We start from the raw sequence: 72,089 nt of genomic DNA, 5'->3' as shown, positions 1-72,089 counted from the left end.
ACTTAAAAAGGACTGGACGATACTTTTACCACTTTCCCTTCTCAGAATTCAAGCCTGTCCTCAGAACACTATAGGTTCCAGCCCATTTGAGCTCCTGTGTGGACACTCCTCTTTATTAGGTCCCAGTCTCATTCCCGACACCAGCCCAACTTGAACTGCACCCCAAAAACTTGGATAGAGCCTAAAAAGTCACCAACCAAGCAAGTAATTACACTGAACCCCCTTAGACTCCCTCTAATTGGATGTCCTAGGTCCTCCCAATTCTTAGTCCTTTAATACCTGTTTTTTCTCCTCTTATTCGGACCTTGTGTCTTCCATTTAGTTTTTCAATTTAGACAAAACCACATCCAGGCCATCACCAATCATTCTATATGACAAATGCTCCTTCTAACAACCCCACAGTATCGTCTCTTACCACAAAATCTTCCTTCAGCTTAATCTCTCCCACTCTAGGTTCCCACGCCGCCCCTAATCCCTCTTGAAGCAGCCCTGAGAAACGTTGCCCATTATCTCTCCATACCACCCCCCAAAAATTGTCACCGCCCCAACACTATTTTAATTTTTCTTATTAATATAAGAAGATAAGAATGTCAAGCCTCTGAGGCAAAGCTAAGCCATCATATCCCCTGTGACCTGCACGTACACACCCAGATGGCTGGTTCCTGCCTTAACTGACCATATTCTACCACAGAAGAAGTGAAAATGGCCTGTTCCTGCCTTAACTGATGACATTACTTTGTGAAATTCCTTTTCCTGGCTCATCCTGGCTCAAAAGCTCCCCCACTGAGCACCTTGTGACCCCCCACTCCTGCCCGCCAGAGAACAACCCCCTTTGACCGTAATTTTCCTTTACCTACCCAAATCCTATAAAATGGCCCCACCCCATCTCCCTTCGCTGACTGTCTTTTCGGATTCAGCCCGCCTGCACCCAGGTGATTAAAAAGCTTTATTGCTCACACAAAGCCTGTTTCGTGGTCTCTTCACATGGATGCGTGAAAGGACACAAAGATAGATGTGTACCCGCCCCCCACCCGCTACACCCTTGTTCTGCTCTCTAATCTTTGCACGTACCAGAGGTTTTGTAAGTTCTGTAAGTACATGTTTCTCTTTCTGAGGCCAGGTCACAAGGAATGTTTAAGTAAGATAGCCAGGTCACAAGGTGTGTTTAAGCAAGATAGCCATAAACTGGTCGTGCAACCTGATGCAATATAATTAACTGCCTTTGTGTAAAACTGCTCTTCTGCCTCAAGGGTTGTACTGAAATATCAGAAATGGCGGGAACCAATCATAGTTTGCCAAATCGCTTTGTTCAAACTCCAGCCAATCATACCTCTAATTTGTATAATGATTCTATGCCTACTTTCCTTAGACTATATAACATTGTTCGGAGCTCAGTAGGGGAGCTCTCCTGCCCGTCTCGTTTCACGAGCAAGTGAGAGCTCCAGGTTCGAACCTGTAATAAAGATCCTTGCTGCTTAGCTTTGACTCTGGACTCTGGTGGTCTTCTTCGGGGAATAAACGGTCTGGGCATAACAAATGGGGGCTCGTCCGGGATTTCCCCCAAGCCCACCAGACCCCCAAGTCAACGGATCTTAATCTGTAGGTAAGCCGGCTTTGTCACTGTCTCTGTCTTTGTCTCTGTCTGTCTCCCTGAAATTTCGCGAAATCCGTAATCTGTAATCTGTATTGGTCTGTTCTGTAAGTGGCACGGTCTTGGCGGACGCGCTAGAAGACAGCCACTCGGGACTGGTGGGAGACGTTCCCCAGTGCCCATCTGGGGGCCTCCATCCTTGGTTGCCCCGTCTGACTCAGGTCGGAAGTCCGACACGCGCTCGCGAATGCTCATCGTTATTACTGTCTGTCCATTATTGTTAAGTGTTAAGTGTAAGCCCAAAACGAAACATAAAACCTTTTCTTCCCCCTCCAGGACCGGACCTGTCGGATACTCCCCTCTGCTTCACACTCATTTTCGTCCCCCCTTCTCTTTGTAGGAGCAGTCCAAAGATGGGCAACAACCAGAGCACGCCGCTCTCACTCCTTGTTACCAATTTTAAGGATGTGAAGGCTCGGGGGCGTAACTTAAGCGTAGAACTAAAGAAGGGAAAGCTAGTTACTTTCTGCCGTTCGGAGTGGCCCTCTTTCGGCGTAGGGTGGCCCTCTGAAGGAACTTTCTGTCTCTCTATTATTACTAAGGTAAAAACTAAGATTTTCCTGCCAGGGCAGTCAGGACATCCTGATCAAATTCCTTATATTCTAGTGTGGCAGGATCTTGTGGAAAACCCACCACCCTGGATAACTCCATTCATCCTTGAGCCCTGCAAAGTCCTAGTAACGCGACCTACAAGACAAAAGACTCCCTCTGCTCCCTCGGCCCCTGTGCTGCCGGACAGCCAGGACCCCCTAACGTTAGAACCCACATTTCCCCCACCATATCAGCACCTTATCCCGCAGGACCCAGTCCCCCAGGGTGGTGCTTCCGTAGAGGGAAACCGAGAAGCGGAAGCAGCCGAGAGTGAAAGTAACCTGGGGGGGCCGGCCGGCCGAACACGAGGCCGCGTACAGCGGGACCAAGCTTCCCGACTCCCTGACTCCACTGTAGCCCTGCCTCTCAGAGAAATAGGATCGCTCGATGATACCGGGCTCTCCCGTCTCATGTATTGGCCTTTTTCCACCAGTGATTTATACAATTGGAAGTCCCAAAATGCTCGGTTCTCAGATAATCCCAAAGATCTAACCTCGTTGTTAGACAGTGTCATGTTTACTCACCAGCCGACCTGGGATGACTGTCAACAGCTCCTCCGAATCCTGTTCACAACGGAGGAGCGGGAAAGAATCCAAGTTGAGGCCAGAAAACTGGTTCCAGGAGATGACGGCCAGCCAACTGCAAATCCTGACCTCATTAATGCGGCTTTCCCTTTGACCCGGCCCAGATGGGACTACAACACGGCAGAAGGTAGGGGACGACTGCTCATTTATCGCCAGACTCTAATGGCGGGTCTCCGGGCTGCAGCTCGCAAGCCCACCAATTTGGCTAAAGTATATTCTGTGTTACAAGGTAAGACAGAAAGCCCCGCTGTGTATTTAGAGAGATTAATGGAAGCCTTCAGACAGTTTACCCCTATGGACCCGGAAGCACCGGAAAATCAGGCAGCGGTAGTAATGTCCTTTGTAAACCAGGCAACACCAGATATTAAAAGAAAACTCCAGAAATTAGAAGGTTTAGAGGGAAAGCAGATTCAGGACCTCCTTCAGATGGCCCAGCGAGTTTATAATAATAGGGATACTCCAGAAGAAAAACAGTTCAAGGCAACCAAAGAAATGACCAAAGTCTTAGTAGCAGCTTTCCCCCAGGCAGGAAATGGCCAAAACAGAAAGCAGAAAAAGCAAGGCCCTAGGCAAGGATTAGAAAAAGATCAGTGTGCTTATTGCAAGGAACGTGGCCACTGGATTAAAGACTGCCCAAAGAAACGGAGACCAGCTAACCCTACCTCCGTACTCGTTACCCAGGACTCTGACTAGGGAGGACGGGGTTCGGACCCCCTCCCCGAACCCAGGGTAACTTTGCAAGTGGAGGGGTCCCCAGTTCGCTTCTTGGTCGATACTGGGGCGGAACGCTCAGTCCTAACCAAACCAATTGGAAAAATGTCTAAGAAAACATCCTGGGTGCACGGGGCCACAGGCATCAAAAAATACCCCTGGACAACCCAGAGGACTGTAGACTTAGGAACGGGAAAAGTCTCCCATTCCTTCCTAGTCATCCCAGAGAGCCCCTGCCCTCTACTAGGGAGGGACTTGCTGACAAAGATGGGGGCCCAAATCCACTTTGAGCCAGAAGGGCCCAAGATAACTGATTCCCAAAACAGGCCAATATCTATCCTGACTGTCACCTTAGAAGATGAGTACCGACTCCATCAAGAGCAAAAGCCCCCCGATCAGGGAATTGACTCTTGGCTCCAGCGTTTCCCTGAAGCGTGGGCAGAAACTGGGGGCTTGGGGCTAGCTAAACATCGACCTGCCATATTTGTGGAAGTTAAGCCAGGGACGGACCCCGTTCGGGTTCGGCAATATCCTATGCCCCTGGAGGCAAGAGAAGGAATTACGCCCCATATCCGCCGACTCCTAGACCAGGGAGTCCTACGGGCTTGCCACTCATCCTGGAATACTCCACTGTTACCTGTTCGTAAACCCAACAGTACGGACTACAGGCCAGTACAGGATTTAAGAGAAGTTAATAAAAGGGTCATGGACATACATCCCACTGTGCCCAATCCATACACCCTTCTGAGTGCCTTACATCCCAAAAAACAGTGGTATACCGTTCTTGATCTAAAAGACGCTTTCTTCAGCCTTCCTCTGGCTCCCAAAAGTCAAGAACTCTTTGCATTTCAATGGACGGATCCTGAGAGGGGCATCAACGGTCAGCTAACATGGACCAGACTGCCACAAGGGTTCAAGAACTCGCCAACTCTGTTCGATGAAGCCCTTCATGAAGATCTGGGTGAGTACCGGCGGCAACACCCTGAAATAACTCTTTTGCAATATGTTGATGATCTCTTAATAGCGGCCAGGTCCCCGGAAACTTGTGTTCGAGGGACTGAGGACCTCCTGAAGACTCTGGGGGAGCTAGGCTACCGAGCCTCAGCAACAAAGGCTCAGATCTGCAAGTCGGAGGTAACTTATCTGGGGTACCTATTAAAAGGGGGGCAACGCTGGCTAACCAAAGCCCGAAAGGAAACAGTCCTACGCATCCCTAGACCCCAGTCAACACGGCAAGTGAGAGAATTCCTGGGGTCGGCAGGGTTCTGTAGGTTATGGATACCCGGATTTGCTGAGTTAGCCAAGCCCCTATACCAGGCAACAAAGGAACGGCAGCCCTTCAATTGGACGGAAGAGGCTGAGCTGGCCTTTCAGCAAATCAAAACTGCCTTGTTATCAGCCCCCGCGCTGGGGCTCCCTGATGTCTCCAAACCCTTCCACTTATACGTGGATGAAAGTAAGGGTGTTGCAAAAGCCGTGTTAACACAGTACCTAGGCCCCTGGCAGAGGCCAGTTGCCTATTTGTCAAAAAAATTAGATTCAGTGGCTGCTGGCTGGCCACCCTGCCTCCGGATAATCGCGGCGACCGCCCTAATGGTCCGAGACGCTGATAAACTTATCATGGGGCAAGAGTTGCGCGTTATAACCCCGCATGCCATTGAAGGCGTCCTCCGGCAGCCGCCGGACCGATGGATGAGTAACGCCCGGCTCACCCACTATCAAGGACTGCTGTTAAACCCCCTCAGAATAACTTTTCTGCCCCCAACCTCTTTAAACCCTGCTTCACTGCTGCCAAATCCAGACTTGGACGCCCCGTCCCATGAGTGCACTGAGATACTGGCTCAGGTGCATGGGGTGCGGGAGGACCTGCAAGATCGTCCGCTCCCCGACACAGAACTCACCTGGTTCACTGATGGCAGCAGCTATGTCCACCAAGGCCAGCGGTATGCAGGAGCGGCTGTAACGTCAGAGACTGAGGTAATCTGGGCGGAACCCTTGCCTCCAGGGACATCGGCCCAAAGAGCCGAACTGATAGCCCTTACACAGGCCCTCACCCTAGGGGCAGAGAAAAAACTAACAGTATACACGGATAGCCGCTATGCTTTCGCTACTGCGCACATACATGGGGCCATCTACAGAGAAAGGGGACTATTAACAGCCGAAGGCAAAGAAATAAAAAACAAGCAAGAGATCCTAGCTCTATTAACTGCTTTGTGGAAACCAAAGAAATTGGCTATTGTACATTGCCCTGGGCATCAGAAACCAACTACGCCAATTGCTCGAGGCAACTTCTTAGCCGACCAAACCGCAAGGAGCATAGCAAAAGCTCCCAGTCAGCTCCTCGCGCTCCAGCTCCCCGATCCTGGCCCGCGAAATTTGCCATGTTTTCCCGACTATACCGAACAGGATCGCGAATGGATGAACACGCTTCCCCTAAAACAGGTTAAAAATGGGTGGTGGACTGATATAAATGACCAAACCATCCTACCAGAAAAATTAGGACGGCAGGTGTTGGAACACATCCACCGGACAACCCACCTGGGTGCCCGGCGAATGATGGACTTAATCAGGCACGCCAAGTTTAGAATCAGGCGCATAGCTGAACTGGCCAGCGATGTCACAACAAATTGCAAAGCCTGCCAACTAAACAACGCTTGCCCCCAAACCCAGACCGCCACAGGAATTAGGTGTAGAGGAACTAGGCCTGGTATCTATTGGGAAATAGACTTTACTGAGATAAAGCCTGGAAAATATGGGTATCAGTACTTACTTGTCTTTGTAGATACTTTTTCAGGATGGACAGAAGCGTTCCCAACTAAGAGAGAAACTGCTCAGGTTGTAGCAAAGAAAATTTTGGAAGAAATCCTCCCCAGGTATGGCTTTCCCGTCCAAATAGGGTCAGACAATGGACCAGCCTTCGTTGCTAAGGTAAGTCAGGATTTGGCTTCCATTCTGGGGGCAAATTGGAAATTACATTGTGCTTATAGGCCCCAAAGCTCAGGACAGGTAGCTAATTGGGTAGTACTTCTCCCCTACGCTCTGTTCCGGGCCCGAAATACCCCTTACAGACTAGGCCTCACACCATATGAAATCATGTATGGCAGACCCCCACCCCTGGTCCCCAGTCTAAAAGATGACTTACTCAAACCTGAAACTGAAAATGTCTCTGAGCTCCTGTTCTCCTTACAAGCCTTACAGAAAATTCACCAGGAAATTTGGCCCAGACTACGAGAACTGTACGAGGCAGGACCTCCGCCGACGCCTCATCCGTTCCAGCCGGGAGACTGGGTCCTAGTCAAGCGCCACCGGCAAGAAACTCTTCAACCCAGGTGGAAAGGACCACTGCAAGTACTCCTGACTACTCCCACCGCTCTCAAAGTAGAAGGCATCGCTTCGTGGATCCACTACACACACGTCAAACCAGTGGACCCAACATCCGACCTTCTCAAGCCGTCTGGAGCACCGGTTACATGGACTGTAGACAAAGCTAAGAACAATCCCTTAAAGCTAACCCTGCGCCGTCATCCCCATAGCCGTAACCATGTCTAGCTTACCTATGCTTTTATGCCTTATGCATCTGACTCTCCTCACTGCTGCGCCGTCTAATCCCTATGTCTGGAGGTTCTGGCTCTATGAAAACAAAACTCACCCCGGGGAAACCCCCCAAGCGGGTAAACTGCTAGCTAGCACAGACTGCCCCCCCTCAGGGTGTAATACTATAGTTTACCTCAATTTCACTAGGTTCCAGATTGCCCAACCAGCAACACCCATGATCTGTTTTGAATACGATCAAACTGAATATAATTGTAAAAATTATTGGTGGCACCAGAGTGCAGGTTGCCCATATAGCTACTGTAAGACGCACTCTGTCCGATACTGGAGAGAACGACAAGGGTGGTATTTTTACAAAACTGAGTCTCCCGTCACTTACACTTGGATAATTAGAGACCCATGGGACTCTCGGTGGACAACCCCACAACATGGGGGAGTATATTACTCATCAACTAGTACCTGGCCCAGTAGCCATTTATATCTGTGGAGAAGTCTAGTCCAGATTCAACCCTTAATCCACACACAAATCCACAGGCAAGAAACCAAGTTATCACAAGACTTGCAGCCCTTCTCCTGGCTAACTCTATTACGGGAAGGGCTAGCATTCGCCAACCTCACTGGTTTAGGCGACCTGTCCTCTTGCTTTATGTGTGCAACCCTAGGAAGACCACCATTAACGGCTGTTCCTCTATCCTCCCCTCCCACAAACTATACAGGTTTTAACTCATCGATAGTCACGATACCCGATGTAGCCCTGTACCGTGACCCATACCAAGAGAAATACCCCTATTGTTATTCGGCATTTAGCAACAGCCTCTGCAACCAATCGGCTACATACCCTAATAGTCCCATATATGCTCCCCCTGGTGTGTTCTTCTGGTGTAATATGACTCTGTTAAAAACTCTGTCCAAAAGCATCTCTGACGGACAGTTGTGTATCCCTGTTACCCTAGTTCCCCGACTGACACTGCTAACCCCGGCAGAGTTCATAGGCTGGGCAGGGACCGCCCCAACTAAAACTGCGCGACATAGACGAGCAGTTTTTCTACCACTAATTGCCGGAATATCCTTAACCACCTCTGTCGTCGCAGCGGGGTTAGCAGGAGGGGCCCTACAACACTCCATGATAGAAAACGACAAGCTGTTACAACAATTCTCTGTTGCTATGGAAGACTCCGCCTATTCCCTAGCCTCCCTTCAGCGGCAGCTCACCTCCCTAGCACAGGTCACCCTTCAAAACCGCAGAGCCTTAGACTTACTCACGGCTGAGAAAGGAGGTACCTGTATGTTCCTCAAAGAAGAATGCTGTTTCTATATAAATGAGTCAGGGTTAGTTGAGGAAAGAGTCCAACGCCTACACGAACTAAGCTTAGAAATGAAAAAGCAACAATTCACTACAGCCGCTAACAATTGGTGGAGCTCTTCAATGTTTTCCCTTCTGGCACCCCTTTTAGGCCCCCTAATGTCTTTACTACTTCTATTCACTATAGGCCCCTGTGTGGTAAATAAAATTTTACAATTTGTCAGAGAAAGGTTTGATACCATCCAACTAATGGTCCTCCGTAGCCATCACCAGCCTCTCCTGCACCCAGAAAGTGAGGCTATATTATAAGACTCTGGAAATCCAAGATTGGACATCCAGTTACTTATGAGAAGGGAGAAATGAAAGGACACAAAGATAGATGTGTACCCGCCCCCCACCCGCTACACCCTTGTTCTGCTCTCTAATCTTTGCACGTACCAGAGGTTTTGTAAGTTCTGTAAGTACATGTTTCTCTTTCTGAGGCCAGGTCACAAGGAATGTTTAAGTAAGATAGCCAGGTCACAAGGTGTGTTTAAGCAAGATAGCCATAAACTGGTCGTGCAACCTGATGCAATATAATTAACTGCCTTTGTGTAAAACTGCTCTTCTGCCTCAAGGGTTGTACTGAAATATCAGAAATGGCGGGAACCAATCATAGTTTGCCAAATCGCTTTGTTCAAACTCCAGCCAATCATACCTCTAATTTGTATAATGATTCTATGCCTACTTTCCTTAGACTATATAACATTGTTCGGAGCTCAGTAGGGGAGCTCTCCTGCCCGTCTCGTTTCACGAGCAAGTGAGAGCTCCAGGTTCGAACCTGTAATAAAGATCCTTGCTGCTTAGCTTTGACTCTGGACTCTGGTGGTCTTCTTCGGGGAATAAACGGTCTGGGCATAACATGCGCATGACATGTAGTATACTTTAAATCATTTCTAGATTACTTATAATACCTGAAATAATATAAATGCTGTGTAAACAGTTGTTATGCTATATTGCTTTTTTGTATTTTTTAATTGCTATTTAATTTTTTTTTTTTTTTTTTTTTTTTTGAGATGGAGTTTCACTCTGTCACCCAGGCTGGAGTGCAGTGACACGATCTCAGCTCACTGAAACCTCCGCCTTCCACTTTCAAGTGATTCTTCTACCTCACCCTCCCAAGTAGCTGGGATTACAGGTGCCCGCCACCACACCCGGCTAAGTTTTGTGTTTTTAGTAGAGACAGGGTTGTACCACGTTGGTCAGGCTGGTCTTGAACTGCTGACCTCAGGTGACCCACCCACCTCAGCCTCCCAAAGTGCTGGGATTACAGATGTGAGCCACTGTGCCCAGCCTTACTTAATATTTTGACCTATGGCTGGTTGAATCCACCGATGGAGAACCCATGGCTATGGAAGGCCAACTGGAGAGAGAGAGAGAGAGAGAGGAGAAAGAGACAAAGTAAGAGAATTCCTACTGTACTGGCCAAGAAAATGAAATGAAAACAGGGATATTACTACAGATCATATAGACATTAGTAGGAGATATTATAAACAATTTTATGCCAATTAATTTGACAATGTAGATGCAATGCACCAATTCTATAAAAAAGACAATTTATCAGAGCTGAAATAGGGTAGAATTTAAAAATCTGAATAGCTCTTCATGTTTAAAGAAATTGAATGTTGTTCAACAGACTTCCCACAAAGAGAATTCCAGGCCCAGATGGTTTCAGTGGTCAAATTTATCAAACATATAAGGAAGAAAGAACTCCAGTCTTGTGCAAAGTTTGTTTAGAAAATAGAGGAGGAAACAGTTTTCCTCTCCTTTTGAGGCCAGCATAACCCAAATAAAATAAAATCAGTATTACAAAAAAAAAAAAATTAATGTACAGCTTAATAGACCACATGACCATAGAAACAAAAAAGCTTTAATAAAATGTCAGCAAATTGAATCCAACAGTGTATAGAAAAATAATACATCATGATCAATTTGGGTTTATCCCAAATGCAAGGAATACAAGGTGGATTTAATGATCTAAAACCAATCAATGTAATTCACCATATTAACTGAAAAAGAAAAACTGTCATCATCACAATAAATGTAGAAAGACCACTTAAAATTCAATCCCTACTCAAAAATTGCCAAAAAAAATAAGATTAGAAGGGACTTCCTTAATATGGTAAAGGGCATTCATGAAAAATCCATAGCCAATATCAGACTTAATGGTAATATATTGAACACTCGCCCCCTCATATGAGGAACAAGGCAAGGATGCCCCCATCTTACCACTTCTTAACATTTATCTATCACCATTAACAAAGCAAGAAAAAGATATGGAAAGTGTAACAATTCAGAAGGAAGTAAAATTGTCCCTATTTTAAGATGACATGATGGTGATTTTACAGAGAAATCATAGGAACTGACAAAACTACTAGAACTAACAAGTAAATTTAGGAAGGTCTCAGGATACCAGGTTAATATACATAAATCATTTCTATTTTTATATACTATCAGCAAAAATATAGTATGTAAAATATATATCACATATGAAGAAATAAGTATAATAAGAGAAGCTATATGGTTAACAACCAAACATATGTAAAGACACTCAACATCATCAATCACTAAGAGGCCAGATATGGTGGCCCTTGCCTGTAATCCCAACACTTTGGGAAGTGAAGGTGGGAGGATTGCTTGAGCCCAGGAGTTTGAGAGCAGCCTGGGCAATATAATGAGACCTTTTCTCTATAATTTTTTCTTTTTTTAATAGCCAGGGTTGGTGGTGTGTACCTGTATTCCCAGTTACTCAGGAGGCTGAAGTGGGAGAAACACTTCAAACCCAGGAGGTCCAGGCTGCATTGAGCTGTGATTACACCACTGCATTCCAGCCTGGACAACAGAGTGAGACCTTGTCTAAAATAATAATATAATATAATATAATATAATATAATATAATATAATATATAAAATCACTAGGGGAATACAAATTATACAACAATGAGATACCTTTTGGTTTTTTTAAGATGGAGTCTCACTCTTTTTCTAGGCTGGAGTGCAATGGCATGGTTTCGGCTCACTGCAACCTACGCCTGCCGGGTTCAAGCAGTCTCCTGCCTCAGCCTTCTGAGTAGTTGGGATTACAGGCATGTGGCACCACACATGGCTAATTTTTGTATTTTTAGTAGAGACAGGGTTTCACTATGTTGGCCAGGCTGGTTTAGAACTCCTGACCTTGTGATCTGCCGCCTCAGCCTCCCAAAGTGTTGGGATTACAGGCATGAGCCACCATGCCTGGCCAACAATGAGATACCTTTACATACCCATTAGAATGTCTAAAATTGAAAAACCTGGAAATAGCAAGTGCTGATGAGGATGAAGAGCAACTGCAACTCTCATACACCGTGGGTGGGATGGCCCAGTCACTTTGGTAAACAGTTTACTGGTATCTGATAAGACTAGCTATACATATACCTTATGGCCCAGCAATCCACTCCTAGATATTTACCTGAGAGAAATAAAAACTTATGGTCACACTAAAATGTATTGAGTGGTATAGTCACAAATTATTCCAAACTGGAAATAACTCAGATTTCTTCCAGCAGATGAATGGGTACGCAACCTGGAGCATATCCATACAATGGAATACTACTGAACAATATGAAAGAGCAAACTTCTGATACACACAGCAACACATCTGAGTCTCAAGTGAAGAAAGCCACTTTCAAGAGGCTGCATATAACAGACTCCATTCATAAGACACCCAGAAAAGGCAAAACTATAGGTCGGGCGCAGTGGCTCATGCCTGTAATCCCAGCACTTTGGAAGGCCGAGGTGGGCGGATCACGAGGCCAGGAGTTCAAGACCAGCCTGGCCAACATGGTGAAACCCCGTCTCCACAAAAAAAATACAAAAATTAGCTGGGCGTGGTAGTGGGTGTCTGTAATCCCAGCTACTCGGGAGGCTGAGGCAGAAGAAGCGATTGAACCAGGGAGGCAGGGGTTGCTGTGAGCTGAGATCGCACCATTGCACTCCAGCCTGGGCGACAGGGCGAGACTCCATCTCCAAAAAAGAAAAAAAGAAAAGAAAAAGGGAAAACTGCAGAGACAAAAAACAGATCAGTTCTTGCCAGGGGGCTCAAGATGGGAGGAGGTATTTACTACAAAAGCGCATGAGAATAGTGAGGGGAGAGAAAGATGATAGAATTGTTCTATGTTTTGATTATAGTGGTGATTAAATAACTCTGTATGTGCCATAATGCATAGAACAGTATTGTATTAGTCCATTCTCACACTGCTATAAAGAAATACTTGAGACTGGGTAATTCATAAAGAAAAGAGGTTTAATTGGCTCATGGTTCGGTAGGCTGTACAGGAAGCATGGCTGGGGACGCCTCCAGAAACCTGCAGTCATGGTGGAAGGTGAAGGGGAAGTAGGCTCCTCTTACATGGCCAGAGCAGGAAAAAGCGGTGGTGGGGAGGTACTACATACTTGTAAATTGCCAGATCTCATTGCAACTCACTATCAGGACATGGCCAGAGCAGGAAAAAGGGGTGGTGGGGAGGTACTACGCACTTGTAAATTGCCAGATCTCACTGCAACTCACTATCAGGAGAACAGCACTAAAGGGGAAATCCACCCCCATGACCCAGTCACTTCCCACCAGGCCCCACCTCCAATATTAGAGATTACAACTTGATGAGAGATTTGAATGGGGACAAAGACCCAAACCATACCAACTACATTTAAAAGGTAAACTTTCCTGCTTCAACCTCCCCCCAAAAGTAATTACATTTTTATATATTAGCAAAAAAAATTAAGAACATGAAACTTAATTCAGTTATTGAAGCATGTACCTATGAAAGCAGGACAGAACTTTGAGGCCATTAAACTAAAGGGGGAAAGAACTCTGGACAGAATGCCCAGTTCAACCCCTTAGGACATGGTGAAGACAACCAAAGCAATCTCAAACTCCTCTCTCCCACACAAGACATTTTCTATTATCTCTTAATATACACCCATCCTAAAGGAAATAAAACTTTATCTGCAAAGGAACTGAAGTTTACTGCACAGAAATCCTACTGGAAATATTCTCTTTCTGTAGGACATACCCAAAAGTAAATACCATAGACATGGAGTACTGTTAGCATCTGGCAAGTTCACACCTTTCTAGGGAAACACCACAGTCATGAATATTATTCTTCAGTTAGAAGGCTACACATTATTAAATAAATTCAGGAGGCCACGAGTGGTGGCTCACACCTGTAATCCCAGCAATTTGGGAGGCTGAGACATGCAGATCACTTGAGGCCAGGAGTTCAAGACCAGCCTGGCCAACTTGGTGAAACTCTGTTTCTACTAAAAAAAAGAATAATAATACAAAAACTATCTGGGCATGATGGCACATGCCTGAAATCCCAGCTACTCGGGAGGCTGAAGCAAGAGAATCGCTCAAACATGGGAGGCGGAGGTTGCAGTGAGCCGATATCCCACCACTGCACTCCAGCCTGGTCGATAGAGCGAGACTCTGTCTCAGAAAAAAAAAAAAAAAAAATCAGAAAAGGTAAAAACAGCTTAGAAATATATATATCAATATTTCTTAGATACACCAATGTTAGGTCTGAATGCTAGTTTGAGTGTCCTTCAGTGCTTACTAGAGGCACCCTCAAGAGTTTAGCAATTGCCTCAAAGGATTTCCATCTTTCTTCATAGTAAACCAGATCTTAGATCCTGTTGTTTGTATATCTTTGTATGTCTCTCGGTTTATCTAAATTTTGACTGTGTGTCTGTGACACTGATTCATTCTGCACACTAGAGAGAGAAGCAATGGAACACAGAGAGAAGTTGTGAATGTAACATTACTTCCATTCATTGATGCATTCATTCATTCACCAGATGTTTCAGTGCTCATGATTTGCCAGTACCATGGGTAAGAATAAGGCTTCCTACCAATTGTATTGTGTTTAGAACAGTGCCAGGCATTTTATTTCGATTAACTTGTTTAATCTTCACAAACATCCAATTAGGTACTTTAAAGAAGAGGAAACTGAGGCATAGAGAGGTTTATTTGTCTAAGGTCCTACAGAGAGTAAGTGGCACAAGCAGAATTTGAACCCAGACATTCTGCCTCAAAACCACCATTGAACACCGATAAGGCTGGAGAAGAAGGCAGGGACTAGAGCATGCAGTGCTGGGTGCTTCTCAGGACGACATTTGGATTTAATTTTAATGGCAATAGCAAAACATTAAAGATTTTTCAAAGCAGGAGTTTTCATAAACCTATTTGTGCTTTCCTGCAGTCAGGCAGACTGCAGCATGAAAATGGGTTGGAGAGCCCAGGCAAGAGGCTGGGGCAGTTGTGCCCAGGAGGGTGGGCCAGGATGTTGCCACAGCAGGGAAGAGAAGTGAGTGGATACTAGAGTCAAATTGGAAGGCTATGAGGGTGGAATGGAATGAGACATGAGGAAAAGAGGAAATCACCCATGACCCCTGCATTCATTTCCTATGGCTGCTGTGACAAATTACCACAAACTTCATGGCTTAAAACCACATTACTGTATCATCTCATAGTCCTGGAGGTCAGAAGTCTAAAATGGGTCCACAGGACTGCCTACCACAACCTCTGAGCCTGAGCTTTAGTAACTTAGTGGATGAAAATATAACAGAACTATCAAGAAAAATGATGTCAAAAAGAATTGATGGCTCGACTTAGCATTAACTGCATCAGCCTCAATGCTGAATACTTTCTCTATTTCCCCCCCTTTCTGGGTTTTAGGCAGGTAGTTCAATTTCATTTCTTCATTTAATTTTTTATTTTCCTTTTTTTTTTTTTTTTTTTTTAACATGGAGTTTCACTCTGTCTCCCAGGCTGGAGTGCAGTGGTGTGACCTCGGATCACTGCAAACTCTGCCTCCCGAGTTTAAGCGTTTCTCCTGCGTCAGCCTCCAGAGTAGCTGGGATTATAGGCACCCACTACCACGCCCCACTAATTTTTGTAGTTTTAGTAGAGACGAGGTTTCATCATGTTGGCCAGGCTGGTCTGGAACTCCTGACCTTAGGTGATCCGCCCACCTCAGCCTCCCAAAGTGCTGGGATTACAGGCATGAGCCACAGGTAGTTCAATTTCAAATGAAAACCCACAGCTGAGTAGAGGTAGACCCATCAAAAAGCAGGGTGAGACCTTTCTGATGGAGTTTGCCACTGCCCACCAGCACTTACTCCAGGACTGTCCCCTCCACATCAGCCTTCCCTAATATATCACTGTTCCCAGTGCACTTATATTTTAAAATAGGACAGAGAAGGAAGAATAATGCTTTCCATAAAATATGAATTAGGCTGGGTGCAGTGGCTCACACCTGCAATCCCAGCACTTTGGGAGGCCAAAGTTGGAGGATCACTTGAGCTAAGGAATTAAGAGACCAGCCCAGGCAACATGGCCAGACCTTGTCTCTACTAAAAATAGATTTTTTTAAAAATCAGCCAGGTCTGGTGGCACAAGTCTGTAGTCCCAGCTCCTTGGGAGGCTAAGGCAGGAGGATCACTACAGACTTGGCGCAAGTCTGTAGTCCCAGCTCCTTAGGAGCCCAGGAGATTGAGGCTGCCGTGAGTCACGATTGTACCACTGCACTCCAGCCTCAGCAACCTAGCAAGATTCCAACTCAAAAATAAATAAAATAGGACAGTGAAGGGAAAATAATGCTTTCCATAAAAATATGAATTAGGCTGGGCACAGTGGCTCACACCTGTAATCCTAGAATTTAAGGAGGCCAAGGCAGGAAGATCATTTGAGCCCAGGAGTTTGAGACTAACCTGGGTAACAGTGTGTCTCTGTCTCTGCAAAAACTTAAATTATAGCACTTTAGGCCTCCTGGGGAAGATATTTGAGGCAATATTTAGACAAGTCAGAAAAAACATAAATATGAGCTATTTTTAATATTCTGCAATTTATTCACACCCCTCCCCACCCTCACTTTTCATTGTAAATGACACTGAGTAATTTGTTTAAAAGAACAAGTTCTGTTTCAAGAATATGTTCTTTCTTTGAAACAACAAAAAGTACCTGTTTGGAGAAAAAGTCATTGCTAGTTTTGTTCTCATAAAAGTTTAATAGAAGGCAACCAAAGTTTAAGATCTCCCAGAGGACAGATAAAGATATTTCTCAGCAAATGTAGAATCACAATTTTCATTGGTGCTGGGGGATTTTACACACAAATGCAATTTTATTTTACATTTAAAAGAGGTAAGTAAATAGACAAATCAATTTTAGCTGCTCTGAAATGTCATACTGGGTCATTAATTTTAAAAGATGGGACTTCAATAATAGTTAAAAGAACAAAGGCCCAAGGGTAAAGACTGAGAATAATCACCTTCAAATTTCTGAATTATCAGCAGCCTCAGATCAGAATCAAGAGGAGCCTAATTCAGCTTCCTTGCGATGTTCTCCTGTATTTTTTACCTTCAAAATATAGGTTCAAATGGAATTCCCTTTTACAAAAACAGAAACCCTCTTTCCTTAAAGCATGAGGAACTCCTCTGTGTGCTGGATACTCGGATGAATTCTGGCAAAACCAAGCTCGATAAAATAAAGACCTATTGTCTAATCTGCATTCAGATAGGAGATATGACACTTGCACCTGGCCATCTCTGTGGTGGAGACAGAGATATCAACATAATATTTGGCATGATACAAAATTTAAATGAGGCCAGGCATGGTGGCTCATGCCTGTAATCTCAGCACTTTGGGAGGCCAACGCGGGTTTATCGCTTGAGCTTAGGAATTCGAGACCAGCCTGGGCAATATGGCGAAACCTTCTCTCTACAAAAAATATAAAAATTATCCTGGCATGGTGGTGTGTGCCTGTAGTCCTAGCTACTTGGAGGGCTGAAGCAGGAGGATCACTTGAGCACAGGAGGTCAAACTGCAGTAAGTCATGATTGCACCACTGCACTCCAGTCTGGGAAACAGAGTGAGACCCTCAAAAAACAATTATATATATATAAAAAATATATAATTATATATTTAATTATATTTATATAGATAATTATATAATTATATATTTATATAGATAATTATATAATTATATATTTATATAGATAATTATATATATAGATAATTAGATATATATATATATATAACGTTAAGTAGACAAATACAAGCAGCAGTTTAATGCACACTTGAGGGAAAGACGAGAGAGTGATCTTCCCAAATATGAAATGACATTCAGACTTATTCTGAAATAATCAGGAGTTTCTCAAGAGGAATTCCCCACTCACCACCATCAAATCAGATAGTCCAAGTTAAACAATTGTACTGTTTTGTAAAAATAATAATTATGACAATCATAGAATTAAAGTTTTGCCATTCTAGGCAATGTGAATTTGGAGAGCATGACAAAGAGTCTGTGCTATGTAAATTCTGTGAACCTTGGTATACTCATCTGTAAAACAGGTTTATAGGACTGTGATGTGATCATGTGTATAAGGCAATTGACAGTCCCAGGAAAATGGTAGGTTCTCTTTTGACTGAAATGGGACATTAACCTACATTAAAAACATAAGTTTAGCCCAGGTGTGGTAGCTTACACCTGTAATCCCAGCACTTTGGGAGGCCGAGGTGGGCAGGCCACCTGAGGTCAGGATTTCGAGAGCAGCCTTGCCAACATGGCGAAACCCCATCTGTACTAAAAAATACAAAAAATATTAGCCAGTCGTGGTGGTGCATGCCTGTAGTCCTGGCTACCCAGGAGGCTGAGGCAGGAGAATAGCTTGAACTCAGGAGGCAGAAGTTGCAGTGAGCTGAGATCGCACCATTGCACTCCAGTCTAGGTGACAGAAAGAGACTCCGTCTCAAAATAATGATAATAGTAATAATAATAATGTTTAATTGTATAGTTTTTACTATTGTTTTTACACATTCTGGTTGATTTCCTTTATTTAGTTTTCAGAGCAAAGAACTGGTCTCTGACTAAAGAACTGATAAAAGGACTAAAGAACTGAAAAAAGCTTATGCTACTGAAATGCTTTACTGAATAAAGATATGCTTTTAATTTTAGCTACATGTGACAACTCCACAGGTTGATTTTACACTAGAATTTTTCTGACAACTACCCAGAATTCTGTTTCAATCCTGTGAGGGCATCTAATCTTGCTAGGGTATTTTTTAATGACAGTTTTATTGAGATGTAACTTACATCTCATAAAATTCACCTATTAAAGGGTACAAGTCAATGGTTTTAATATATTCACAGAGTTGGCAACCATCACTACAATCAATTTAAAATATTTTTATTATCTCAGAAGAAAATCTCATACCCATTAGCAGTAACTTCTCACTTTTCCCAAACTCCCTCCATCCCCTGGCAGCCCTAGGCAACCATGCATCTATTTTCTATCACTATAGATTTGCTTATTCTGGACATTTCATGTAAGTGGAATCATGCAGTGTGTGACCTTTTGTGACTAACTTCTTTTACTTAGCTTCGTGTGTTCAAGGTTCATCCATGTTGCAGTATCAGTGCTTTTTTTGATGGCTGAATAATATTTCATTGCATGGATACACCACATATTCTTTATCTATTCATCAGTTGCTGGACATTTGGGTTGTTTTCACTCTTTAGCCATTATAACTAATTCTTCTGTGAATAGTTACATATAAATTATTATGTAGACACATGATTTTAATTCTCTTGGGTGAGTATTTGCCTAGGAATGGAATTGCTGAGTCGTATGGTAACTCCACATTTAACCTTTTGAGGAACTGCCAGGCTATTTTCCAAATGGGCCGCCTCACTTTACCTCCCCAGCAACAGTATGTGAGGCCTCCAGTGTTCCCACATCTTCATCAACAGTTGTTATTGTCCTTTTCATTTCGGCCATTGGAGTGGGTGTGAAGAGGTATCTCAGTGTGGTTTTAATTTGCATTTCCAATAACTAATGATATTGAACAGATGTTCCTATGCATCTTGGCTATTGGTACATCTTCTCTGGAGATACATCTGTTCAAATTCTTTATCCCATGTTTAAACTGGGTTATTTTACTTTTTTATTTCTTGCGTTCTTTCTTTGAGAAAGGTCTTGCTCTGTCACCCAGACCGGAGTACAGTGGCATGAACAAGACTCACCATAGCCTCAAACTCCTGGGCTCAAGCTATCCTCCCATCTCAACCTCCTGAAGTGCTGGTATTACAGACTAAAGTGGGTCATTTTTCATTTTATTGTTTGGTTGTAAGAGTTTTTGACGTATTCTAAATAAAATTTCCTTGTCAGATATATCTTTGCAAATATTTTTCCCATGCTGTGGCTTGTCTTTTCACTTTATTTTATTTTGTTTTATTTTATTTTATTTTATTTTAGACATAATCTTGCTCTGTTGCCCAGGCTGGAGTGCAGTGGCACGATCTCAGCTCATTGCAACCTCTGTCTCCTAGGTTCAAGCCATTCTCCTGTCTCAGCCTCCTGAGTAGCTGGGATTAAAGGCACCCGCCACCACACCTGGCTAATTTTTGCATTTTTTAGTAGAGACGGGGTTTCACCATGTTGGCCAGGCTGGTCTTAAACTCCTGACCTCGGGTGATCTGCCTGTCTTGGCTTCCCAAAGTGCTGGGATTAGAGACATGAGCCACTGCATCCTCTTTTCACTTTCTTGATGGTATCCTTTGAAGCACAAAATCTTTTAATTTTGGTGAAATCTATTTATCTATTTTTTTCTTTTATTGTGTCTGCTTTTGTATCTTATTTAAGAAACCATTGGGTGGGCACAGTGGCTCACACCTGTAATCCCAGCACTTCGGGAAGCCAAGGCGGTTGTATCACCTGAGATCAGGAGTTCGAGACCAGCCTGGCCAACATGGCAAAACCCCATCTCTACTAAAAATACAAAACTTAGCCAGGTGTGGTGGCACATGCCTGTAATCCCAACTACTCGGGAGGCTGAGGCAGGAGAATCGCTTGAACCCTGGAGGTAGGGGAGTTTGCAGTGAGCCGAGATCACAGCACTGTACTCCAGCCTAGGTGACAGAGTAGGATTCTGTCTCAAAAAAAAAAAAAAAAAAAAAGGAAAATAAAAGAAACCATTGCCTTATCCAAGGTCATGAAGATTTATGCCTATTCTTTCTTCCAAGAATTTTATAGTTTTGCCTCTTACTTTTAGGTCTTTGATCCTATTGGAATTCATTTTTGTCTATGCTGTGAGGCATTCTTTTGCGTGTGGATATGCACCACTTGTTGAAAGACTGAATTGTCTTGACACTCTTGTCAAAAATCGATTGACCCTAAATGCAAGAGTTTATTTTTGGACTCTCGATTCTATTAAATTGATCTGTATGTCTCTAATGTTTTTAAAAATAACTTTTTCTGCCTGCATTTGTACAGAATAAAACATTTGTAAATATAGAAACACAGAATAAAAGTAAAAGAAACATTAACCCTGCTGTGGTAGAATGAACTGTTGGTCCCATTTCTTCACTCCCCACTAGGGGTTGTCCATGTCCACACCCTTATCATGGTGGAATGTACTTTGGGCTTCGTCCATTTGACTCTGGGCTTGGCCATGCAATTTGCTCAGACTCTTGAGATGTCAGGGAATGTGACATGAGCAGATGCTTGGTTTGTGCTTGTGCAGTTGGTCCTGCTCTCTTGCATTTTTGCAGTCACCATAAAAAGATTATGCCCTGGGTAGCCACTGATTCCAAATGAATGGCAGATACTTGGAACAAATCTGAACTCACTCTGTGATCTGGAGCTCAACCCAAGATTAAGCAGACCCCAGTCAAAACTCAGACACATGGGTTAGAAATACATGCCTATCACAGTTTACCACTGAGGGATCTGTGGTTTTTTGTTCTGTAGCAATAGCCAACTAATACACCTACCACTTAGACATAACTATTCCTATCAGTCTGATCTTCTGACCAAAAATAAGATTGTAAAAAAATTGTATGTGTGTATACCCTCCTGTTGTTTTTACTTTACATTTTTTCATAATATCCCATGTTATTAAAAGTTCTTGATTGGCTCTTGCCTGTAATCCCAGCACTTTGGGACGCCAAAGCAGGAGGATCACATGAGGCCAGGAGTTTGAGACCACCCTGGCCAAAATGGTGAAACCCTCTCCCTACTAAAAATACAAAAATTATCTGGCATGGTGGCACATGCCTGTAATCCCAGCTACTTCAGAGACTGAGGCACAAGAATCACTTGAATCCAGGAGGCAGAGACTGCAGTGAGCCGAGATCCTGCCACTGCACTCCAGCCTGGGTGACAGAGCAATACCCTGTCTCAAAAGAAAAAAAAAGTTCTTGATAAACATTCCTTTTAACATCCACATCACATATTTCAACCTTGAGCAGTTACATATTTCTCTTCACCATTCCTATATTACTTTTACTATTCCAAGTAAAGGTACAATGAATTTTTCTCTCTTTTGTATAAATCTTGATCTACATTTTTCATTATTTCCATGGAATCAAGTTCTCGAAGTTGATACCTTTAACAAGCTCCTTTAACCAAAGTTCATGGTGGAGCCACTGAACCATGATTTTCATTTTATTACTATTCATATTTCTATTTGGTTAAACTCACATTGTTTTGCTTAAGGGATGCAGACATATTTAATTTCACTTTAAAAAAAAAGACTTTTGTGAATTTTTCCAGCATGTTCTGTCATACTGTCTTCATTTATATTTTATTATAAAGAATTAAATTATTGCCATAAAAAACAAACAGGCCTCACTCGGTGCCTCATGCCTGTATCCCAGCACTCTGGGAGGCGGAGGCAGGTGGATCACCTGAGGTCAGGGGTTCAAGACCAGACTGACTAACGTGGTGAAACTCCATCTTTACTAAAAATACAAAAAATTAGCTGGGCGTGGTGGTGGGGGCCCAGCTACTCGGGAGGCTGAGGCAGGAGAATCGCTTGAACCCAGGAGGCAGAAGTTGCAGTGAGCTGAGATCATGCCATTGCACTCCAGCCTGGGCAACAAGAGCAAAACTCCATCCCAAAACAAACAAACAAACAACCCTCCCCCCGCAAAAAAAATACAAGTCCCTGCCTCTCGTTTTTTTCCTTTGTGCTTATATAGAAACATAGAGACAATGTCTCTGTGTGAGCATGTGTTTGTTTTGCTTGTTTGCTTGTCTTTATTGGCGTAGTTAATTACAGATCATATACCCAGGAAGGTGGTATGGAAGGAGTAGCCAGATCTAAATTTCTTTATACCCTTCACCGTGCCTAGCATAATGCGTAGGTGCATTCAATGAGTATTTGAGTAAATGAATGTAAGAAATATAGAGACCATTGGCTGGGTGTGGTGGCTCATGCCTATAATCCCAGCACTTTGGGAGGCCAAGGCGAGTGCATCACTTCAGGTCAGGAATTTGAGACAAGCCTGGCCAACATGGTGAAACCCCGTCTCTACCAAAAATCCAAAAAATTAGCCAGGCATGGTGGCGGGTGCCTGTAATCCCAGCTACTTGGGAAGCTGAGGCAGGAGAATGGCTTGAACCTGGGAGGCGGAGGTTGCAGCGAGCAGAGATTGCACCACTGCACTCCAGCCTGGGCAACAGAGGGAGACTTTGTTTCAAAAAATAAACATATATATATATATAGAGAGAGAGAGAGAGACCATTAAAGCAGACTTTCAAGCCAGAAATTACTGTCTTCACAATGATTAATAAGTATTTTTAAGGCTTCATTAGTGAGAAATATGCTACAGGTATAAACAGATGTGCAGGACTTAAAAGAGTAGGCCAGATGGTTGATACTATCGCTAAACTTTTCTGGGTGCCTCTTAGCAAATAAATGGATCTCTCTCTGTTCCTTGTGTTACTTTTCTTTTCCCCAAGGAAAATCACATTTTTCAGGTCTGACAACAATTTTCAACCTGACAACAATTGCTCCAGTTTCATTTTGGCAACTGCTAAAATTGTCACCTTGGGAACCCCAAGCACACACTGACTGTACTTGCACGGCTCCTACCCTGAGCCTTTCGGAAATTTCCTTCAGGAAGCCCATCTATCATCTCACAAACAGAACCACTGATCTAACCTGGGCAACCATCTTTCTGCATCTGCTCTGTCTGAGACTCTCACCGGCTCCTAAGGAGACAGGGAATCCTGAATCACTCATTCCTTAGGCTAGACTGAAGGTCTCCTTCCAAAGGCAACTACTTACTACTCTCTGCCTTGGGTCATACAAGAAGCACTATTCTTATCTATTCACACGCTAAGCTATTTTTTTTTAAGTCAGCTTTGCTAGTCAGTCTCCTTGAAATTCCCCGGAAGGAATCAAACAGAAATGGAACAAAGGACGGGAAAAGCCAAGGAGGTTTGCTGAAATTGAAGCATTCTGAAGATAGCTGGGTGCTACAATGGGTGTAATGTGAGGAAGGTGGTCTTGGGTGCACCCACAGACCAACACTGCCATTGTTACAATTTGTGTAGGATGATCTCAGGTGACAGTAGCAATTTATCACACCCAGAAACAGATCCCCCACACATATTTACTTGAGGGTACCAGACCTGCTCACAAAGCAGAGAAGAGCTAAGGCTGTTCTCTAAGGGCTGAGAATTGCTGCTACTGCCTAGTGAGTAGGGAGAGGGTACTCCTCAGGCCCTATTTCCTATCAAATCATGTGTCAGTGTTGCCTAGGAGATAGAGACACAGTAACTACTCTAGCCAAACAAGGCACATAAACAGAACAGAAATGCAACAGCTTAGAGTACCCACAGAAAACTTGATTACCTTGTCACCATGAGTAAAAGCTAATTCCAACTCCTGAAGAGAGCAAACCAGCTCTGAAAGAGAGTGAAAATGCAGACGAGACAGTTATCAGATAATGGCTATCTGGACAAGAGATTCTTTCATTTGACAGCAGTTTGGTTGTTGGGAGTTCCAGTTCGGCTTCTGCATAGTTGCTCTGTACAAATCCTCCTCCATATTTGCTTAGAGAAAATGTGTTGCCATCCCATCGTGAAGGAAGCTGCCCAAGAGTTTTTAACCATTACAGCTGTGATGATGAAAGAGTGAAGAACCGCCTCTGAGTTAAAAAGTGCACCCAGAGATAAGGTTCATTCTCAATGCCCTGCCGCTGCTTCTGATCGCATGGCCACTGCACTTCTCAGTAAGTGGGAATCAAATGCTTCACTCACCACAGAGTAAGCAAATAAATATCTTTTTTCTATGACACGGGCTAAACAATACCCTGTGCTCCACCTCCTAATAATTTCACTATACCCAGGGTGGGGAGGAGGGTCAGGAAAAGCAAGAAACAATGACTTCTAAATATATGACAAACTTGTAAACAACAAAAAGGGGAAACAAAACTCTTTATAATTCTAGTATTATTAGCAGGGACAGAACTAATAATGGTCCTATTAAACTTGCATTATTAGGCAGGTCATGTTGATTCTGGGTATAGCATTCTATTCTTGTGTTTTGGCTCAGTAACTGAGATGTGCAAATCCGTGGCAAGGTGAGTCATATTAAAACAACACCTATGGTTTTGTTGATGCTTATATAAATATAAGACATTTCTTTTCCACTGATCTAGATAATTATGCAATTAAAATGAGAACATATATTCTGCCAAGATTTCTTAGAAAATAAATGAGTTTTCAAAATACGGTATAGGGTTTAATAAAATTGCTTAGGAAGTTTCAGAGTTAAGCAAGAAATCTACAAATAAAGAAACAACAACAAAAAGTAGATAATGGCACTTTATCTAACTGAAGGAGGCATTCTGCTTTTTCTTTCTGGCAGGGGTACTTGGATTTCCAGGATTGTTTCATTGTATATAAAATGTACACAAATTTGCTGAAATATTTCACTTGCTTTTGTGTTCATTAATGTATTTACCTAAAGAAAGGTAAGCATATTTCCATGTAGACAGAAAAAAAGGATGAAATAGAACCAAAAAAAGAGGATAAAAAAAGAGACAGAGAGAGAAGAAAAATTAGAATCTTTTAATACCCATGAGCCTAAAATTAATAACCACATGAAAAGTGGTGGTGCTTTTACAGCCATGTGAATAATATACTTAGTACTTGCTTTAATGAATTACCATACTGAACATTTTATTACCTGGTATGATTTCTATTTTAAGTGAATATGTCCTCTTTCATGGTTATCGAAAAAGGGATTTATGTAGCTATTTGTTAAAAGTTTGCATTTCAAAGCATAAACAGTTTTAGAAGTTAAATCACCTCATTTGTTTATATTACTTGAAACACTGCATGGGAAATTTTTAGGCAAGGTATCAAAAGTCAGCCAGGCTTGTTACACACTCCCCAGCCTGCTGCACTCCTGACCTAACTCATTCCTCTGTTAGGTTTCACCGCACATTGCACATTAGGGCTGTGCACTAATTTGCTTCTATTCCACACAGGGCCAGGCACACTGAGCATCAGTCCTGTGCCTGACACTATGCTAGATGCTGGGGTTGCAGCCACGAGCATAGACACGACAGACACAGTCCTCGCCATCTACTGTTGAGTACCGATTGGAACAAGAGGATCGTCTGTAGACAGGTATGCCCAGGAGCATGGATGTGGGATGACAAATTGCACCGTGTGCAATTGGCAGGAAATATTTAACCATTGGGATATTTGTAGCAAACTCCTTTTTCTATTTTTCCAAATACTCAAGGTGGCAACACCATTTCCACATGGACTGACAGAGAGTTTTATGATTATAGCCACAACCTGAACTCATGAGTTATATTTTAGGACTATTTCAGATATTTAATCAAAAGTACAGTAGTAGTAAAAAAAAAAAAAAAATTACATGCATAAGTGGTCCTTATTATTCATTTATATATTTAGACATGAATGTGCAGTTTTTCATTGGGGGTAACGCAATATACCTAGGTAAACATGTCTTTTGCAGTTTATACCTTGGTTTATTTATTCTCCATCCCCCAAGAGATAACTTTTATTGCTGATTATACTGTACAGGATTAAAGAGAAAGTAAACTCTTTATATTTAAAGGCCTAACAGAGCATGAATCCTCTCAGTTGCTTTACAATTTCTGCCACTAAGGTTGAGTCTGGAATTAGGTGTCACCACAGTTGACTCAAAAAGGTTTTAAAAACAGGGGTGCCAGTATAACTTTGGTTATGAAACAAATGTCCCAGGCAGAAAAATAAGTTTGGAAAAGAAGAGGGGAAAATATTTGTAAGTCTGAACTTCAGTAGAATTTGATCAGTTCTCAAGAACACCGGGGAAATCCACTGCTAATTGTCAAAATTTCTAGAAACACCTATAGAGAAGGAGGTTGTGGTTGTTTTCTCCAAAGTTTCAAAAAATGTTACACCTACCAGAAACTAGATTTTTAGAGAGCACTTAAGGAATTTTAGATTGACTCGATGAAATGTTATATGAGCAAGTAGATCATGATTTTTCTTAGAGATTGAGCATATATTCCTGGTGATAAACAACCTATAGTTGCTTCATTCTGCTTAGTTTGCATCTTATTTTAACAATTTAATGGTTTTCTGCTAGATTTTAATTGGTAGCCATGAGAAGAATGAGTTGAACATATTGTTGATATATATCTATCTAAGCTAATGAAGTTGCTCTATTATTTTATAGTGAAATATGACCCAGTTGACGTGTATATAATAGTGTATCTTTGGATTAAAGAAATGGCCTGAAGAGATTTGTTTTTTATATTTTTTAGCAGGGAGACAAGAAGTACTAAGAGGCCACAGAGAGTGAGCAGAATTGTAGAAAACATGGTACCAAATCCTGAAGCTCTAGTAATATTCAACCTTATGTACAATTTATCTGACTCACAAAAAAAACCTGTCATTCTTGGTAATATTTAGACCCCTATTGAGTACCTTGTGCTGCCTATAGGAAAACTGATTTTGTTCAAAAGCATCTCTTTTTAAATATAAAATACAACAATGAGACATGAAAAAGTTATCTACTTATTTATGGCCAAAAACTAACAATCAAAATTTTTTTGAATGATCAAATTTGAAAAACAATTCTATTTTTAGGAGCTATAAAATCAGAATACATGACAAATTCTAGGGGAGAGTGCCTGCTTACATAAAATATTCAATTATCTCTCCACTGAGATATTCAACAGTTTTATTATTTACTTCAACAATTTAATTGCAAAGGATAAATAGATGTTTATTGTTTTTACAAGTACACTTATAACATAGTTCTACTTTGCCAGTGAAAGTCACAAAAAAATTAATTGTGCAGTTTTTTCTGACCTAGAATTCCTATTATTGAAAATTAGTGCAAAATGAGAGCATATTTAATATTATTTCAGGAAATGCTGACATTTTAAGAAATCACCTTCATAACTTAAAGAGGAAGCTATCTTTGTTGCTGTTCTTAAGGAATTTTTATCTTTGCTTCTCAGGCTTAGTAGATTACCAGTGTTTTCTCTTAATTCATTAAAATTCTTGCTTGTTGAAACTTTATTTTAAATTATAGAGTACCTGCTTTTGTTGTCATGGTCATTTTTTTTTTTTTAATTTCTACATACTGTGAAATCCTCAGAGAAAAATAAACGGGATTTTAAAATAAAAACTGGCATAGTTCTGATTAACAATACTTAAGTTTATTGGAAAAGGAATTGAGTGATTTATATGCCGATCCTTTCCTGCTGTTGTGGCATTTTACCAATTTCATTAATAAGTTCAGCAGTAATAGTAGCAACCTAAGTAATAATTTAAGAAGTAATAATAAAGTTAAGAGTGTTCTGTGCTATTTCCTGGAGGTATTCATTTAGCCCAGGTCTCTCCTGTGGTTCTACCAGAATTATATTTGGAAAATACCAAGCCACTTAAATAAATGTTTTAGCTGAAATTATAAATCATTGTAATTAGTACCATAAAGTTGACAGAGCCTAGGTTTCTTCGTTGGAAGATCAGAGATGGGGTCTAGGCTCCATTACTTAACAGCTGTTTGATCTTTGGCAGATTATTTCACCTTTCAGACTCCTTTCCTTCATGGGTAGGAACAATGTCCGTGGAAGGGATTTCCATCATGTATAACAGCCACATGTGTCTGGTACCAAATCTCTGAGGGGAGCACGTGGTAAGAGACTAGGAAGAACTGCTGTGTAAAAGTGAGGGCAACATAGGGGGAAGCCATGCGTGTTATCTGCCCTTTAAAGCTAAGTTCTTATGAACTATGCCTTTCAAAATGTACAGAAGAAAAACTCAAGACTTCTCATCTGCAATTCCCAGCAAGAGATCACCGACTCCCCTCTTTGACATGTAGAACAGGATGCCGAGACTTTTGTGTGTGTTCACCCTGGGTTATCACATTTCCAGCTCTAGATTCTTTCTCATTGCCCAATTGTTTCAAGGAGATAGAAATATTGTCTTTATTTTCCCCAGGTCTATCACTACGTTTTTCAATTCTTTTGTAACCTGCTCCCTTTTGGGGAAAAAAAAGAAAAAAGAAAAACTCTTCAAAGTCAAAGTACCACAAGTTGATTCTGGATTGGTGAGACAAAGTTTCTCTTTCTCAGGCTACCGATTGTTTTAGATTGAAGTTTCCTGTCATGTTCGCTCATCTTTAAATCCTCATAGTGAAAATGGTAATGTTGTTTGTTTCTTTTATTGACTATGCTACAACTTCTACTGTTCAAAGGTCTGCTCTGGTCTCTTGCCGAAAAGCAATCCCCTCCTATTTGTTTCCTTCTCTTCCAGTTTTGCACATACCTTGGGTTCCACCAGGAATGTCTTTTCCCTGTTGTGTGTTTCAAGGACTCTAGTTCACCCTTTAGACGGCAAATCAGAAGTCTCTGCTCCTGTTGTACTCCACACACACCTTTATTGGGGGCAGTTTTACAACTGGTCTACATTTATCAATTTACGTTTCACTCTGTCTTTCAAGCTATGAATCTACATCAGAAGGGCAAAGTCCAAGATTTAGTCATGTTTGTATTTCTAGCACATCACGAATATGCCATAAATGTTTCTCAAATGGCCAAACAACTACATTTTATGTTAGAAAGCAGCTTTCAGTTTTTCTTAAAAATAGCAGCAAGATGATTTTGGTATCTCCCTTGTTTTCTGTAGGATATGATCATCATGGCACCTGTATTACTGATACTTTTGGGGGCCACTGAGATACTGCAAGCTGACTTACTTCCTGATGACAAGAGTAAGGACCTTCTATTCAATTCAATAATGTTTACTTTTAAAAGTATGTTAGTAAAAGGATAACATTATTTTCTCTTAAACTGTCAATTAGAACATTATATATGGATTTTTATGAGATAATATTTATCCTCAAGACAGATGCTTTAAACATGCTATATTTTAAGAAAGCAATGCTGGCTGAAATACAAATGTTATGCTACAGTGGGAAATCAAAGTCAAAGTGTGGGTGTCCAGGCACCATGGAATAAAGCTGGCGCCAGTGGTCGCATTTGGAATGTCTTCCCACACAAGGGAGTAGTTAGAAGGCCCCATGACCAAACAGTAAGAATCTTCCACTGCATTTTGTCCTGAAATGTGTTGATGTACGTATTTGGTGTGATGACAGAGTTTAAGGAAAATCATCACATGGTCCCAGTCTAGCATTGTCAACAGAACTATCTATGGTAATGACAGTGTTCTATCTCTGTAATGTCCAATGCAGTAGCCACTAGCCATATGTGACTACTGAGCCCTTGAAATATGGACAGTGCAACTAAGGTAATGAATTTAAATTAATTTAGGCCGTATGTTGTGGCTCACACCTGTAATCCCAGCACTTTGTGAGGCAGGGGCAGGTGGATCACTTGAAGTCAGAAGTTTGAGACCCACCTGGCTAACATGGTGAAACCCCAACTCTACTAAAAATTCAAAAATAGCCAGCTGTGGTGGCACATGCCTATAATCTCAGCTACTTGGGAAGCTGAAGCAGGAGAATAGCTTGAACTGAGAGGCAGAGGTTGCAGTAAGCTGAGATCGCACAACACTGCCCTTCAGCCTGGGCAACAGAGTGAGACTCTGTCTCAAAAATTAATTAATTAATTAATTAAAATTTCAATAGCCACAAGTTGCCAATGGCTACCATAATGGACAGTGCAATACAGACAGAGCTCTAAAAATCCTCAGAGCTCTAAAAACCTCTACATGGATGTAGAGGTGTGGGAAGTCTGTTAAGATGCATGGATAAATCCTGATAACTTAGTAAATGAATAAAAGAAGGTTTTGTAATTGTGTGCACAATACTGCCCTAAATGTAGTAAAAAAATTAAAAATTGCATAAATGTACACCCAAGAAAAAAATAACGAATATATCATATGTTAATGCCATTCTTAGTGGTACAATTATTTTAAAAAATTTATCTTCTTCTTTTTGCTTATCTGTGTTTTCCAAAATTTCTTCAATAAACAGATATTGATTTTGCAATTAAGCAAAAGCTTTTATTTTGAAAGCAAAGTCAGAGAGTGGCTCATGAAGGGGGAAGAAACATTTTCTTTCTGTAAAGCCCTATTTAAATAACTTTGCTTGCAGATATTTTTGTCTGTGACTCATAATAAGAGGTAAATACATTTTTACGTTATGTACCAGCACACATACAAATATATAACTACCCTTATGTAGTGGAAACGAGATTCATGAAACAACTCTTATTATGTTTGATGCACACTGATATTTTCTATTCTATTTTTCTTCCACATCATTAAAAGAAAAATTATGGTCACAAACCAATACATTGTTATCATTGACTGCTAATGGATAATGACTCTCAGTTTGAAAACTATAGTTACAGTGAATAGTGAATAGTGATATAGTAACATGTTCATATTTCAATAAAAATATAGGTATTATAGGTAAACACCTGGACATGGGCAATGTAAAAAAAGATGTTAAAAACAGTTTTAAAGAAACCTTTTCTAGGCTGGGCGTGGTGGCTCCTGCCTGCTAGCATTTTGGAAGGCTGAGGCGGGCAGATCATTTGAAGTTAGGAGTTGGAGACCAACCTAGCCAACATGGTGAAAACCTGTCTCTATTAAAAATACCAAAAATAAAAAAATAAAAAAAAACCCATTAGCCCAGCGTGGTGGCATGCGCCTGTAGTCCTAGCTACTCAGGTAGAAATAGACACTTTCTCTTTGCCCCGGTGTTACAGGCATGGCAGGAGCAACTGTGTCTGTGGTGCTCGCAGGTCCAGGACAGCATCTGCAGGACAACAAATATTCAAAAAATTTTAAAAGTGCTGCCTATGTCCAGTTGAACATTGTGCTGTTTCTTTATTCTTTGAATCAACAGTTTCACTTCTCCCACCTGTCAATTTCACCATTAAAGTTACTGGTTTGGCTCAAGTTCTTTTACGTTGGGAACCAAATCCTGATCAAGAGCAAAGGAATGTTAATCTAGAATATCAAGTGAAAATACACGCTCCAAAAGAAGATGATGTAAGTGTTTATTCTAATGGATATCCTTATTGAGAATAAATATGCGTTTTGACTGCATTTTCTTTATCAAATGAAATTTTATATTAAAAAACAAAAGTACTGACAGGCTCTTTGTTATGTTACCAGTAGACTAGTGTCTCTCTAAGAATGCCTGTGAGCTAGTGCTGGGTGTATTGTTCAGCATTAAACAGCATCGCAGAATATTTTAACTTTCGGATGATTCTTTCCCTTAACGAAGAATGTTTAGTAACTTTTTAGGCACAATGGATTGGATACTGGTTTTCTGTTTCCCCTAAAATCACCAACCCAACAGAACAGGAGACAGTAGCCTAGCAAAACAAGAAGACGGCAGACAGAATGGAGAGTCAGGGAAACCAAGTTCGAATCCCAGTTCATCCACTTCCTACCTTTGCAACCTGGGACAAGTTATTTAGCTTCTCAGAGCCTCAATTTTACCTCAGGGCTACATTCAGGCACCTACTACATATTAGATGTGTAATAAAGTCAAACAAAGGGAGAAGTGATTCATATTAACCATTTTTCAGTCAACATGGAATTCTAGAGAATTTTCTGTCAAACATTGACCTCTGGGGAGATGGTGGTCAAAGGGAACTTCAGTTTAACTGTAATATTTAGTTTGTTTTTACAAGAATAATGTGTTCATGTGTCATTGAGAAGTTACTATGTTGTTATTACAATAGTTTTGTTTTGACTTTTTTGCTAGCAAAACTATTTCATTGCATCTTACTCATCATTTAAAAAGTAGAAGAAAATGCATATTTGATTAAAATAGCTCTCTTAAGGCTAGTTCTCTTTTATGCATCAAGACTTGTGGGTTTTATTTTTAGTATGAAACCAGAATCACTGAAAGCAAATGCGTAACCATCCTCCACAAAGGATTTTCAGCAAGTGTGCGGACCATCCTGCAGAACGACCACTCACTCCTGGCCAGCAGCTGGGCTTCTGCTGAACTTCATGCCCCACCAGGTAAAGCAGGCCTCCAAAAGTCCAGTTTGTATGTTTTGGACTTTGCAAATATGGAAAAGCAGAAAAATTAACACTAACTCACTTTCCTTTAGTCAGTCACCTGTTCTTGTCAAGTACTCTCCCATATCAACAACATCCTAACTAAGGCTGCTGCCACTTCTTATCATAACCAACTGAATTCCATCTGGCACATTCTTGCAGAAATATCCACCGTCTGTGAATTGACCTCCAGTGGAAAGTTGGTGTTTCTGATAATTAGAATCAGTAATACTTCTGATCACACACTTAAGTGCACACACACAATAGGGGAGAGAAAAGAGGAGAAGCAGGCTACCAAGTCCTGGGGCATATGGGTGCACCCAATAACAATTGCCTTGGTCAGTTGAGCTCACGGGTAATTTTCGAACAATTATCCTGTCATATGGCCAGCTGGAAAGACCATGCCTTCTGAATTGTGTTAGTAACTTAAAACAGAATCATAAAGATCTTCTCATTTACTTTTTTTTTTTTTTTTTTTTTTTTTAGATAGAGTATCCCTCTGTTGCCCAGGCTGAAGTGCAGCAGTGTATTCTCGACTCACTGCAACCTCTGCCTCCTGGGTTCAAGCTGTTCTCATGTCACAGCCTTCCAAGTAGCTGGGATTATAGGCGTGCACCTCCATGCTGGACTAATTTTTGTACTATTATTATTATTATTGAGATGGGGTTTTACCATGTTGACCAGGCAGTTCTCCTGCCTCAGCCTCCCGAGTGCTTGGGATTACAGGCACGTGCCACCACACTCAGCTACTTTTTGTATTTTTAGTAGAGACTGGGTTTCACCACGTTGGCCAGGCTGGTCTCCATCTCTTGGCCTCAAGCCATCCACCTACCTCGGCCTCCCAAAGTGCTGGGATTACAAGTGTGAGCCACTGCACCCAGCCAAGATTTTAAATGCAAACTTATTTATGTTTGCTTCATTAAGTCTTTCTCAAATTATGTGACTAGAAAGGCTTGTTTTCATTTCAACCTCTCATTGCTGTATTAACTGTTGGTCTTTAAAATACACTGTGGGAAACACTGGTCTTGTTGGTGGTTGCTCAGAGAAGGAAACAAGCTCTTGCACCCAGGCCAGAAAGGACCGCATCCAAGTGGGAGCCTTGAGAGATAGAAGGGAGTCTTTTGGTCGTAGCTTAAGTCAGCTGTAGATCATTTTTATCACTGTCAGCCAGTGTCTTTCAAGAAGCAGAGGGAGAAGATGATGAGAGACAGCCTCTTATTACCTGTAGAGAAGTTAAAGATGGATTTCTTCTTTATATCTGTGCTTTTGCACAGATAAAAGATATATCTGTACTTTTGCTTTTGCACAGATAAAAAGAAGAAATATCTTGAAGCAAATTGACTTATTCAGTTCATGTATATATTCATATATTAGGTTGATGCAAAAGTAATTGTGATTTTGGTCATTACTTTTGCACCAACCTAATATATATTTGTCCATGCACCAAATGACCAGAAAGTCCATGCCCAAGTGCAGTTTAGAGATCTATAGAGACTCTTTGTCTTATAGTTCTCATCCAAGGAATCATTTTATGTGAATTCCACTTGGTTCAAAACAGAAATAATTTTTATTAGTGTCATCCTATATTAGAGTGCTCAGAGGATAATTAGAATTGTAGAAAGGTAAGCTGCAAAGTGCCTTATAGGTAAAATCCAGTTATTCATTATAGAAAGGGGAAATAGTGGTTTGATGTAAGCCACATACAATAACCCATCTCTGTGATCCTGTATCTGCCTTGGATTAGTCTCTGTACTTGGGATCAAGCCCACGCAAATTGGCTGGTATGTGGTCTAGACAAGTTATAACAAGTAAATGGGGCTGGACATGGCAGCTCATGTCTGTAATCCCAGCACTTTGGAAGGCTCAGGCAGGTGGATGGCTTGAGGCCAAGAGATCGAGACCAGCCTGGCCAACGTGGTGAAACCCAGTCTCTACTAAAAATACAAAAATTAGCTGAGTGTGGTGGCACGTGCCTGTAATCCCAAGCACTCGGGAGGCTGAGGCAGGAGAACTGCTTGAACCCGGGAGGGGGAGGTTGCAGTGAGCTGAGATCATGCCACTGCACTGTAGCCTGGGCAACAGAATGACTCTGTTTCCAAGTAATAATAATAATAATACAATAAAATCTGAGTGAGCTGAGATCTGGCCACTGCACTCCAGCCCGGGCAAGAGAGCGAGACTCCGTCTCAGAAAAAAAAAAAAAAATCTGAAGGTTTTCTTTTGGTTTTTTGAGACAGGGTCTCACTCTGTTGCCCAGGCTGGAGTGTAGTGGCATGACCTTGGTTCATTGCAGCCTCGACCTCCCCAGCTCAAGTGATCCTCCCACCTCAACCTCCCAAGTAGCTGGAACTACAGGCACATGCCACCACACCTGGCTAATTTTTGTATGTTTTGTAGAGTCGGGGTTTCGCCATGTTACCCAGGCTTGTTTCAAACTCCTGAGCTCAAGCAATCTGCCCGCCTCAGCCTCCCAAAGTGCTGGGACTACAGGTGCATGCCACCACGCCTGGCTAATTTTTATATTTTTTGTAAAGACGAGGTTTCACCATGTTGCCTGGGCTGGTCTCAAACTCCTGGGCTCAAGAGATATCCACCAGCCTTGGCTTCCCAGAGTGCTTGGATTACAGGCATGAGCACCGTGCCTGGCCAATTCAAGGTTTTCTTAAAGTCCTAGTATATTAAAGAGGACTTTAACATGCTAATGTGCATCAAGTCTGCAAAGTAGTGGTATTATCTTGCAGTGTTGTCAAAACTCATTTCTTCTGAGCAGCAACCTATGTAATTCATGAAGCATTTGGATACAACCTAATGAATCACACAATTCTAGGATGGAAAGGGATACTCAAGACCTTCCTATACCAACCCTCTCCTTTACAGTTGAAAATACAGAGCCCAGAAAAGTGGGGGTCAATGTCTCACAGCTAGTTATTAACAAATGTGGCATTAGAGCACCAAAGTTGCTGGACATCAACCTCTAAACGACAATATATTGTACTTCTCTTGAACTTTGTCACATTTATTGCACAAACATCACCCCCAAGCCCCAAACAAAATAGCTGGGAAGCTGTTTAATATCAGAAATGGGGACTTTATAATTCTAATTCCATATCTCCAGTAAGTTGGCCTTTTGTAGTTAGTAGGTTTCTAGAAATATGTGATGATGGCTGGGCATGGTGGCTCATGGCTGTAATTTCAGCATTTTAGGAGGCTGAGGCGGGTAGATCACTTGAGGTCAGGAGTTCAAGACCAGCCTGGCCAACATGGTGAAACCCCATCTCTACCAAAAATACAAAAATTAGCCAAGTGTGATGGTGCACACCTGTCATTCCAGCTACTTGGGAGGCTGAGGCATGAGAATCGCTCCAACCCAGGAGGCAGAGGTTGCAGTGAGCCAAGATCGCACCACTGCACTGCAGCCTGGGTGACAGAGTGAGGCTCTGTCTCAAGGGGAAAAAAACGTGAAGATGATTATTTTTTGGTGGTGAATAAGATGTTTATATCATTATAGTTCCAAAAGAAGCATGAAATTCAGAGTTTGCCATGGCAATGTTTTGTTCTTTTTATTTTTGACTACCTAGGGTCTCCCGGAACCTCAGTTGTGAATTTAACTTGCACCACAAACACTACAGCAGATAATTATTCACATTTAAGGCCATACCAAGTTTCCCTTCACTGCACCTGGCTTGTTGGCACAGATGCCCCTGAGGACACGCAGTATTTTCTCTACTATAGGTTAGTACTGTACCTATTTTTACTTAGGCAAATGGTTGTTTCCTGCAACCTCATAAAACTCATGAGTGTTCCAATTTAGGTATGGCTCTCGGACTGAAGAATGCCAAGAATACAGCAAAGACTCAATGGGGAGAAATATCGCATGCTGGTTTCCCAGGACTTTTATCCACAGCAGAGGGCGTGACTGGCTTGCAGTGCTTGTTAACGGCTCCAGCAAGCACTCTGCCATCAAGCCCTTTGATCAGCTGTTTGCCCTTCATGCCATTGGTAAGATCGACTTAACCCAAAGCTGAAATAACTGAATCTCAGAATCTCTGCACTGGAGAAGATCACCTAGTTCTACTACTTTTCTGATGCTAAGTAAGCATCAGGCCCACGTTTGAAAACCACTGGGGCAGGGTTCTCCAGCCCAACGCCGCCAATGATTTTTGCTGGATAGCTGTGTTATGGAGGGCTGTCCTGGGCATTGTAGGATACTGAGCCAGCAGAGGGGCCTCTACACACTAGATGCCAGCAGTATGCCCCTCTGCCCCTGAGCTGTGATTTTTTAAAAAGTCTCAGACTTTGCCAAATGCCCCTCGGGGGTGAAATTTCCCCCAGTTGAGAATCACTGCACCAGGAAAAGTGAACTAGCTGCTTAAAAGAGACCATTTAATCTTTCATGAGTTCTGACAGGTTTTGTGAAATTTCTGCCCCTGGGTCCTGTGATGGACTAGTGCCACCCCAGCCGGTTTGAGTCCTTTCCCTAACAAATGGCCTCTCTTAGCTGTTCACAGGCAGCAGGTTTCCCATCCAGAAGCCCTTCTTCTCCAGGCTAATCTCTCTCTCTCTGCATTTCTCACTGTTCTGGCCCATCTCCTGGATGTTTTGCAGCTCGAATATCTCTCAGTGTGCAATTCTCAGCTCTAAAAATTATATTCATGGTTTCATCTGCTCAGTTCTCAATAGAGAAGACACTCTCCCTCATCCCAGATAGTTCTATTCGTGAAACTCACCAGGCGCTCTCACATGGCATACTGAGTTATGGAGATTCCAGATTTCAATGGTGGGTGGTTATTATGGGCTGTGGGGCCAGACTGCCTGGATTTGGATCCTGGCTCCACCGCTGACTGAGTGACCTTGGACAAGCTGATCATTCCTTTGTGCCTAATCTTCTTATCTGAAACAATGGAGAGGAATCAATACTTCCTGTGCGGTTTTCGTGAGAATTGTGTTACTAATGATAAAGTGCTTAGAACAGTGCCTGGCATAAAGGTTTAATAAATACACTACAATATTATTTAGAGAGTATGATTTGGCTGTGACGTACCTATTTTCCAATGGAATATAACTTTGTGTCAAGAATCATAGCCCTTACTAAAGAGGTTATGCAATTCTCTCAGTAGTATATTTCTTAGGTGAACTAAAAATGTCAGTTTCATGAAAATAGGCAATAAAAGATGCTGAGGAAGACCTAGAAACAATGATATTAATATGAAAATGGATATAATCTAGTACAGACCACAGGAATTCATTTTCTTTTATGATTTTCATTTTATTGAGGCTAATTCCTAAGATTACTAAAATAAATAAGTACTTTCTTCGTTAAGAATTTTCTCCTTAGGCAACAGGAGGCTCTGAAGCCAGTCGACCCCACTCTTAGCTTGTCCCTATTAATTGTGAGATCTAAGTCACATTACCTAAGACAAGGACACTCATTAAGAATTAATTTTCCCCTCACTTCACGGGACCATAAGACAATCAAGTGAGATCTCAGGGGAAAGGACATTAGAGTCCTAAGTGAAGACCAATCCATTCTTCTTTTTTTTTTTTTTTTTGAGACAGAGTCTCACTCTGTCCCCCAGGCTGGAGTGCAGTGGCATGATATCGGCTCACTGCAATCTCCGCCTCCCGGACTCACGCCATTTTCCTGCCTCAGCCTCCCGAGTAGCTGGGACTGCAGGTGCCTGCCACCACGCCCAGCTAGTTTTTTGTATTTTTAATAGAGTCGGGGTTTCACCGTGTTAGCCAGGATGGTTTCGATCTCCCGACCTCGTAATCCGCCTGCCTCAGCCTCCCAAAGTGCTGGGATTACAGGTGTGAGACACCAAGCCCGGCCCTAATCCATTCTTTTTTGATGCAAAAGACAACTGAAGCTTCCTGTTCCATCCCCCAAACAAACAAAAAACAAAAGATGCAGTAAACAAAATGAAATTAAAATTGAAAACTGAATCTCAGAAAGGGGAAGTGATTTGCTCAGGGCCACATACCTACTGGGAAGAGGCAAGGCTTGGTGGAAGGTCCAGGGAAACGTTCTCTCAGTGGTCAGGTTTATTCTGGGCCTGGTACAACTTGAGTAGTAAAGGGAGATGGTGGGTGAGTCTTGCAATGAGCTGAGTGGGGAAGAGATTCAAGCATTTGACTCCATTTGGAGTAGTAATCCTTGTAGTTTCCAGAAGGGTCTCTTCTTCTTCAGCACTATTAGACAAGAGTATTACGGGAGGCCACTGGCTTCCTGTGGCTTGGAGATCAGTTGATTAAGACCTGATGGTAAATATTTGAAAAAAGCATATCTTAGAAATGCCTTGAGAAGTGTGGGTGGATTGGAGTTATCAGCTCTGATCACTGATTCTAAAAAAAAAAAAATCACTGATCTTTCATTCCTTTAGATCAAATAAATCCGCCACTGAATGTCACAGCAGAGATTGAAGGAACTCGTCTCTCTATCCAATGGGAGAAACCAGTGTCTGCCTTTCCAATCCATTGCTTTGATTATGAAGTAAAAATACACAATGCAAGGAACGGATATTTGCAGGTAATTACTCAGATCATTCCAATATTTGATGACAGACATTTATTTTAGAAACATTTAAAAAATTATCTTCAGTGACTGCAACCAAGTTACAGCTTGGTACTAACAAGGTCAAAGTTAACTTACATCTACCCAGGTATTATAGGTATAAACCAAATCTTACTGGCCTTTTGTTTTGAAAGAACATACTTTTGGTTGAAACTAATACAAAGGATTAGAAACAGACTTATTGGTACTAGTGTTGGTTAAAATCTAAAATGATAGATGGGTGCAGTGACTCATGCCTGTAATCCTAGCACTTTGGGAGGCCACTGTGGGTGGATCACCTGAGATGAGGAGTTCAAGACCAGCCTGACCAACATGGTGAAACCCCATCTCTACTAAAAAATACAAAAAAAACTAGCCAGGCGAGGTGGCGGGCGCCTGTAGTCCCAGCTACTCGGGAGGCTGAGGCAGGAGAATGGCGTAAACCTGGGAGGCGGAGCTTGTAGTGAGCTGAGAGCTGGCCACTGCACTCCAGCCTGGGCGACAGAGCGAGACTCCGTCTCAAAACAAAACAAAACAAAACAAACAAACAAAAAAACCCCACAAAAATTAGCCAACATGATGGCGCATGCCTATAATCCCAGCTACTTGGGGGTAGGGGCTGAGGCAGGAGAATCGCTTCAACCAGGGAGGCGGAGGTTACAGTAAGCCGAGATCGTGCCATTGCACTCCAACCTGGGGGACAGAGCGATACTTCATCTCGAAAAAAAAAAAAAAAAAAAAATCTAAAGTGATGCAGCTACTATAAAAACGGTATGATGAATTCTCAAACAATTAGAAATAGAATTCCCATATGATCCAACAATTCCATTTCTGGTTATATATACAAAAGAATTAAAAACAAGGATTCAAAGAGATGTTTGTACACCCATGTCCATAGCAGCATTATTCACAACAGCCAAAAGCTGGAAGCAACCCATGTGCCCATTAAATGAATGGATGAGCAAAATGCAACATATACATACAATAGGATATTATCCAGCATTAAAAGAAAGGAAATTCTGACACATGCTGCATCACGGAGGAGCCTTGAGGACATTATGCTAAGCAAAATAAATCAGTCACAAAAGGACAAATGCTGTCTGATTCTACTTTCGGAGGTTAAATAGTAAAATTCTTAGAAACAGAGTAGGATGGTGGTTACCAGGAATTGGTTGGAGGGCGGATGGAGAGCTATTGTTTAATGGGTACAGAGTTTCACTTTTGCAAGATTAAAAGACTGTTGAACATTGGTGACACGACAATATGAAAGTATTTAATATCGCAAAGCTGTACACTTAAAAGGGATTAAGATGGTAAATTTCATTATATGTATTTTACCACAATTTAAAAAAACTCATTAGTACTAATAGACAAAAATTTCAAAGGGAAAGGAACTGAGAAGAAAGTCAATCAACATTTCTTGAGCATCAATTATGTGTCAAACTTTATTATGTGTATATTCCACCCTCACAATAATTCTATGATGTAATTATCATTCCCATTTTATAGGAAAGTGAGGCAAAAGAGATGAAGTAACTCTCCCACAGTCACAAAGCTAGGGAAAAAAAACAGGATTCCAACTCATGTCTTATAGAGAGTAGACAAAGCCAATTCCATTAGATTCAACAAATATTTACAAATTGGCTTCTTTGTGAGAAATAAGACTGTTTCTGCCATGGAGTGACCCAATCTTGTGACATATTTGCCCAGCCTTGGGGTTGCTCTCCCACAGGAAAAGCCAGTGCAGCTAGAGATGGGGGTGTGTGCACAGAGTCTGCTATGCAGAGAGGAATTGAACGGAATCTGCAAGGATGAAGAGAAACTGGTCTGGTGAGAAAACATGAGAAGGACTTTCTTAGCCAGAGCTTCCCAAAATACTTACACTGAAGGGCTGTGAGTGCGTGTGTTTTTATAATATCTAATCTACCATCGATTGGTGCTTTTGTCAAATACATAAAAATGATTTGCTAGCAAAAATTAAATATAGCCAAAGACATGTAAAGTATCAGTTCACTGATCATGTGTTTGGATGTCATGGTGATGTCAAATTGCTACCAAAACTTCCAAATTGTAGTCATAATTTTATCTGTATTTAGCCCATCACAGGCCAGTAATAAATAGTTCCTGACCTGCACCAGTCTAGGAAAAGGACTAACTTTATGCTTGGGAGAGTATGGTTCTTTCAGTCAAGTGGCAAGTAATTCAGTCTGCCTGGATGCCTGGATATAAGACCAACGCTGAACTCATGACTCTGTATCTGACACTGTGACCTCTCCCAGAGTGGCTCTATAAGATTTTTTTTTTTTAAATAAAGAAATGACTTCTTTGTTAAAAACCATGACTGCGGGCAATGGATGCCACCGAAGAATTTCACACAAGAGAGAAATATGTCCACATTTGCAGAGTAGAAGAATTTTGGTAGCAGTGTGAAAACCGGATGTGAGTGGGGAGGGGCCACATGGACATATGGATATCAGTTAGTGGCTACTGCAACAGTCCAAGCAAAAGATAATAAGAGCTAAAATAGGCAATGGACACAGGGCTGGAGTAAAAAAGGGAGAAACACCTCCAGGGAGTATTCAAGATACAGGTGTCAGGAACACATCTCTGGCACAGGGGACTGGCTGGATGGTGGCGACCGTGATCAGCAGAAAGAAAAAGAAGAAGGGCTCATTCATGAGAAAACTGCTTCAACACGAGACAATCTAGTGTTCGTGTAATATTATTTAGTAATGTGACCATAGATTATGGAGGGACAAGGTGAGGGAATAATGCATCTTGGCATAGGCCACTCCAGTCTTTCAGTCTGGAAACATCTGCTCGGCCTGGATAGGATCACCTGGATCTTGACTGTTGACCATTTCATATATTTGGGTTACAAGATAGCGTTTTCCTGAAGGGTGACTGCCAACACAGCAACACTGAAGCGCCTAGTATAAACGAATTGATATGTGCCCTGTTGATTTTAAATGGCTTGCTGAACAGTGAGTCACATGACCTATATAGGACCTCCCATTCTGATAATTGGCAGAACTAAATTAGGTGTTTAGAGATTCTTATAATGCTATTTTTCCCCACTTAGATAGAAAAAATGATGACCAATGCATTCATCTCAATAATTGATGATCTTTCTAAGTATGATGTTCAAGTGAGAGCAGCAGTGAGCTCCATGTGCAGAGAGGCGGGGCTCTGGAGTGAGTGGAGCCAACCTATTTATGTGGGTAAGTAGCTTATGTTTATTTTACATTGGCAGCCTTCCTTGTGATCAAAGAAGGTAATCCCAGAAGTGTACACTTTCATTTGTGGGTCTTAAAATGGTTTCATATCTCTATTGTGACTCATTTTCTATTGGTCTACTGCCTTTCCAATCAGGAAATGAAGCCAAGTGAAGTTTAAGTGTCCAACCTTGTCATTAGCACCAACCCTCCTAGACCCGGTGCCTATTTTTTTTTTTCCCCAAGTCTTGTTTCCAGTTTTATCCATGTTTTAAATTAAACTTTTTATTTTGAAATACTTAGACTCACATGCTGTGGGAAGAAATAATAGAGATCCTGTGTCTCTTTCATCCAGTTTTCCTCAAGGGTAACATCTTATAGAACTATAGTACAATAGTGGAATAGAATATTGGTGTTGGTAATCCAGATCTTACTGATTTCATCAATTGTATATGTCCTCATTTGTTTGTTTCTTTTTGGACCGAGTCTTGCTCTGTCACCCAGGTGGGAGTGCAGTGGCGCAATCTCAGCTCACTGCTACCTCTGCCTCTTGGGTTCAAGTGATTCTCCTGTCTCAGCCTCCCGCTGGGACTACAGGCACATGCCATCACACCTGGCTAATTTTCGTATTTTTAGTAGACACAGGGTTTCACCACGTTGGTCAGGCTGGTCTTGAACTCCTGACTTCAGGTGATCCAGTGGCCTCAGCCTCCCAAAGTGCTGGGATTACAGGCATGAGCCACTGTGCCCAGCCATATGTCCTCATTTGTATGTGTGTGTTTGGTTCTATGCAATTTTAGCACATGTTTAAATTCATGTACCCATCACCACAGTCAAATACAGAGCAGTTTCATCATCACCTGTTACCCTTTTATAAACACACCCATCTCTCTCTCCTCTCTTCTATCCCTGAACCCTGGCAACGACTAGTCTGTTCTCCATCTCTGTAATTTTCCCGTATCTAATTTTGACTTTATACTTTTTTTAAAAAAAGAAGATTCCAAAATTGAATAATCTACAGGGGCCCACAAAATCTGGATCTGTCCCTGAGCCTTCAGCCTAACAGATATAGAGTATCAAAAGGTCCATGCATCACCGGGCTCCTGTGTTAGCTCTGCAACTGTTTATGTTAGGACCAAATGGACTAGTTTGCTTGGCTAGTAAGATGGGCGCCTTCTCTGTCAGTGAGATCTGTGAAGGATAATATACCCAATGGCAGCTATGGATGAAGGGGCACATTTCCAGTCTTACCCTGACACAGATGTCAATTCCACACCCAGGACATGTGGACTTGCACCTTGAAGACAGAAAATTCATACCCTGTGTTAGCCGGGTGCGATGGCTCACGCCTGTAATCCCAGCACTTTGGGAGGCCGAGGTGGGCAGATCACGAGGTCAGAAGATTGAGACCATCCTCAGTAATACTGTGACACCCCGTCTCTACTAAAAAAAAAAATTAGCCGGGCGTGGTGGTGGGCGCGGTGGCAGGCGCCTGTAGTCCCAGAAATTCAGGAGGCTGAGGCAGGAGAATGGTGTGAACCCAGGAGGCGGAGCTTGCAGTGAGCCCATCATGCCACTGCACTCCAGCCTGGGCGACGGAGCGAGACTCCGTCTCAAAAAAAAAAAAAGAAAAGAAAAGAAAAGAAAATTCATACTCTGGCTATTACTCGGGTGTTTCCGGCAAGTCAGCATAGGCATTGTATGAGAGAAGGAAACAGTTAAAAAGCAACCAGTGTGTCTCATGTATATGATAAACCATGCAGCCTGGGGAGGCACACACATGTCGTCAACTGTTGCACTAGGTCTATAAGAGCATGAGATGGTGGGAAGAAGACTGGAGCCTTACATAGAAAGCCCAGGTTTAACATTCAGCCTTGACAAGGATTGATTGTGTATCGCCAGACAAATCATTTCTCTCTGTTTGCTAGGGTTCTCAAGATAAAGGAGATAACATCCAGCTTTCCTGCCCCACAGGGTATCTGAAATAAAAACAACTGCAGGGATAGCAGATTACATGTGTTTTTTAATTTTTATTTATTTATTTATTTGTTTATTGCCAAGCACTATGGTAAATACATTATCTTAGTCCTATCAAAAAACTTGTTTGGAAAGTTTAGATAATTGGCTTAACTCTGTTCTGCATGGCCAACAAGTGGCAGGGATGGGGCTCTGACCCCAGATTAACTGACTTGATCTTACCTGATCTCTGGACACTCTGGCATGGTGGGACAGGATTCTGCAAGCTTTAAAGTGCTGGGTAGATTAAAGTCTTATTTAAGAGATCTAGGGGATGGGTGTGGTATCTCACGCCTGTAATCCCAGCACTTTGGGAGGCCGAGAAGGGCGGATCATGAGGTCAGGAGATCGACACCATCCTGGCTAACATGGTGAAACCCTGTCTCTACTAAAAATACAAAAAATTAGCTGGGCGTGGTGGTGCACACCTGTAATCCCAGCTACTCGGGAGGCAGGAGAATCACTTGAACCCAGGAGGTGGAGGCTGCAGTGAGCCAAGATCACGCCACTGCACTCCAGCCTGGGCAACAGAGCAAGACTCTCCATCTCAAAAAAACAAAACAAAACAAAACAAAAAAAAAGAGAAAAAGATCTTGGTAGCCAACCTTTGTGATTATGGGTGATCAAGTGTGTGGATGCTATCTCTCATGAATCCTATGAGGTATTCATTAACCATTGGAAGAGTATACATGGGAGAGATTTTGTTCAGGCACATGCCAAAATGTTCTACTATTTAATTCATTTGCTTAAGCTATGGGGTGGGTCTTCAGGAAAGTCTTGGGCAGTGACCCATTAGCCCATGTGGAAATGACTCTGATCTGACACATAGAAGATAGGTTTCCATTGAAGACTGGGAAAGACAAGGAAAGGCCTAATAAATGGAGAACTGTTCTGAAACTGCCAGGGGGCTGGTCATGCTAAGTTAGCGAGTTCCCAAAGGAGAATAGCGTCCCCTAAAGTTGTGCAACACACAACCAGCTCAGCCTTAGAGGAGTAGCCGTCCCATCAATCAGAGAGACTTACAGGAGCATCATGAGCCTTCCTGGGGAAAGGGAACTGAAAAGACACTAAAAGGAAGTGAGAATGGGCCAAACTCACCTGCTTCACAATTCTGTTGAGACCATTCTTCCCCTCCCCTCCCTTCCTCCCTAGGTTGACACCCTCACCTAACTAACCAGCACACACAGGACTTTCCTCAACATGGCTCCATTTGCACAGGGAAAATTCACTCTGTTCCCCAGGAGAGAAACAAATATGAGAAGCATTCATCAGTCTCAGGGAATTTTTAACAAGGTCATTAATTTTGTCAAATGCCTAAGGTGGAAGTTTAATTTTTGTTACTTGAATTCAATAGACTTCTTTTTAAAAATGCTTTCTGTGACTCCCCAGGGGCACAAAACTCACTGGCTCAAAACTATTGCTATTTCTAAGTGTCTTCCCAACACCTCTCTCTATATATATTCAATTTGGGAGATTTTTAAATGCTGTCTAAAGAAACTTAAACCAAGATGATGGGCACCAAGGTCAGAACCCTGGATAAGAAGTGAGTTATGCTTTCTGAGTCTTTGACTTTTGAAGTTATAGTCAATGTTGCCTGCTGAGAATTTAGAACGTACAGGGTGAAATAGAAGCACTAGACATTCAGGACATCTAGGTTTTTAGCCACGGCTCTGCCAACGTCTAGCTCTATGATGTAAGCTAGAGATGACACGAGATAATATTTTGTGAGCAAAGTAATGAGAGACTGCTTAGAGTGCAGCATTGAGGATTCTGAGGCTAAATTTAGATTGTCAGAAGGAATCGTGATCTCCTGCCACCACCGCAGGGGACAGAGTGGTGACCAGCGTGACAGGGTTTTTCCACCCTGACCTGGTCGGTCTATACCTAACCTCTCTGGGCCTCAGCGTCCTCACCAGTAAAATATAAGTGCTGCACTATAAACCTGCTTCCATCTCTGCCATTCACGTTCACCTTCTCTGTACCACCCCACTGCAAAAGTGCTGAGAGTGAAATTGTGATCCATAATGAGCGCTTATTTTAAGCTTGTTTTTAATTTATTATTCACTCTCCACTTTAGAGCTCTCTCACCATTATTATTTCCTAAATAATACCTTCCTAGTTTGAATCTGGACTCATTATCGTTTCCCCCCAGGTGTACCTCGTTGCCATTATCTATAGCAAATCCCATTTCATTTACTGCCACCCTTTTCATGAAGATGAGCTGATTAATATTACTACTCACCTTATAAATCCATCCTTTCTGGAATTTACTCCTCGCTCAGTTTAGGATCATTAGTGAATTTAATCAATGTAGACTTTCCATTTTCATCAAGATGATTAATAAACATAATAGGAAGTCCAAGCCCCTCTGGGACATTTTGCATGGCTCTTTTTTATCCCTTGAGGATGCAGCAATAATTATGCTCAGCTAGAAGTCTATCAGGCGATTTTGCTGCTACATTCATTTCCTTTAAACACGCTCTCTCCTCTTTTGCCTTATCTTAAAAATAGCACGCTGCAGCCCTTCCATTCCATTTTACGCCAAGACTCAACTCAAATATCACCCCTTTCTTAGACATTAATTCCCCCCCACCGTTATTTTAAAGTAAGAAAATGGAGGTCCTGAGATACTAAATGACTCAGTAGTTGCAAACAGCCAAGAAGTGGCTATTTATATGATTTTCTCAAATAGATGACATATGAGCCAATTAGTGAATTAGAATAGATTTGATTAACTAATTAACCCATTATAGCCCAAGGTTATTTCATTAAAAAAATGAGACACAGGGTAAGTTTTGATTGATGAGATAAGGGGAGCTGGGAGAGGAAGGGGGTGCTGTCCAGCTCTGTTGGTAAGGTCCCTGGCCAGCCAAGGGGCACAGGGGACAGCAGGGAGAGGGTATAATTAGCAAGTGAGTGCTCTTCGCTTGCTCTGAACAGTGCCTGATTGGCTCTCCTGTCCTAGAATTTCCAGAGCATGGAATTTTTTTAATTAAAAATAATTGTTTTATTTCAACAGCTTTAGGGGTACAAGTGGTTTTTGGTTACATGGATGACTTGTATAGTGGTTAAGTCTGGGCTTTTATTGTACCCATCAGCTGAATAGTTTGTATCATACCCAATAGGTAATTTTTCATCCCTCATGCTCCTCTCACCTTCTCCCCTTCTGAGTCTCCAGTGTTCATTACACCACTCTGTATGCTTCTGTGTACCCAAAACTTAGCTCCCATTTATGAGTGAGAACATGTGGTATTTAGTTTTTCGTTCCTGAGTTACTTTCCTTAGGGTAATGGCCTCTAATTCAATCCAAGTTGCTGCAAAAGACATTATTGCATTCTTTTTGTACAACTGAGTAGTATTTCACGGTGTATATTTACCATGTTTTCTTTATCCACTCATCAGTTGATAGGTACTTAGGGGGATTCTGTATCTTTGCAATTGTGAATTGTGCTATGATAAACATGCACCTTAGGCGTCTTTTTGATATAGTGACTTCTCCTTTGGAAGATTTCTCAAAAACTGAATGAGACCTACAATTTGATTCAGAATGTTTTTTTTAAGAGATGAGGGGTCTCACTATGTTGCCCACGCTGGTCTCAAACTCCTGGGCTCAAGCAATCCTCCTGCCTTAGCCTCCTGAGTAGTTGGGCCTATAGGCACATGCCACTGAGCTGGGCGGGAATTTTTTTTTATGGAAGTAGCAGTTTCACTTTATCAGTACTCGTTATCAACTGCCCTATGTCAGCTGGCTTCTCTGTCTTATCTTAAGAGCTAACTTCCCAATTTTCACATGTCTTTCTCCTTTTTAAACTTTCTTAATTTCCGATTCTTCTGTTCCTTTGTTATCTTTGCTGTCTCCTGTTTATCGAAACTTTTTGTTTCCTGACCCTGGTCTTCATGAAGCTGTGTGTTTTCTCAAGTCCATCACCTTCTCTTCTTTCCTCCATCCATGAAGCTCAAATGCCAAGTGTGAAACAAGGAATGATGAAAATAAATTTTCCCATGGTCATGTCCTTGCTTACAGAAAAAGAGAGTTATGTGGGTCTACCCTGCTCTTATTTCTGGCTGTGTCTTTGGTCAGGATCAGTGGTTCTGAGACCTGCTTCTTCTGTGACAGACCACAATCACTGCAATTGCCCTTCAAAGAAACGATGGGGTTTTGCTTTGACCTCACTGAAGGCAAAATTTGATGGCCAGGATCTATGCAATGATGCTACTGGGTTCCATTAAAAATGTATTTTATTTAAAGCTTTCTTTAGTCTTGAGATGCATGGCACCTACACCCGGGGGAGTTGAAGAAGACTCAGCACAGTTTTCAGATCACTCAGTCACGAGGTCACAGCAGACAGGAGCACCTGCTGCCCCCAGCAGCTCCTTAAACATAGAGATGTGTTGCTCATAGGAAATCTTGGCCTTTGCTTTCCTCTCAAGAGTTTGAGCTGGTGGGGTGGGTGTCTCAGAGTCCTGTGACACAGCCTAGAATCTGTTAGGACTTAATGAAAATGGGTTGAGATAGGGTATCAGGGTGGCCTATGGGAATATGGGCTGGAAGGAAGGCCACCCCAGAGAAACTCCTGTGCCTTTTCCTTTTGACTTGACATTCATGGGCTGATGTATGAGGTGACTTCATACCTTTGTCCTGGGCACCTGGAATCAAAAACTGGAGTCACCTTTGGGACCATCAAATACATCTTCATTTTCTAGTTTGCCTGCATTGTGCCAAGGTCCCACAGCTCCAACCTGATTCCTTGGACTCTGACTCCTACCTGGAGCTCTGATCCCTTCTCTCTGTCTCTTCTTATCCCATCCCTCTCCTTCAGCAACTTTTCCTTGTTAAATTCTCACACTATGGTGACACGAGGAGAAAGATGAAAGGGAAATGTTGTAGAAGGGTCCACATGAGCTATCCCCAGGCCTTCCAAAATAATCTTGCAAAACTCTTGTGAGGTTTGAGATGGGAGCCTCCGGGTCTATACCGTAGCAAAAATTGCTTAAAAGGAAAAAGAGTTGACCCAGTAACAACATGAAAGACCCACTTAGGCTGACTTAAGACTAACACAGCTTATTGTGGTTCTGGTTTTCCTGTGTAGACAGATGGCTTGGTCACACTGCTTCCTTTTGTCCAGCCTGGTTAGATCCCACCTGGCAGCCCCATTTGTTCCCACCAGCGGAGCAGGACTGCCTCACCCCAGTGGTCATCCCACTGGCCTGAAGGAGGGTTAACAGGGGCCTTTCAGATTTCATCTCCAACTGCCAGGAGCAGGGAGTTCCCACAGCGCTTTCAGGCACAGCCACCTCTATTGGTGTTTGCACTACCCTTCTAGGCATACATTCTGCCTCTTGGTGGGATGGCAGCTTGGGGGAGGGAGGGACTCTGTCAGGGGGTCAGCCCCTGTGCAGGACATATTCACCTACATCATCTTATTTATCATCACATACATGATTTCCTAATCACCCAGGTGAGAAAACAGATGCAGACAGGTGGAGGAACTGCTGGAAGCTACACAGATAGTAAGTGGGACACCTGGGTTTGGAACCCACCCAGAGGACTGGCTCCACACCTGGGTTCTTTTCGAGATGTTCCATGGCCCTGGTGGTTATTACTCCAGCCAGGGAAACTGAGGCTGGAGGATGGGCCAAGCTCAGGCAGAGGGGCTGGGGGCTGTGAAAGCAGGAAGCTCTGCCAGCTCTTGACCTTGTCAGTCTCCATCCAGACAAGCCATTGGGAATGAAGTTAGCTTCTTCAGGCCGTTCTTGTCTAAATGTTCCTGTCCAAGTTCTTCATAATGTTCATTAACATGAACATTATGAACCCTAAATCCTTGAAGGGCAGGAACTTCCATTTCTCTTCCTCAGTATCTGGAATATTTGGTGTGTGTTTATTTCTCCTGACCTGAGTTTATCATTCTGCATTTTGGGAATTCTGATAGCACTCCAATTTTGGCCTGGCTTTGATGAAAGGGAAATTATCTTGATGAATTTGTTGACACAATGCATTTCATCCTAATCGTAATTACAATAAGTAATATTTATTGAGCACCTATGTACCAGCACTGTGCTAAGCACTTCACATGTGTTAATTTATTCAGTCCGTCTCCCTGTTTTATAATGCAGGACATAGAAGCTGGAGAGGCTACCCTGCTGAAGGTCACTTTGGTAGCAAGTGGCAGAACTAGGGCTAAACCTCTGGGGTTTGTTTTGTTTTGTTTTGTTTTTAATAAGATAGAGTCTCGCTCTGTCCCCCAGGCTGGAGTGCAGTCACACAATGATCCCAGCTCACTGCAGCCTCCACCTCCCATGGGGGTTCAAGCAATTCTCCTGCCTCAGCCACCAGAGTAGCTGGAATTACTCACACCACCATGCCTGGCTAATTTTGTATCTTTAGTAGAGACAGGATTTCACCATGTTGGCCAGGCTGATCTTGAACTCCTGACTTCAAGTGATCCACCCACCTTGGCCTCCCAAAGTGCTGGGATTGCAGGCCTGAGCCACCACACTCAGTCTAGGACCAAACTTCTTTATCCCTTGTTGCTTACTTCTATGTGATGACCACATGCTCTGCAGCCAGCTTTCATCTGCTTTAGCAGGTTGATAAAACAGGCCCAGCAGCCCCTTACAGAGAAGAAAATTCTGGGTTGCTTGGGGGGCCCCAGAAGGTACATGGCCCTTGGTGCTTTGTGGGAAAGCCTGCAGAGAAGAAAACTGCCATGAGGAATTCCCCTCTCAACTTCATCAAGTCTAGTCCTACTGGGGGATAATGCAAACAAGCAGTAAACTTAACAAGCAGTAAAATTAACTGCAGTGAGCCATCCAGTTAATCCTGAATGCACACACAAATACATGCATGATGCACACAAATACACCCATGTACACAAATACACAGTCTCCATTTCCTCTCTCTATTCAGTTCATTCAAGCCCAGTTCCACCAGATGAAGATAGTGCAGGTTGTGTGTGTTTGATCTGGGTCCTTCACTACTCTACACATTTTGTTCACTGAAGCTGCATTTTGCTGTCCTCTTTTTATTTCTCTAAACCAGGTACCTCCCACAGTCCATTTGACAGCTGCCTCGAAAGCTCACTCACCCAAAAGGTCTGCTCCTGACTTGCTTGCACTGGGAGCCTGTGATCTGGTTTGGGGTGCTCATTCATGATGCCACAGTCTCCCCTCCAACCAGAGGCAAGTCACAGGAAGCTAGTTAAACCCTGTATCATAGACTACCATATTGACATCCTCTCAATTATCCAACCCTGTTGGTGCCATTTGAACTTCTCTCAGCACCTGCTGGTTCTAAAAACACAGCAGGCCTGCTCCGTTGGAAGCATCCCATCAATTTACTAATTAGCTCTTTTCCCTGGAAACCTATTGTTGAGTCTGAAATCAGATTCAAAATCAATATGTAAGCACTGAAAGTTCATACTTACATGCACAATTTAAGGTGGAACAGGCTTCCAAATCAAATTTACCTCCTAAGAGCTATTAGTGTAAACCTCATAGATCATAGAATTCTAGAGCAAGAGAGACTGCAGCCCTAAAAGGGAAGTGGCTTGACGAAACTCCCAGAGGCAGAGCTGGGACTAGTTTGGGTGCAATACCTGGAGTCCTTCTGCCTTCTGTGTTGCCACTCTCTCAGCCCACCTGCACCCCATGTCCCACTCCATATACATTCTAGGGTCATAGAAGAATAGCAGACTATTGGCTTCTTTGCAAGGTCAAATGGTTAAGATGTCAAAAATAATGGAAACTGAGGTCCCCAGACACCAGAAACTGAATTTCCCAAATGGTCTAAGTTAGCGATGCCTAAAAAGCACCCAGGAATCAAATAGGGAGTCTGGAGAGCTTGTCCTCCTTACAAGGACAGGCTGTGTGACTTCTTCTTTCTGAAACCCATTTTTGCATAACCAAATGGCAGTGCCCATTGATTTCTTGAAAAGAAACATCTGTGACTTCCTTTTTAATGGCAAGAAAGGTATTCTCCTTGAGTCAGAGAAAAGAGCCAAATTACCTGGAAATACATTTTGTTTTTAAAATCTCCAAGGTTGGAGACCCCGGAATTCAAACTAAGACTACATTGTGGGATCTCCCAACTTTTAAAGTATTGAAATTCTTAATCATTTTGACCCAAAGAATGTATGCTCTCAGTGGGATCTTCTCTCCTTGCTCTACTTTCAGCAAAACAGAGTAGGTGCTTACTTTAATTCACTAATCTACTGGGTGGTTTTTTTTTTTTTTTTTTTTTTTTGGTATAAATAAGTAACTGACCACAAGTAATCCACAAGTAATTTCTACTTGGCAATGAGTACGTGAAAGCTTTTTCTTGCACAAAATTTTCCTGCCAATTTATATTTTCTTCAAGGAAAAGCTGACCTTGATTGTGTTCTCAGGGGTTAGTTCTGTTTTCAACTGGCTATAGGTGAGTAGCCCTAATGCATTTGGGGCAACTGGAGAAGCCAGGCCAGGAGAAATGACTAATGTGCCAACTCCCTCCCGGCAGTGACCATGACTTTGCTTCTCACGTAGTACTTTGTATGCATCAATAACTTTTTTTCATTTAATGAAATAAAATCAGGGTTGCCTCTATATTTTTGCTAATTCAGTGAGAATCTTCGCTTATCAAAATGAGGGCTGAAGTGAATAACTCGAGAGTGGTTTAACTGAAAAGATTTTTGTAATCATGGTCAGAAGAAAACGGTACTGTTATCAGAACTTGCCATATCAGGCTAGGGGGTATTGCACAATTTAAGACCCAAATGTGACTGACAGTGTGACCCTGATAATTATTTACAACACTGCCCCTTCTTTCTGCAGGACCCGTACTTTTTCTGTTGGTTTAACCTAGTTGTAAACAGGATAACTTTTTTTCTGCTGATGTACCACTTGCTGAATTAGAATCCCGTGTCTCTGAACCTACAGTTTCTGAATGTGGTTATCGGGATACTTGCATAATGGTTACGAGCATGGAATAGTTTGAGAGATGGAGCCATGAAGCAGGCTGAATGCCTTATTCAGGAAATCAGACTGGGAGATAAAGTAAGACAGTATTTGATTTGCTGGTATTTGTTTGTCCCAGCTACTCTTCACATTACCTAAGAGAGAATGCAGTAAAAACGAAGTTGAACAGAGCACTCAGCTCCCATCCAGAGCACTGAATATTAATCCTGGAACCATCGAGTATCTGTAGGATTTAGGAAAATAAAAGCTTTGCCACTTTAAGGGTCCATTTTCCATTATTTAACAAAATGTGGCGAATGCCTTTTTATAAAACAATAGACATAAGTATATTTCAAAATAAAACTTGAAAAAAAAAATAACTATAGCCATAGGGCTAGGCACAGTTGGTCACGCTTGTAATCTCAGCAGTTTGGGAGGCCAAAGCAGGAGAATTGCCTGAGTCTAGGAGCTTGAGACCAGCCTGGGCAACATACTGAGGCCCCATCTCTACAAAAGATTTTAAAAATTAGGTAGGCACGGTGATGCGCACCTGTAGTCCCAGCTACTTGGGAGGCTAAGGCGAGAGGATTGCTTGAACCCAGGAGTCAGAATCTGCAGGGAGCTATGATCATGCCACTGCACTCCAGCCTGGGTGACAGAGCAAGACTCTATCCCATATAAATAAATAAATAGTATAGTCATAGGTTTTTAATCAAGTTCTTCAGTCTCACCTAGAGTTTGGAGAATGTCAGGAGGAACGGTAGTTTGCAAAGCAGCCACCTTTAATTAGAGAAGCTGCCTGCACACTTAGCCTTATCAGGCAGCGGGGATGCAAACAATAGAACAGGGCTTCCCACAGTGAAGACAGAGAGCTATAGGGATGATGCTCAGGAGAGTTCTCAAGGAGAAGCAATGCTTAGAATAAGTGAAGTGAAGTTCCTGGGTATTCAGTGTGCCCTCAGTTTTGCAGAGGGAGGGAGAGGAATGGGATTCCTGCATCAAGGCTAAGAGCATGGACTGTTTGGGCTCCCTCACTTCCTTGCTGGGTGGCCTGGGCTGACTTACTCTGTCCTTTTCTACCTCAGTTCCTGCATCTGTACAGTGAGAATAATAGTGTCCATCTTAAAGCATCGCTGTGAGAATTGAGAATGTACGTGAAGCACTTTACATAGTATCTGGGCACCTAGAAGCACTCAGAAAAAGGGAATGTAAAAATATGTATAGAAAATAAGCTCTTAGTTACTTCCAGTGACTACTGATTTCTCTTTTTTAATTTTTATACTTTATTACAACTTTTAAAGTTCCAGCAGCAAAAAGGCACTACTTTTGTTTTCCTTTTTTTTTTTTTTTTTGGAGACAGAGTCTTGCTCCATAGCCCAGGCTGGAGTGCAGTGGCATGATCTCAGCTTACTGCAGCCTCCGCCTCCTAGGTTCAAGCGATCCTGCCTCAGCCTCCCTAGTAGCTGGTATGACAGCCAGGCGCCACCATACCTGGCTAATTTTAATATTTTCAGTAGAGACGGGCTTTCACCATGTTGGCCAGGCTGGTCTCGAACTCCTGACCTCAAGTGATCTGCCCGTTGGCCTCCCAAAGTGCTGGGATTACGCCAACACACCCGGCCCAAAAAGGCACTCCTTTTCTAAAACCAATTTTATTAAAGGTATGTATATATGAAGTGACAGTACCCTGTACTGAGTGAGTGGTGCTAGAAAAGGTGCTGGCTGGGGAAGGATCTGCAGGATTATATATTTCAACTGCCATGTTTTAAGATGAGGAAACCAAGGCCCAGAATGACCACCTCCACAGCAAGCTGAGACTAGAAGCCAGGTGTCCAGACTACGCAGGGATGAAAGCACTGGACAAAGCATGCCTGTCTGGCACTAATCACTGGGTACACAGTAATGACATGAGCTGAGGGAATGAGGAGAAGGGACAGGTCCTGTAAAGGATGGAAAGAGTCAAAGTGACTTCAAGGCTTCAGGTTTGGGGGCTTGGAAGGATTGAGACTGAAATGGGCAGTTACTGAGAGAAGGGGTTTTGATGTGAAGAAGAGCACGCATTTGGTTTTGAATGTTGTCAGCCTTGAGAAATATCCGAGCAGGTTTCACCTAAGGACAGGCTAAGATCTAGGCCTGGAGCTGAGTATCAGGTAGGATCAGGAATAAAAACCTAGGAAAAGATTTCCCAAAATTAAAAGATGAAGCGATATAAACATACTTTTCAAAGTTCAAAGAATAGACCACAGTGGAAAATACCAAAGGGTCAAAGGATGAGTGGAGAGGGCAAGTCAAAATTAAAATGGGGAGAAGTGCCATCTAAGAAGAGGAAGATTGGGGCAATAAAGCTGAGGACTCGGTTTCAAGGTGGGCTCAACTATCCACAGTCTGAAATTCAGGAAGGAGGTCAGTAAAAATAAAGCTGGAAAAAGAAAACAAGCGTCTTTTGAATTAGACTAGGAGAAAGTCACCGTGATTAAAAAAGCAGTGTTAGAGATGGGAAATGAAGCAGCCCAAATCTTTTTTTTTTTTTTTTTTTGAGATAATCTCGCTTTTGTCACCCAGGCTGGCATGACAGGGTGCGATCTCAGCTCACCACAACCTCCATTTCCCAGGTTCAAGCGACTGTCCTACCTCAGTCTCCCAAGTAGCTGGGACTACAAGTACGAGCCAGCACGCCCTGCTAATTTTTGTATTTTTAGTAGAGACAGGGTTTTGCCATGTTGACCAGGCTGGTCTTGAACTCCTGACCTCAGGTGATCCGTCTGCCTCAGCTTCCCAAAGTGCTGGGATTACAAGCGTGAGCCACCGCACCTGGCCCTTATTCAATAATTTAGACTGGGAAATAAAGTAAGAACGTGTTTGATGACAGTGGAGATAGACGGCAGAGCAAGGTAATGGCTTATTCAAGATGAAGGACTCCATGAATATTTGAAAGCAGAACAGAAGAGATGAAGAAGGAGATTAAAACTTTCGGGAGGCAGAAGATAAAGCTTGGGTAAGGGTCCTCAGGAGGCAAAAAAGCAAAAGCAAGAGAACAAGGCAAGACTGGAATCACTAGGATTATATCCCAAGGCATCTCTCCTTCTTGTTACTTGAATGATTTGAGTTTTAAGTATTTTGGAGGTTTGGGAAGTCTTAGGCTATTAACAAGGACCTGAAAATTCCACTTATGTATTTCTTGTTTTCTAGAGGAAGCAAATCATGGCAAACTGGGGATGGTAACCTTTTCTCCTGGTGCAGTGTGGTTGAAACCTCACCACGGTATTTAGCACACTGGTCATTACATCATTGCTTGTGTTGCTTTTTGCTGAGTGTGATTCTTTCCTAACGGACTCTATGACGGGAGCACCCATATGTGATCTTTTGACCACTGAATCCCAGTAATTTGTACAGTTCCAAACATACAATAGGAGCCCAATAAATATTTGTTAAATGGATGAATAAAGGAATCAGTGAATGAGCAGCCTCTCCCACAGAAAGGAAACTCATATTCAGGGAGATGACGCAGGATTTACCTTATTCAATCAGGCAGGTTAGCAAACACATAACCTCTTTAAACACTGTTTGGTAAATGGCCTTGAGTTATTTTCTTCTTTTTTTTTGCAGGGGAGCTGTTGCGGGACAGAGTCTCATTCTGTCCCCCAGACTGGAGTGCAGTGGTACAATCTCGGCTCACTGCAACCCCCACTGCCTCTGTTCAAGCGATTTTGTGCCTCGGCCTCCCAAGTGGCTGGGATTACAGGTGCCTGTCACCACACCTGGTTAATTTCTGTATTTTTAGTAGAGATGGGATTTCACCATGTTGGCCAGGCTGGTCTCGAACTCCTGGCCTCAAATGATCCACCTGCCTTGTCCTCCCAAAGTGCTTGGATTTACAGGCATGAGCCACCCCACCTGGCTTGAGTTTGTCTTGGATGCCCTTCTAGTACTTAAAAGACAAATTACACACCCCAAAGCTATCATAGAAGTTCCTAGAAGAATCTGTCCCTTGAATGTAGATTCAAAGCAAATTTAAACAGAGAATAAGTGGCATACAAAATACTGACTTTCTGTACTGACTTAATGGCAGTTTGCTTCTTTTCCTATCTGTAAAATGGTAACGGGTGCTTTGAAGGTATTTAAGATTGAAAAGCACTTAGGGTCTAATACCTTTATTGTTCACTACAAGTATTATCTCATTCTTTACTTCCTCCAAAAGTTTAATTTCCAACTTCGTAAAATATTTTGATTGTGATGCAACTGGGTTACTCAGTAGGCTTATCTTTTTGTGGATTTTCTATCTAAAAACCTTACTACGTACCAAAAACAAATAAGCTTCAGGATTCAAGTGGCACAGTGCATGGAATGAACGCCATCAATATTTGCTGATTGATTGAATAAATCATTCTTTAAGGAAAAAAAGTGGCCTCACTGCCACCATTTCATTTCATCCTATATCAACTTTGTGAGATGGCTATTACCCATCTTTAACAGACGAGAAATCTTAGGCTCAGGGAAATTAAGTTACTTGCCCAGCACCACCCAGCACCAGCAACTCAAACCTGAGCTGTCTGATGACCCAAGCCTCATCATTTCTTTTACCTGCTGCTTCTAACTTGGACTTTAATCTTCTTTCTTTCTTTTTTGTTTTCCACCAGGAAAAGATGAACACAAGCCCTTGAGACAGTGGTTTCTCATTGTGCTTATGGCAACCATCTGCTTCATCTTTTTAATTCTCTTGCTCATCTGTAGAATGTAAGTATTTGGGTACCTGCAGTGGGGTCTGAGTACTGCATTTTTACAGGCTTACCATGCCTCCGGTAGGCAGAAGGTTCTTATTATCTGGTAAAATTATGGTATTTTTGTGCCTGGATGACCTGTCCAAGATGAGTGTAGGTCAAATCAAAAGTGAAAACATCAGAGGTGATTTACAGAAGTTGGACAGAGCACAACGCAGCCCTCGGCTATCACTCACTCCTACTTGAAGTTGTCGACAGCTTTTAATATCTGTGAAGGTTTCTACTTGCAGGTTCTTTTGATTCCTTCTCAGTCTTCCACTCAGTCCTTGGCTGTCTTGGGTAAGCTGTCGGCATAGGCTTTTCACAGCTCAGGAAGGTTAAAATCACCAGAATGCCTGCACATCATCATCCTCAACTATCAGGTCACCAGGCCTCTGAGTGGCTGATGGCTATTAGGTCAAACACAGATTCTAGAAATCACATGTGGATCTGGTGTCCTATCCTAGAGCCTGCAAATAGCCCATAAGTACCCCTTACCCATTTTAGCATTCAGTAAGGCACAAGACCTTTTAGGAGACTTAAAAACATGTTTTGTCTTGGCCCTTTCATAATTTAGAAAATGAGTTTTATAAGGGCTGGGCACGGAGGCTCACACCTGTAATTCCAGTACTTTGGGAGGCCACAGCGGGCAGATCATGAGGTCAGGAGATCCAGACCATCCTGGCTAATGTGGTGAAACCCATCTCTACTAAAAATACAAAAAATTAGCTGGGCGTGGTGGTACACGCCTGTAGTCCCAGCTATAAACCTGGGAGGCGGAGGTTGTAGTGAGGCAAGATCGCACCACTGCACTCCAGCCTGGGCAACAGAGGGAGACTCCATCTCAAAAAAAAAAAAAAAAAAAAAAAAAAGGAAAGAAAAGAAAAGAAAAGAAAATGACTTTTCTATTAAACAGCTTTACTATATTATAAACGTTATGTTTAGATGGCATCTACAGGTTGGGGGAAGGCAGTACAAAGGAGATGAAAAGCAAATAAACTCGGCTGGGGATGGTGACTCACATCTGTAATCTCAGCACTTTGGGAGGCCGAGGTTGGAGGATCACTTGAGGTCAAGAGTTCAAGACCAGCCTGGGCAACGTGGTAAAACCCTGTCTCTTCAAAAAATACAAAAATTAGCTGAGCACAGTGGCATGTGCCTGTAGTCCCAGCTACTCAGGAGGCTGAGGCAGGAGAATTGCTTGAGCCCAAGAGATGGAGGTTGCAATGAGCTGTGATGGTGCCACTGCACTCCAGCCTGGGTGACAGAGCAAGACATTGTCTCAAAAAAAAAAACAAAACAAAATTAAGTAAACCCTGTGAGTAAACACAGTTGAGGAAGGAATGCTTCAATCAGCATTGCAGGAAACGGCACAACATCACACACTTGAAAGTTCATTTTGAGAGATTAGGCCTCGTAACACCCACCGACACAAAGCAGTTTCCCATTTGGTCTTCCCTGGATGACTCAGAAGCCACAACAAAGCCTTGTGGTACCCACAAAGTCTTCACCTATAATTTTGGAAGTCTTGGTACATAAAGATTTTGAATTTACAAAACAGCAGGTTCTAGAATTAACCAGGTCAATTTTTAGAGTAGATATTTAGAGACAAAAGGTATACTCATGCTCACCTAATTCCTTCTTTACTCTGTTTTCAGATGTCATTTATGGATCAAGTTGTTTCCACCAATTCCAGCACCAAAAAGTAATATCAAAGATCTCTTTGTAACTGCTAACTATGAGGTAATATTGAAAGTTCTTATGATATGCCATATGTGTCCAGGATTGAGTCCCCTGGGATCTGTCATTGGGTTTAGTTTTCTATATTACAAGGCAGGGCTTTTACTCAGAAGGCCACGAGCATTTCTGTTGCTTCAGTCATTCTGTTCTTTGGCTGATTCAGTTGTTTGTATTTTTTAAGAGATGGGGTCTTGCTATGTTGCCCAGGCTGGTCTCAAACACCTGGGTCTAAGCGATCCTCCCACCTCAGCCTCCCAAGTAGCTGGAACTACAGAAGCATGCCACCATGCCTGCTTGTCTGATTGTTTTATTATGCATGTTCATTATTGACATATTGGAAAGGTACTGAGTTACAAGTGTTCTTTCCAGTTAGTCTTAAATTTTAATTTCATATCAGCCATCCCTTAACTGACGTTGGACAATCTCTTCAATCCTATGAGTTTTGAATTTCTTTCTGGTATAATAAGGGACACAAATGAGATTGTACAATGTTCTGCTTAGCTCTAATGTTTTAAGACTCCATGTTTCCACGTGAGTAACTAATAGAGAATTTTCAGAGGGAACTTTAGCTCTTTAGTATAAAAAAGACTATAGAAAAGGCAAATTATTTCACCCAATATGCATTTTCTTAGGTCTGTTCACCATTCAGAGCACTTAGGTTCAGCCCAGTGGTCACTTACTTATGGCTATTCAATTGTTCCAGCATCATTTGTCGAAGTAAATAATCCTTTCCCCATTGACTTGTCTTGGCATTTCTGCTGGAAATTAGTTGCTATATATAGTTGGGTCCATTTCTGGAGTATCTGTTCGGTTTTATTGATCTATTTGTCTGTCTTTATGCCAATACAATACTGTCTTGATTACTGTAGCTTTATTGTAAACCATGAGACCATTTGTGTAAGGCTCAAAATTTTTTAATAAGTTGTTTTGGCTATTCTAGGTCCTCTGCATTTTCATATACATCTTAGATTCAGCTGATATGAAGTCTTCTTATCTATAAACATAGCATATCACTCCATTTATTTAGGCTTTCTTTAACTTCTCTCAGCAATGGTTTGTGATTCTTCAGTGTATAATTAATGCACTTTGTCAAATTTATCCTTAAAGTGAACAGTTATTTAGATCAGGGCTCAACACACTTTTTCTGTAAAGGGCCAGGTAGTAAATATTTGAGGGACAAATGGTTTCTGTTTCAACTCTTCAACTCTGCCATTGTAGTGTGAAAGTAGCCACAGAAAATGTGCTAATGAATGAGTGTGGCTGTGCTCCAGTAAAACTTCATTTACAAAAACAGGCAACAAGCCAGATTTGGCGCACGGCAGTAGTTTGCCAATCCTTGATTTAGATCAAACAATTTTCTTAGTAAATTTAGGTTTCTCTCAAATGAAGTAACTCATGATTGGATGAACCACCTGGTGACTGGTTGTAGGGCAAAATAAAGGGTTCATGGAAAAACTCATCAAAATGATTAATTTCAATAAGTGGTGAACATTCCTTAGCATTTGCAGTTTGGGTATTGGAAGGATTTATAGACAGTTACAGTTACTAGCCGACTGAAGTAGAGAGTGGAGGCTGGCAAAAGAATCATTCTGCCCATGGTTGGATCCTTGTGTTCTCCTTTATCAGGGGAATGGCCCATCTGCTCTTGTTCACTGAGTTCTTTGGGAAGAAGAGTGGACCCCAAGGTGGAGCTTTGGTGCCGGTTCTGGATGTGTGCTGCCAGTCCCTCCTTGCTCTAGCACACTCACTCCTGAGTAAACACATCTGGTTTTGTGTGTTTGTTTGAGATTGAGTCTCGCTTTGTCACCCAAGCTGGAGTACAGTGGAGCCATCTCGGCTCACTGCAACCTCCGCCTCCTGGGTTTAAGTGATTCTCCTGACTCAGCCTCCCGAGTAACTGGGATTACAGGTACCCGACACCACGCCCAGCTAATTTTTGTAGTTTTAGTAGAGACAGGGTTACACCATGTTGGCCAGGCTGGTCTTGAACTCCTGACCTCAAGTGATCCAGCCTCCCAAAGTGCTGGGATTACAGGTGTGAGCCACCGTACCCAGCCCACATCTAGTTTAAGCAGCCAAGTGAAGTCATTTGTCCCAGCCTCTTAATGGAACATCTTAATGCTGGTATCTAATTTCCCTACAGAGCCCTGAAAGATTTCCTTTAATATTCCAAAGTTGGTGAAATAAACTGGTTTAAGAGCTTATTGTATAAGGTTGTGATTTGTTGTTAATTAAAATCAAGTCAAGTGTGTAAAATAACAACTTGGGGCAGACAAGCTGGTTTCAGAATAAGCAGAGGATGAATGGCAACACTCAACAGCACCTGGCTTCTCAGGACAACTTATTCTCTTCTCACATTGCAGAGTTTCACATAAAAACAAAGCAGTTAGAGACTGAGAGAAGAAAGCGCGCGTAGAATGGGGGAAATGAAGTACAGCTTGGTGCTGTGGGCCCTATGGCCTAAATTCTTCACCTGAGAGAGGATGAGAGCGAGTGCAGAGCTGCCTACAGCTGGGCCCCATGAGGCCGTGCACAGCCTCCACCTCCAAGGACAAAAGCCATTCTCAGAGGCTGTGCTACAAGGGTGACAAGAGGGCATGCTAGTGCTATGGGTGGCTGCTGGGAAATGTTTGGCTAGTGGGAAAGGAAACCCTCTGCTTTTCATGGTCATGTGCACCTCTGAGCTTGGGGTGGGTGCCCAAAGTCCCAGGACTTAGAGGAGCTCTGCCATCCTAGAAGCAAATTTTTGCTTGTTCAGACCTCAGTTAGAAACTTAGACCTCACTTAGAAATTTAGACATCAGTGAAGGGCCGGGCTCAGTGGCTCATGCCTGTAATCCCAGCACTTTGAGAGGCCATGACGGGCAGATCACTTGAGCTCACAAGTTTGAAACCAGCCTGGCCAACATGGCAAAACCCCATCTCTACAAAAAATACAAAAATTACTCAGGCATGGTGGTGCACACCTGTAGTCCCAGCTACTCGGGAGGCTGAGGTGGGAAGATGGCTTGAGCCCAGGAGGCAGAGGTTTCAGTGAGCTGAGATTGTGCCACTGCACTGCAGCTTGGGTGATGGAGTCAGAACTTGTCATAAACAAACAAACAAACAAACAAACAAACGTACTGTGAAGGAAGAAAGTTGGCCTTTAGCAGTAAAAAAGAAAGGCTTATTCTAAAAAATCAAATCCTGAGCTTTCTGATAATTTACTTATTTAGATATTTTTTGTAGAGACAAGGTCTCACCAGGCTGGTCTCCAACTCCTGGGCTCAAGCTATGTGCCTGCTTCAGCCTCCCAGTGTTGGGATTACAGGCATGAGCTGCGGCGCCCGACCTGAGCTTTTAATTTATGAGACTGGTTTCCAGGTGTTCCTTGTTTCTACAATGGCAACCAGAGAGGGTTCCTCCCCCAATTAGGTTGCCTGTAAACTATTAAAAGTAAAATGGATAAAAGCAGGAGCCATGCCTGCTGTGTCCATCAGTAAATTCCCAAGACACGGCACTGTAGCTAGTGTGGAGCAGGTAGTAAAAAATATGTTAGATGAGTAAATGAAGTAAAGGAATAGGATCTCTTACAGGCAATTTTATTTTTGTTACCAATTTTCCAATTATTATCAGCATTATTCATTATAGCCAAAATGGGTCAGAACTGTCCAAAGTTAGGGGGATACTATAGTAAATTATGGATGGAATTATGATGCAGCTATCAAAAGTGATGCCACCAAAGCACATTTAACAATGTAATTTATAATCAGTAATGTCAGAGAGAAAGAAATCAATTTTTAAAGATGTGTATCCAGTCGGGCGTGGTGGCTCATGCCTGTAATCCCAGCATTTTGGGAGGCTGAGGCGGGGGGATCACAAGATCAAAAGTTCAAGACCAGCCTGGCCAACATGGTGAAACCCCGTTTCTACTAAAAATACGAAAATTAGCTGGGCACAGTGGCGTGTGCTTGTAGTCCCAGCTACTTGGGAGGCTGGGGCAGGAGGATTGCTTGAACCTGGGAGGTGGAGGTTGCAGTGAGCTAAGATCATGCCACTGCACTCCAGCCAGGGTGACAGAGTGAGACTCCGGCTAAAAAGAAAAGATGTGTATCCATATGACTTCTAGTAAGTCTAAAGAAAACATTTTGCCTAGAAAGAAAGGCTTACGAGAAGCAGTGGGCTGTGTTTGGGAGAAAGGTGTATGGCTAGGTATTTTCTTCTTTCCACTTTATTTTTCACATCTTCTTCAGTGAACATTTACTATTTTTATTTAAAAAATAATAGACTTAAAGCCAAGTGTAAAGATTTCAAAGAACCCAAAAGTTCTCTAAAAGACATCTAAGGAAAGATGATTTGTTTTGCAGAAAGCTGGTTCCGTTGAGACAGAAATTGAAGTCATCAGTTATATAGAGAAGCCTGGAGTTGAGACCCTGGAGGATTCTGTGTTTTGACTGCCACTGTGGCATCCTCTGATGAACTCACACACACATGCCTCAGTGAAAAGAAGAACAGGGATGCTGGTTCTTGGCTAAGAGGTGTTCAGAATTTATGGAATATTCAATTTAGCTGCGAAGCAATACACACAGACACATCAGTCTTATATCCCTTAAAAGTATGGATGCTTCATCAAAATCTCCTCGCCCACAGCAGGGAAGTTGATTCATCCAAGCATTTTGCCATGTTTTTTCTCACCACTCCGAACAGGGTAGCACCTCCTCACCTGCCGATCTTTGCAATTTGCTTGACTTACCTCAAACTTTTCTTGCACAAGAGACAGCTTTTAAGGCTAACGTTCAGCTATCTTTACTTCTGGCAGTGCCCGTTTGGTTGTTTAAGCTGCCAGTGGTAGCACTCAGCTACCATCTGAGGAAGAAAGCATTTTGCACCAGCTTGGAGTGAATCATGAACTTGGATTCAAGACTATCTTTTCTATAGCAAGTGAGAGCCACAAATTCCTCACCCCCCTACATTCTAGAATAATCGTTTTATAGGTAGAGAGAGAGAGAGAGAGAGAGAAAGAGAGAGAGAGAGTGTGTGTGTGTGTGTGTGTGTGTGTGTGTGAGAGAGAGAGAGAGAGAGAGAGAGAGAGAGAGAGAGAGAGAGAGAGAAATTATCTCAAGCTCCAGAGGCCTGATCCAGGATACATCATTTGAAACCAACTAATTTAAAAGCATAATAGAGCTAAGATATCACCCCATATTAAAAGAGAGGACAGGATTTCGTTCAAATATACATTCTTGAAGGAAGACTTAATATTCTGGAAATATGCTGAGAAAGTCATTGAGCATAATTCAATCATGAAAGGGATCACTGAATCAAGAAGGAACTTTCTGAAGAGATGTTTGCTGCCAAAGGCTTCAGAGCAACTCAAGTAATGCCAGGTCAATCCTAGTCTCTCAAGTTTGGAAAGGTTTCTACAAGGCCATCCCATCAAATATCCCAATCTATACAGAAGTTCTTCTTCCTAACATCTTCACATATGAGTCTGCATCCAGACTGGAGGCCTTTGTGATGGGTGATGAACTACAGGTCGAACCAAGTACAGGTGTGTCCTGGGCAGAGATGGGCCAGAGGAAGGAACCCAAACAGTGTTGATTCTACATGGCCCTGGGTCAAGAAGCTGAAGGCTGAGAAAGGAGGTAACAGTGCCCAGAATTCCCACATGGCACACTCTTTAAATGCTTTCTGGAGTTGTTTTAGTCAGTCTTGATCCATCAGTGGGGACACATTGATCACCATATATTTCCAGGTTTGTTTTCTTAACTAACCTATAATTATCCACTATAACTAGCAGAGGGTTGAACCCTGGGTAATAACCTATAATTATCCACTATAACTAGCAGAGGGTTGAACCCTGGGTAATAGGCACAGAGACAGCTTAAATCTTGACAAGCCTGAACTGTCTTATAGTGATCTGTATTACTGTTCCATTTTATAATTGCAGTTACTAAGGTTCGGAGAAGTTGATAGGAAATGGCATAGTGAGGAGTTGAATACCAGGCTCAGGGGAAAGTGACCCCAAAAATGTGGGGAGGAGTGTCAGGGAAAGCTGAGGCCTGCTTAGGGGTGTGGCTGAGAAGGCAAGGCCCATGGAGGTGGTGCAATAATTGGCAAAATGTTTAAAATGTTTGGTCACTCGAATGATTCAGAATCTCAGACCTGCTTTTGTTGTTGTTGTTGTTGTTGTTGGGGGTGGGTGGAGACAATCTTGCTCTGTCACCCAGGCTAGAGTGTAGTGATGTGATCTGAGCTCACTGCAACCTCCCTCTCCTGGGCTCAAGCCATCCTCTTCCCTCAGCCTCCCAAGTAGCTGGGACTACAGGCGCATACCACCATGCCCAGCTAATTTTTGTATTTTTTTTTTTGTAGAGATGGGGTTTTGCCATGCTGTCTAGGTTGGTCTCAAACTCCTGGGCTCAAGCAATACACCAGCCTCAGCCTTCCAAAGTATTTGGATTACAGGCATGAGCCACCATTCCTGGCCAGGAAACTGTATTTTTAATGAACACCTTAGGTCAGAATCAGAGGCACCTGGAGGGCTTATTAAGACACAGAGGAGCAGGATCCATTCTGAGTCTCTAATTGAATAGGTCTGGGTGGGGTCTGAAAATCTGCATTTCTAACAAGTTCTCAGGTGATGCCAATGCTGCTGGTCTCTAGAACACACTCGGAGAACTGCTGCTCCGGGAGAGTCTTATGAATACCAAAATTTGAAAATCAGTCGCTGAAGGAAGAAGTGACAGAAAAGGCCTGTCCCCAGAAAACTGTCCTTATTGGGAGGCTTGAAGCACCCTGTCTGATCTCTTTCAAACCAGAACCTAGACAGTTGGCATTGTGGACGCTGCCTCTGCTTAGGAGGCAGGAACAGAAGCAGGGAGTTCCCCCCCACAAAGGTGGCCGGCTCTTCAGTGCTTGGTGTGATGCTCGCTTCAGAGACTGCTCCCTCCAACTCAGCAGCCATAGATCACCTGCGCTCTGTACAGCTCCTTGCCACACTTCCCTGAGCTGGTACCATTATCTGGCCCTTGGTATATGTGTTTCAGGAGCAACACGAAGTAGCCCATGTGGCCTCCTTGGTGGATTGGGAACTTCTTCCTCCCTTCTTGCCTTGTGGAACTCATAGTCATTCTTTGGGAACCCATAATCATCATCACTTCTTCCATGAAGCCTTCAAAAGCAGAGTTTGTTGATCCCACCTCTGGATTCTCATTCTGGGCCTCATCCAGAATGAGAACATCGCCATGTTGGAACTACTGCATTGCAGGATATACCATTAACAGCTGGGAGGCCTCCCCTCTAGACTGCGAGTTCCAGGAGGATGGAGCTTGTGTGAAATACGTCTTTTTATCTGCGGTGTCTAGGACACTATCTGACCTAAGAAAATATAAATGTTTCTTAAGCCCTCTGTCAGCCCTGATACGGCACCTTGTATATAGGTTAGACTGAACAGTATTTGGCAGAGATCCTCAAGGCCTACAATAATAACATGGGGAGGAAGCTGGGTGTCTATCGACAATGTGGTTAGAAGCAACCAGGAGACACATGTGCCTAACCATTGAGCTACTGTGACCTGGATGTTTTTGCTGCCAAAGTGTCTAAATGGTTATGTACAAATTGCTGTGTAAGAGGCGTTTCAGAAGTGGCTCATTTTGAGTGGTCTATACTGTTCTCACTAGCCTTGTCATGGCAAGTCAAAGAGTTTGAAATTCACTTAACAGTAAACACCATCAGCGACAGGTTGATGTAAGGTAAAGTCATGATATCGGCTCCCATCTCTTGCCATCTCCCACTAGGACAGGGTAGAGAGTCACTTTTCCCCTAGAGCCTCCACGGCTACAGGATCAGAACAAACACGCTTTTCCAAGACATCCGTTCCAATAGGGATTTTAGCCCAATTTCTTTCCTTGGCATTTGGAATTCACTGCGTGCAGCATGGGGGAGTGCTGGAGAGACTGGAGGGTGAAGGTCATGTTTGCCAATAGCCAGACCACCTGAGCCTCATTGAAATGCCTCAGACCTCAAGCTATTCATGCAGGCTGGGGAAGAATCCATGTGGGCAAAGAACAACCTGATTAAAAATGCAAACGTTTTCATGGTGAGACTTATATGTGTCAGGACCATCTGCTGGTGGAATTAATAAGCCTTAGGTGCTAATTTGTTAAAGAAAAAGTAGATATCTGGAAGTGAGAACAGAGAACTGAAAACAATCTTTGATGGCACGAGTAAAGGTGAAAAACCTAATTAGAATAGGACTTGGTGCTAGCCTAAGGACTGTAGCTATTCCTGCTTCTACATCCTTCAAATTGAGCACCAGGGTGCAAGGTTTTTGAAAACCATTTCTTTCTTTGGAATTTTGTATTGTACTAAAAGACAATTTTGTTTATTTCCTGTTTTGTAGGTAATAGATGTGAATATAAATATTTCAAAATGAGAACTATTAAACATAAATGACAGTGAATTGTCTAAGTCTGCAATTAAAGAGGAGTGGGTACATTTCTCATTTTTCCCCTATATTCCCCTTCTCGGTCCCCACTATTGTCTTCCTCCATCTCTCAGCTAGGACTATTACAGTAGCCTCTGAACTGAACTCATGGCCTCCAGTATTTCCTCCCTTTGAAGGATCAATGTAAAAGGCACATCTGCCTACATAACTCCCCATCATCTTCAAGTTAAAGCTAAAGTCCACTATGACTCAGCTCCTTACTAGCTCTCCAGCCACACACCCAAATACTCCTACCTCAGTTTTCACCAACGTGCTGATTATTTCCCTGTAGCTCCATGCTATTGCATCACTCCATGCCTCTGCCAAAACTTTCTCTGGTGGAAAAAGCCTTTTCAACCTCTTTTCGTTTTGTTGACACATTGATTTATCTTCTAAGTCTCGACTCTTTGCCACGTGAAAGTCTTTGCTCACCTTCCAGTTTGAATTAAGTGTCCCTCTGTTTAATTCTATCAGTGATTGGACTCTTTTTTCTTTTTTTTTTTTTGAGATGGAGTCTGGCTCTGTCGCCCAGGCTGGAGTACAGCCGCACCATCTCGGTTCACTGCAAGCTCCTGCCTCAGCCTCCATTGTAGCTGGGACTACAGGCACGTGCCACCACACCCGGCTAATTTTTATATTTTTAGTAGAGACGGGTTTTCACCATGCTGGCCAGGATGGTCTCGATTTATTGACCTCGTCATCCACCCGCCTCGGCCTCCCAAAGTGCTGGGATTACAGGCGTGAGCCACTGCGCCTGGCTTGGACTCTTTAACAATCCTCTGTCTCATTTCCAGTGTAAACACTCTGAGGTCAAGAGCAGTGTCTGCTTTATCTTTGTCTCCATAAGCCCCAAGTAGGAACCCACTGCTGATTGAGTCTAACCAGACCAAGGAAAAGGAAGTGAGCTTATTAAATGTTTACCAGAATAGAAAACAATATAGATTCTAAATAAGTAAGTTCTAATGGTAGGTTCATTTATTAATGTGTGGTTATAGCAGAAGTTAAATCGTCACTGGAGCTTAAATTAATGAAGTAATAAAAACTCACAGTTTGTGTGATGCTCGTCTCAGAAACGCCGCCCTCGGTCCACCTCAGCTGCTACCAAACACCTGGACTCCTCCGCGCTCCCTGCACACCTCCCAGCCGGCACCACCCACCATTTGGCTCTCAGTAGACATCTGCGTTGGTTGTCAGGAGCAACACAAAGCCGCCCATATGGCCCATGTGCGTGATTTTAAAGTTCTAGCGGACTCTTTTCAACGTGAAGGTGTCTTATTAGGTTTGTTTCATTTATTAAAATTAAAAGCAAAGATTTGTCCCTGCCAAGTAATAAATTGAAAGAACACATAAACCCGAAAGGAAAATTGCAAGAACGAAATCAACAATAAAGTATTGCTGTCGTAGTTTAAAGGTCGGCAAGCTGCTGCTGCCTTTTTTTTTTTTTTTTTAAGGCGGGGTCTCCTGTCTCACCCAGGCTGGAAAGGCCGGAGTGCAGTGCCGTGATCACGGTTCACTCCAGCCTCGACCTCCTGGGCTCAAGTGATCCTCCCACGTCAGCCTCTCGAGTAGCTGGTACCACATGGGTGTGCCACCATGCCCAGCTAATTTATAAAATTTTTTTGTAGACACAGGGTCTCCCATGTTGCTCAGGCTGGTCTTGAACTACTGGGCTAAATCGATCATCCAGCCTTGGCCTCCCAAAATGTTGGGATTACAGGCATGAGCCACTCTCCTTGGTCAGCAAACATCTTCTTAAAGGACTAGATAGTAAATATTTTCAGCTTTGAAGACCATATGGTCTTTGAGGCAGATACTCAGTTCTGCCATGATAGCACAGAAGTGGCCATCAGCAGTATATCAATCAGTGTGGCTATGTTGCAATAAATCTTTATTTACAAAAAAAGCAGGCAATAAGCTAGATTTTCCCAGAAGGCCAATATTTACACATGGCTTCATGTATTCAAAATATGTGTAAATGTGTTTTCATTTTTTTTTTTTAAGAAAAGCAACCAATTTGAGAAAATAACAATCACGTTTGATCAAATAAAAATCATCACGGGGGATCAATGGTAAAAAAAAAATGTGACTGAACTTAACCTCATTATAAGTAGGTTTTGCAAGAAACACCGGTCCAGCATTCTGTTCATACTTTTATCTGTCACACTATTCACAACATCCTTTAATAAGTGTATTTCTGTCTCCTTCAGTGAATCAGGAGGGAAGCCTTAACCCTATTTATCTCAGTTTCTCCAGTGCCCAGCAAGTGCTTGACACACAGTACGCACTCAATATCTTATTTGTTAACCACTAAATTCAAGAGGAACAACCGGGCCAATTCTAACCGCCAGTTATTTGGTCTTGGATATTTGGTCCTAACATTGTAGTTGATAAATGATGCATCCACTACATAGTTTTCCAACTAGCTGTGCTGTGGCTTATGTTCTTGGCAACAGGCCCATTTTTTTTAACCCTTCAGAATATTTCTGGAATCCCTTCCACCTGCTTTAACACCTTCTTGCCACGTAACGTGGGCCTTTGCTGGGGAAAGATTCCCTTGTCTTAAAACTCTTTTCTGGGCTGGGTGCGGTGCCTCACGCCTGTAATCCCAGCACTTTGGGAGGCTGAGGCGGGTGGATCACCTGAAAGCAGGAGTTCGAGATCAGTCTGACCAACATGGAGAAACCCGTCTCTATTAAAAATACAAAATTAGCCAGGCATGGCAGCACATGCTTGTAATGCCAGCTACTCAGGACGCTGAGGCAGGAGAATCACTTGAACCCAGGAGGCGGAAGTTGCAGTGAGCCGAGATCGCGCCATTGCACTCCAGCCTGCGCAACAAGAGCAAAACTCTGTCTTTTTAAAAAAACAAAAACAAAAACAAAAAAACCTCTTTTCTGCCAGCTCTAACAGGAACTTTACCCACCAGCCCTGTCTCTCTGGACACATACACATCCCATCCTCACACCATCCAAGGAAAAGTGGGAAGGAGAGTTCAGCAAACGAAACAGAACTCAAAACAACAAACTTCAGGTCTCGTCCTCAGAGCCACTGACCTTCAGAGATCTGACAACACATCAGCAAGACCCTGAAATTTTGAATTACAAATTAATTACCTCAATGAGGGTAATGAAGACCTCCTGGTGTAAGGTTGCTAGATTTAGCAAATAAAAATAAGAGGCTCAGTTAAATTTGAATTTCAAATAAATACCACATGGGATGGGACATACTTATATAGAGAAGCATAACTTTTTTTTTTGAATCTGAAATCCAAGTTTAATGGGTGCTCTCCTATTTTATTGGGTAATCCTGATCTTGCAGGGTAGCCGGAGTTTAAAGAAACAGCTCTAAGACACCTGAAGTCAAGGACAACGAACATGTAAAAAACAATATTTGCAGTCAAGGAAAGAGAAGCAGAGAAATCATCCCACTTGAGCCTGAAGCTCATGACTGCCTTTCCTTCTTGTTGCTTATGGGAACTGGTATCTATCTGTCTATTTATCTACCAATCTACCTTATTGTTTATATGTCATCTATTTACAGATAGAGACATCTAATGTTTTGGAGTAGGCCCTAAACCCAAGCCACCAGCATTCCAATTCCTGGCCTCTCTGATCAACTGTGTGATCAGGGACAATGTG

General features: G+C 42.5%; 1 protein-coding gene across 1 annotated transcript; it reads left to right on the top strand.

Moving 5' to 3' along the window:
* The first annotated feature begins 28,621 nt into the window (after positions 1-28,621).
* LOC105477608 (interleukin 5 receptor subunit alpha) lies at positions 28,622-68,495 on the top strand. The gene is made up of 11 exons (XM_071092111.1): positions 28,622-28,841; positions 29,420-29,504; positions 31,608-31,753; positions 32,602-32,740; positions 36,358-36,511; positions 36,591-36,778; positions 39,160-39,305; positions 42,412-42,550; positions 58,129-58,225; positions 59,907-59,991; positions 64,334-68,495. Exons 2-11 carry the CDS (start codon positions 29,423-29,425, stop codon positions 64,418-64,420), a joined length of 1,263 nt encoding a protein of 420 aa, XP_070948212.1. The 5' UTR covers positions 28,622-28,841; positions 29,420-29,422; the 3' UTR covers positions 64,421-68,495.
* The last annotated feature ends 3,594 nt before the right edge of the window (positions 68,496-72,089 follow it).

Source organism: Macaca nemestrina, chromosome 2, assembly GCF_043159975.1.
Source record: "Macaca nemestrina isolate mMacNem1 chromosome 2, mMacNem.hap1, whole genome shotgun sequence".
Lineage (NCBI taxonomy): Eukaryota > Metazoa > Chordata > Mammalia > Primates > Cercopithecidae > Macaca > Macaca nemestrina.
Note: the sequence above shows the minus strand (reverse complement) of the source record. Positions and strands in the feature narration are given on the sequence as shown.

Coding starts and splice junctions, on each gene's coding strand:
- LOC105477608 (XM_071092111.1), top strand. CDS start 29,423: ATGATCATCATGGCACCTGTATTACTGATACTTTTGGGGGCCACTGAG. Junction 31,754..32,601: donor ACGCTCCAAAAGAAGATGAT/GTAAGTGTTTAT, acceptor TTTTATTTTTAG/TATGAAACCAGAATCACTGA. Junction 42,551..58,128: donor GAGCCAACCTATTTATGTGG/GTAAGTAGCTTA, acceptor GTTTTCCACCAG/GAAAAGATGAACACAAGCCC.